The 72,089-nt window shown below is 38.2% G+C and overlaps 1 protein-coding gene across 1 annotated transcript; it reads right to left on the bottom strand.

Moving 5' to 3' along the window:
• Positions 1-60,050: 60,050 nt before the first annotated feature.
• Positions 60,051-69,414, bottom strand: LOC131071571 (probable boron transporter 2). Its single transcript, XM_058007457.1, has 9 exons — positions 69,331-69,414; positions 63,081-63,246; positions 62,433-62,599; positions 62,018-62,191; positions 61,790-61,885; positions 61,556-61,693; positions 61,130-61,449; positions 60,716-60,980; positions 60,051-60,626 (listed from the first exon to the last, which is right to left on the bottom strand). The coding sequence occupies exons 1-9, from the start codon at positions 69,412-69,414 to the stop codon at positions 60,204-60,206; spliced, it is 1,833 nt and encodes a 610-aa protein (XP_057863440.1). The 3' UTR covers positions 60,051-60,203.
• Between the last annotated feature and the right edge of the window lie 2,675 nt (positions 69,415-72,089).

The following is a 72,089-nucleotide window of genomic DNA, read 5'->3' as shown; positions in this document are numbered from 1 at the left end:
TGCACCGAACGGACCCCTTACTAGTCCCAATTCAAATTAGAAGCTACCTGGTTCATCTCCAAAAGGGGGGATAATCTTTGTGCAAGAGAGATAGTAAATCTCCCAAGATACTTTTCATTTCGTGCCCCCATTAGCGTTTGGAGTTGGATAGTACGGCGTTGAGAATCCATTGCGTGAGACTCAGCGGCCGTATTCTGATTAGCTATTGGGTGTGTACCTGAGTCTAAAAAGAAAAGGTTTTCTTCTCTCACCAATTTCTGTAGGGTTTGCATGTTGTTATTGGAGTTATTATTCATACTACGTGTTTTCTGTGTTTTCATCCCTGAAACTAAAACTGAAATACCAAAACTAGAGAAAACAAGAAACAACTCAGTGATCAAAAACTTTGTCTATGTCTAAACTAGTCTATCCTAATCAAAACTCTGTCCAAAACTAGTCTATCTCGATCAAAACCCAGTTCATCTCAAATCTGGTTATACTCAGTCATTGAAAACTCATAATTTTTGCCTCTGTCCAGCAAACAGTCGTATGATTCCTCTGATTTATCGTCTGGTTTCATATTTTGTGTCGTACGAAATTCCATCAACCCTAACAATCTATCATTTGAGCTTGCATCTTATGTCGTACGAGTCCTGATTGTCTGTCATCTGGTTCTAAGAATTGTTGTTTCATCCTAAATCCTATGTCGTACGATAAAACATTGCATTGATCAGTCTATCATTCTAGACATACCCATCTGTCATACAGTATAAGGTAGCAACTCATACGAAACACTATTTGTTGTCATCCTGAAGCTTCTGAATCATCGTCTAGTCCTGAGAAACCTATCGTACGAATTTCTAATTTTGTCAGTCCAGAACAATCAAACTTGCCTCAAACAATCTATAGTGAGCATAAAACTGGTTATCATCATCCTGAGCATAAACATATCAAAACAGTGTACCTCTTCCATTTGTGTTGCATGATTTTGTCGATCACCTTTCAGCTAGTTCAATCAACTACATATCAAACTTGAGTCACTTAGATAAACGTCTTATACAAGATAGATCTTTCCTGAAACCAGATTGAGTATTAGTCACTTTTCTCGGATCAACTTAGATAAACATCTTATATAGGATAGACCATTCCTGAAACCAGACTAAATCTTAGTTGCTTCTCTCAAACAATACATTAACTGAACAACTAGCTCTAAATTTGATCTTGATTTATGCATCACAAACAGCTTTAGGTCACACCAATCAATAAAAATGCCTACTCAAACTAGGAGTTCTCATAAGAAAGATGCCAAAGGAAAAGGGCAAGCCTTTTCATATAAAGATAATCCATTTTTCGAAGAGGGTCCCCTGACTGACAAACCTTCATCATCAGAGGTACCAGTTTATGATGAGCCTGTATCTCCCACTATACCTAGAACAGAACAGAATGATGAAGACAACCTCAGTATTCATGAAACCAATAATGATTCCTCATCAAGTGAAGCTGAAGATTTTGAACCTCCCGAAAAAGATATTCATAAATGTCAAAAGGATCAAGATTTCCGAAAAATGATGAAGGCTGTCATGGCTAGAGAAAAAGAAGACTATTTTCTAGAGCTAGCAAAACAAGGTGCCAAACTTCCTACTCAATATGATGTTCAAACTCTTGTCAATAAAAAGGAAGAATCACCCATAATAATGTTCCACAAACAATTACTAGCCTTACGAACTGAGATCACAAAACTAAAAAATAAGGATAAATCCCCAAAATAATATTCTCTGGAGACAATATGCCCATTTCCATTTGACAAAAACCTATACATGTCTCCATTCCCTTCAAGAGTTGAGATCCCAAAATTTGAAAAATATGATGGTACCTCAGATCCTCAAGATCATGTCAAAGAATTTTATGTTGCCTACATGGAGTTCATGCATGATCAAACGTATCTCATGCACCTTTTTCTGAGGAGTTTGGGAGGACAAGCTATGGAATGGTTCTCAAGTCTACCTAAGGGGATAAAAACTTTTGAAGAACTAATCCAACTGTTTTTACAAAAATACTCTTACAACATTTGACATCCTATCACTATGATCAAACTTTGCAACACGAAATAGAAAATAGGGGAGCCTTTTCTCACTTTCGTCCAATGTTGGAGAAAGATGTTCTCTAGGTATTCATGACCTATCCCAGATGTTGAGAAAATGGATATATTCGTCAATAATCTAGTCCCTGAATTCAAATACAGTATCCAAATGCAAGTACACCCACCATTTAACAAAATGGTAGATAATGCTATCTGAATGGAAGATGTGCTTATAAAGAAAGGAGATATCTCACCATGGAAAGAAACACAAGCAGGATCTATCTCTAAAGAGAAGAACAAGTATTGGAAGTATGGCAAAGACAACAATAAGAACATTGTTAATGACGGAGTAGTAGACACTGTTAAAACCCACGATATTCAACTTGGCTAGTGGCACACAAGAACTCAAAGCAGCTAAAACTGCAGCAGAAAATCCTCCAAAGAAAGAAAAAGAGTGGTTCAAAGAGAAACCTTGGCTTTCAAAACCTAGATGTGAATTTACTCCTCTAGAAGAATCATATGAATCCGCTTTCAAAACTCTACTGGCAAACAACCTGATAACGTTACCAGATAATTCTAGGCCATATGATCCAGAAGTCAAACTAAAATGGTGGAGAGAAAATGAATACTATGACTTCCATCGGAATAAAGGTCATAACACAAACAACTACATGAAGCTCAAACATGAGATTCAAGATCTCATAGATCCTAGTAAAATTGTTGTCAGGAATCACCCGACAAATGATGATCATAAAGCTTTTAAGGACCCCTTACTTGTTTACGAACAAGTTGATTCCTCAAAGACCAAAGGAGGTGCCAAAGTAAATTATACTTATGCCAACAATGACAACGTCATCAACATGATTGAGCCTTCCCAATCTGAATATTGCAATGTGATCATAATCCAAGATAAACTAAATGAATCACGATATGCAAAGGCTATGACCCATTCTCAAAATGAAGTCACTCTCCAAGGAGCTAGTTCTTCAACTCTGGCTCAAACAACGTCAAACCTACTAGCCTTGTCAAACAAACAAAAAGAATCATCATTTGATAAATTTAAAAGGCTAACTTCATCATCATCCTCTGGATATAGCATTGTTGAACAAAAGAAAAAGACAAATGCTCAAATTTCCATCTTTGAATTACTAAAAATCTCTCCTGTTCACAAAGAGATCTTGGTCAACAACTTGCTCACCACTAATGTTCCAGAAGATTTAGACATTGATCGGTTTCAATCCATGGTGGGTCATCTGACTTCACCTCACTATCTGACCTTCTTTGAAGAAGATGACAACTCGCTAAATCATCCACATAACCATCCATTGCACATTGAAGCCATGATCCATAAACACAGAGTCAAACATTTTTTGATAGATGGAGGCGCGGGATTGAATATCTGTACTTACAGTCTACTTACACAACTAGGATTTTCTGAAAATGTCATTGATCCGAGCAAGAAAATAACAATTAAAGCCTATGATAAAGAGGAAAGGACTTCTAAAGGTTTGGTATCATTACCAATCAGGGTAAGACCTGTAGAAAGAGATGTCATTTTCCAGGTACTTGATCTTCCTATGTCATACAATATCTTACTAAGCAGGCCATGGATTCATGAAATGAAGGCAGTTCCATCTACATACCATCAATGCTTAAAATTTCCTTATAACGGAGTTGAGGTCAGTATTCCTGTTGATACAAATGTCCCCTATAATTCATTGACAAAATGTGTATCAACCTTTGTGCCTCATAATAGAGTAGCCTCTACAAATGAAAGTTCAAAATCCCTGATGAAAGACTTGGAAAAGAAATTAAAAATTACCAATACTAGCATGGATGGATATAAGATAGAACCAGTACTTTCATTAGTATCTCTTCCTCCATCGCCATAACAGTTGGGCAAACCATCAGAGGCTATGAAAACACATACTTCAACACCGAATATCATATATGATGGTCTTTTTGTACAATCTTCTACTTCCCTGGCAAATGAAATAGAAGAGGATGTTGTTCTAAAATGGCTTTTTAAGGAAGATAGTGAAAACAAAGAAGTATAGCATTGTGAGATTTCCTCAACACAATATGGTCTAGGCTACAAAATGATTCAACGCATGGGATATTCAGGTACTGGTCCCCTAGGAAAATATCAAGAGGGTATTAATTAACCGATTCAGCTACAAACAAAATCAACAAATGATAAGGCTAGACTGGGATACAATCCAAAAGAGACATCAGACCAAAAACATGCTTCTAAATCTAAGTGGTAGAAAAGGATATCGCCTTCAATATTATAGGAAACAAACACTCAACAAACTCAAGCAGAGTGTGTAAAAGAGAAAGAGGAATTAGCGATCAAGAAAGAAGAAACAGTCAACACTCAAGCTTTGATGGTGTCAACTACAACAATACAAGGAGTTGAGGTCCCAGAGGATATAAGAGATGAAGTAGAAAGAATCAGATTGTTTGCACCACTCAAAGTTCAAGTCACATACACTGGTAGGCAGCAAGTAGACGATTCAGAGACTAACTCAAACGAGTGTGAATGGGGTCCAGACCACCTCTCAGATACATCTAATACAGAAACTCTAGAAGAGTCTAGCGGTATCATAGATGATACTCAAGAGATGATGTTCTTAAAGATAGAAAAGGAGATACAGGAAATCAAACAAAAAAGACAAGCAGACTATGAACAAGGGTTGAAGGAAGGAAGAATACCAGAAAGTTTTTCATCTATTATATACCCCTCTAAAAAGATAGAACAAATCACATATGAGATTACACAAGAAGAATTGGAAGCTACAAAAGCAGAACTAGTCATCAGTCCAGAGGAAGCTGAATGGAGTAGATGATAGGGATTCACAAAACCATCAAGATCATGTCAACAGGTGTGTCAAGTCAAAATAGCTCCTAGGGATCAAGAAAAGATAGCTTTCACCTATGCATGGGGAACCTTTTGCTGGAATGTCTTGCCATTTGGGCTAAAGAACATAGGAGAAACTTACCAAAGAGTGGTAACTACTATCTTGCATAAGAATATGGAAGATTATGTTGATGACACTTTAGTAAAGACTATGAAGAGATCCATGCATATTTAAGAGCTAGGCCCTATACTAGATAGAATGGAAAAATTCAAACTTCGGCTAAATCCAAAAAAGTGTACATTCAGAGTGACATCAGGTAAACTACTTGGCTACATCATTTCAAATAAGGGAATCGAGGTTGATCCTGAGAAGGTCCAAGCTATAATGGAGATGCCACCTCCAAAGAACATCAGTCAAATGAGAAGTTTACAGGGACGTCTCCAATGAATCGGACGCTTCATTTCTGAGCTAGCAGACAAAGCTCAACCTTTCACAAAAGTATTGAGGAAAGGAGTAATATACAATTGGGATCGAGAATGTGAACAACACCTTTAGTAGATCAAAGAGTACATGTCCAATCCACCAATACTAATGCCACAAATTCAAGGAAAACCATTGATATTATACATATCAACCACTGATTCATCATTGGGGGCATTTCTGGCACAATAGGATGAAAATAAAAAAGAGAGAGCTATATATTACATCAACAAAACATTGGTGTCTTATGAAATGAATTACACTATAATAGAAAAAGCATGCTTGGCATTAGTCTTTGCATCAGAAAAATTAAAACACTACATGTTGGCACATTCCATCAAGCTAGTAGCTAAGATTGATCCACTCAAGTATCTTCTCAACAAAGCAACACTCACCGGAAGATTGGCAAAATGGGTCATGGTACTTATAGAGTTTGATATTGAATATGTGGAATGCAAAGCCATCAAAGGATAGGTAATTTCATATCAACTTCCTAAATCTCCACTTGAAGACACTCAATTGCTGCATATAGAATTTCTAGACGAATCAATAATGCACCTTACTCAACAATCATAGAAGAGGTTCTTTGATGGATCTTTCACCCAAAATGGTTATGGTCCTCAAATACTATTTATTACTCTTTAGAAATATTGAATCCCAAAAGCTTACAAGATTCTTTTCCCTTGCACAAACAATATTGCAGAGTATGAAGCTTTGGTGAGCGGAATCAAGCTAGCTATTGAATGGAAGGTTCTGGAGTTACATATCTATGGAGATTCTCAACTAATTATCAATCAAATCAATGATACTTATCAGACTCGAAATGAAAAACTGATGCCTTAGAGGAGAATGGTTGATGATCTCAAGAAGTATTTTAATTTTGTATCATTCCAGCAGATTCCCAAATCAGCAAACAGAGCAGCAGATGCTATGGCCACCTTGGCATCTATACCTGAGTTACAAAAATCTAATTTTTTCTTTGAATTCCTGGTGGAAGAGTTACATTACCCTGCCTATGATTCTCCTAAGTCCTAGATAGTCTGTTCTATTATTGGACATGACTCATCTTGATATAACCACATTTACTCTTATCTGTGTGACCAAATTATCCTAGAAAATCTTACCCATAAAGAGAAAATAAACCTAACCCAAAATGCTTCACGGTACGTCATCATTGCTAGCAATTTGTTTAGGCGAGGTTTGGATGGTACATTGCTTAGGTGTCTAGAAATTGAAGAGTCTAAATGTGCATTATTGGAAGTCCATGAAGGTATTTATGGATCTCATTCGAATGGCCTTGCTTTAGCTCAAAAACTACTAAGGGTTGGCTACTATTGGCCAAACATGGAGAAGGACGCTATAATTTTTTCTAAAACTTGTGAGAAGTGTGAACTACATGGAAATCTCATACATGCTCCAGCAAAGGATCTCATACCCTTCATCAAACATTGGCCTTTTTAGCAATGGGTGTTTGATCTCATTGGTCAGATCTATCCTGCATCATCCAACAGACACAAGTTTATCATAACTGCCACTGAGTACTTCACTAAGTGGGTAGAAGCAGTTTTGCTCATCAAAGCAATTGGTAAACAAGTAGCTCTATTCATTCTAAACCAAATCATTTGTAGGTATGGGATACCTTCATCCATCATGACTGACAATGGAGGACAATTCAAGAATAAAGATCTGGACGAGCTCTATGAGAAATTCAAAATTAAATAACACTAGTCATCTGTATATTACCCTCAAGGTAATGGACAAGCTGAGGCATCTAACAAAAACTTGTTGACTATCTTACACAGAACAGTGAACAAATCTGGGAGTGATTGGCATCTGCAGCTCAATCCTACATTATGGGCTTATAGAACAAGTATCAGAACACCTACTAGGGATACACCTTTCTCTTTGGTGTATGGGTCTGAAGCAGTATTACCTATTGAAGTAGAAATACCATCTCTAAGAGTTTCTTTGCAAGGTCTTGTTACTGATGAAGACTATAGGATATCTAGATTGAAAGAACTCGAATTGTTGGATGAACGTCAGCAAGTGGAGTTTGATCATCTCAGAGTGTATCAAAATAAAATGTACAGAGGATATAACAAGAAGGTTCGACAAAGAGAATTTCAGGTTTGTGACCTAGTTCTTAGAGAAAATCCTAAAAATCAATAGTTTCGAGACAACAAAGGGAAGTTTGAACCCAACTGGTTGGGTCCCTACATCGTTACTACAATATTTGTCTCTAGTGCCTATCAGCTCTCAACATCGGAAGGAGAACAACTCTGTGAACCGATTAACACCATCTATTTGAAGAAATTCTTCACTTAGTATTCTCTGCTTCAGCAACCTGTACAGCTGAAAAACTCCTGAAAAAAATAAAAAAATAAATCATAAAAAGTCCTGAAAATAAAAAATGCCCTAGTGAAAACTTGGTAAACAGGCATCTTGGTAAAAAAAAAAAGAATCTCTGCCAAGTAGGTGAAAACCTGGCAAACAGGTGCCTCTTGTACTCAACGCTCCATCTATCAACGCAACATTGGCATTTCCCACTTTCATGCATCTTTATTATCACTTGTACATATATTTTAGTCACTTTTGTGACATTCTAGTTCGTTGGAACCCTCATGGATTGAAACTGATTAATGTCCTAGTCTTAGGTTAATTGACAGAGCAATTTACATGTCCTAAGCAGTATCAACCAAGTCATCTTTCTGTCAGTGAAACCTGGTCATCGAATCTGAGTCAGTCACCTATCTCCTAACTACCAGACAGTTTTATCACTAAGTACACAAGCAAAACAACATTATGGAAAACAATAACTAAACAGTTTGAGCTATGAATGAAAATTTTCTTTGTATGTTGTCTTTTATAATGATTTTCGATTATTATCCCTCTGAGTAACTCGAGGAAGTCTATCTTGACTAAGAGAAGCAAGGATTGGGGGCATAATATTTTCTTTGTTTTCTGCTTGTAGGAATGATTTTGATGATCTGGAAACATCTGATAAGTTGGGTGTCTGTGATAAGAGCCTTCACATCAAGGTGAAATCGCCACACATACCTCAACTCCGCTTACTTGAATGCTACGGGGAGGTTCCCATCATTTCTTTGTCTGTTTTGAGGGAATTTCTTTATCATGCAATCCAGGTCCCTGCGAAATCTGTCCAAGGATATGAACGAAAAAAGGGTCATTGCGGACAAGATAATTAATATTGCACATGAAAAGAAAGGAACTCTAATATTCTGATTATGTTTGTTATGCTTAGTGATGAAATTTAATCATTTTAATTCCAGTGACTAAGTTTAGGTTGCATCTCATTTTGCATTTCATTATGTATTTTGTGAATTTAGAGTGATTTTGGTATGGTAATAATCTCTTTATGTTCTGAATGAGAGTTGGATGCATCATCATTTCTTAGCTAAGTGGTCTCTTTTTCATCATTTCTCCAATCGAGTACTTGTGTATTGAGATGTTAGCTACATACATAAGCATCACATATAGATTCATACATTTCATTATCACTCATTTGCATTCATCTTATTGCATAAAAATAAAGAAAAGAAAAAAATATATTTGCATTACTCATTACTCATTTTCATCATTTATTTGCATATGAAGAGAAACAAAAACAAACATTCATATTCATCTTGCATTTACATACATCCATACTGAAAAAAAAATTATGCATACATATATAATAAAGCATATAGAAGACATCTTATAATCGATCGACACAAGTACTATGAAGTCCAATCAGATCTCATATATGTATAATCATCAATGTCTCGGGGTACAAATAATGTCAATTGACATGTATAAACTCCCATCGGAGCAAGAATCGTAAGGGCTACGAAAAATGGGTGTGTCTACAAAAAATCTCAGAGCTACAAAAAGAATATCTAGCTCTCAGCCTCTCCCTCATCACCTGGTGGAGGAGGTGGAGCCTGCTGGCCTGGATCCTGACAAGGTGCCCGAGCTCCCTCAGATCAAGCCATATACTAAGAATATGGTACAACCTGCTGCGCTACTAGAATTACTATGTTGTAAGCTGCAACATAATAGGTTTCCTGACTCATCTGATGAAGTACCTCCTGCCGCAAAGTGTCTGTCTCTGCCCTCCTCTCTGCTCTCATCTCTGAGACCTGACGATCTCACTCAATCCTAAGCTCTGCTAGCTATCGGTCTCGCTCCACCAGCTAAATCTGTGCCAATGTCAGGTGTGACTGCAAACCCACTAGGCATGTTCTCATCAACCGCACTGCATTGGCCACCTGCTCTCTCGCAGGCTCTCCACCCCCATCTCCTCCACCATCTCCTCCTCTAGCTCTGCTCCTCTTTTCTCTATCTCACCTATCTCAGAGCTACTTGCTCCTGCTTACCTCCACCCTCAGTCACCCTCGCTCCGCTCAGTCTCACAGCCACTGCCCCAATGGATCCACCCTCTCCCCTCCGTTACCTACCTCTAGCTGGAAACCTGTTGCTGCTAGCACCAGGATCACCACCTTCCCACCTCAGATCCTCGGCTCTCTGTCCCTGTCTTTGTCCCTGTCCCTGACCCTACGCAGGGGCATCATCCTCTATCTTCTCTATGCGAGGTACCTACTCAGCTAGATCTGTAAATCTAGGGAATGGATGCTGCTAGAACCAATCCTTGTACTGGGGTAATACCCCCACATCTGCAATGTCATCCATATAGTCCCACCTAAGTCGCTGTAACCCAATCACCTCCTGTATACTCAAGGCATAAGATAATCTTGATGCCCATCCCTACCTCTCCTCATCTGTATAATGAGAAAATGCAGTGTACTCCTGCGAGATCCCCTGAGGTCTACCATATTTCCTTGTCACTCAGGAAACAATGAATCACTCTACAACAGTCTGTGATCTGCCAATGAGTGGGCAAGTCATGAACAGATCCCTGCGAACAATCCTCCAATCATCCCATGGCTCTAGACCCCTATATGGTCTCCATGTCACAGCTATCAAATCATTTAGCTGCCATCTCCAAAAATATGTCTTGCCCAGATGGGGCTGAGTAACATATCCTGAATATCTATATATAATGGGTTGACCAGGATCTCTGTCATCATTTACAATTGGCCTACGAACTGGGAGGTGCTCCCAGGCCCATACCTGTAATATCAAAACTCCTGCAGCCATACTCTTCCCCTCCTAGAAGACGATCTCATGCATCTCACGATACATATGTGCTAATATACAAGAGCCCTAGCCTAACCTCTGAGGGGTCTCAATAAGCCTCTCCAACATCCTGCCCCATCCACACAAAAAACCCTGTTGTCCCCTGTTCAGCATCAACAAATAGCCGATAAAACTTGCCAAGACACAAGCCAGTGGAAAGTCCTCACTATACCTGGTCATCATCACATCCCAACTGATAGAACATGTCAAAATGTCAGGATCTCTGAAAAACATGTCTAATAGCGAGTAACCCAGGAAGTTGTGCTGCATCATAATCAACCTTCCCTCTAGCAAAAGGGATATGAAGAATCCTATAAACATCCTCGGGAGTGATGGTCATCTTCCCAACTGGAAAATGGAATGTGTTATGCTCAGAATGGAATCTCTCTACAAGTGCAATCATTATTTCATGATTCACACAGATATCAGGTAAATCAAGAAGGTGGGTCAATCCGCACAAATCAATATGTGCCTGGTCAACCTCTGACAACTAATGCACTAATGTCATTGTTGGTGGATATACACATCTAAAAAGAAAGTGAGGCAATCAAACCTGCAAAAATCAAACAACGGAGCATTAGGAAACATTTCAAGCATATAAGAGAAGCAAAACATCATGCAAATTCAACTACATCAACTGCAAAACCAAATTTCAAGTTTACACCTTCAAAAATGCTCATTGTTTTTCAAATGACAAAACACAGTAGAGGCAGCAACTTGTACGAGTCAGAAATAGGTCTAGTACGACAAAAGACTAGCCCTAGGATGACAAAAGGGGCTCTTTTGAATGTTCTCGTATGATACAAGGGTAGGCCTAGAACAACAAAACTGGTGGGCTAAAACAAAAAAAAAGACTTCATCAGTTTGTCATACAAGACAGGATCCTGTCTCGCACGACAAAACAAGAAAACCCGACTTCAACATGCCAAAAATTAAAAAATTCAACAAAGCAATTCAAAATTGAAACAATAAACAGGCTTAAGATTGATCACTTACTGATGGCTCATAGTTCTGAGGTTGATTATGTCATCTTTGGCGCTCGAATTGATGCATATGAGTGGGAACCACCATTTTTCTTCACAGAAGGTTTTTTGAACTTACAAACTTGGAGGGTTAAAATGATTTGAAAATAACACTTTTACCCCATATATAGCCAAAACCCTAATTTTTCAACTTGCTCTGATGGACATGAAAATTGTACCCTTAGCTAATTTGCCCATTCTAATTCTATTTTTGGGATCGAAATCGAAAAACGAGATCATTTTCCTAGTCAATTCACAATTTGGACCACTTAGCTCTTTTTCATCAAAAGCTCATTCTTTCTTCAAATTGCGCCCAATTTCTCATGAATCAACGCTGAATCTCAATTTTTCATCAATCAACGCCGAATTTTCAAATATTCCTCTAAATCATTTATTCTCAAATTATTATCATCACCAAAAATTGCCTATAATCATGTACCCTCGCTATCATTCAATTTCGCTCCCGAGGGGGAATACTGATGACCTCATGACCTCACATCTTCAAAGTCAAGAAAATTTTCAAATCTTTACCAAAAGTCAAGCAAAAATCTTTTTCAACTAAAGAAAATCAAATTCTTATTGCTAAGGGGCATCTCAGCTTCATCGCTTCACATCAAGTTGAAATCTCTCGATCATTTGAATCGAATCAATCGCTAGGGGCATATATCAGTTTCATCGCTTTGAATCAAGCTGATATTGTCTTCATCTGAATCAGTCTCTTAACATTAATCAGTTTCATCACTTTTCATCAAGCTAATTATTTGTTTAAACTCAATCAAGGGTTTAAAGAGTATCTTCGATCACACTCAATCTAAGCAGGTGTTCAGTTTCATCTCATCAAATCAAGCTGGATAGTTTATCTTTGCTCATCGTATCTTGATCCATCAAGTTCAAGATCGATTTTATCTTCACTCACTGTGTCTAGATCAATGAAGTTCTAGATCAGTAAGATCTGCTTCTTGATCAATCAAGTTCAAGTTCGGTATCTTTGCTCTCTATCGTTCCTAGTTCAATCAAGTTCGGGATCGGTTTCGCTTTAATCAACTTTGTTCAGCTTCATCGCTTCAAATCAAGCTAACCACCTTGCTCTGCATCCACTTCTTGGTCAGTCAAGTTCAAGTTCGGTATCTTTTCTCTCTATCGTTCCTATTTCAATCAAGTTCGGGATCGGCTTCGCTTTAATCAACTTTTTTCAGCTTCATCGCTTCAAATCAAGATAAACACCTTGCTCTTCATCTGGTTCATGATCAATCAAGTTCAGAACTGGCATCTCCTAGACATCAACTATTCTTTGAACCAATGCGTTGCTCGCATGTTAATTCAAAGAGGGGCATATATAATACCCTAAAATTGGTCATCTAAACCATGGGCCCCTAATCTCGACAACATCACCAAGGTCCTAACCAAAGGCAATTAAATCAACTTTGAGCACATTATTAATTCTTCAATCATCAAATGTCACATGGCAAATCAATTACTCAATATTAATTAAATATTTATTTAATTAATTAAATCATTCCAAGAATATCATTTTGATCAATTATCCTATTTAATTTATTAAATATCCTAGCATATTTAATTAATTAATAAATTTGCCATTTAATCATGCAAAAAAGGAATTAATTTATTACAAAAGAGGAAATAATCTGAAAATAGAATAAAAGAATTGAATTGAGAGAGAAATCAAACTTGAGATATTATTTCTTTTTCTAAATTGAGAACTTGAAATCAGAAAAGCAATTAAATTGAATCACTCTCTAAAATTAGAACTCAAAGCTTTTGAGAAAAAAGAAGTTCAGTTGCATTAAAAAGACTATTTTCTTGAATAAATAAAAGAATTATCTATTTTTATCACAAATGCATGGAATTAATTAATTCTTATTTCTAATGCAACTTGAACTTCTTATTTAAATGCATTTCAATTAAACTATAATTGGAATCTATCTCGAGGTTAATTGAACCTGATTTCTCAATTATATAATTAATTCTAAATTGTTCTTTTTCTTGATCTCTCTTGTGAAATCCCTATAAATTCAGCCTTCAGCAGCTCATTCAAATCACCCCAGAGATATTTGAGAAATACTTTGGAGATTATTATTATGCTGATTTTTCTCTAGAGTCATTGAAGATCTTGTGCTTGCTTTTTGAGATTATTACATCTTAGTTTAGCTTTTTGCATATTTAGTTGAATCCATAATTGCTTGAATCCATCATTGCTTGAATCCATATTGCTTGAATCCATTATTGCTTGAATCCATCATTGCTTAAATTATTCATCCATCTTCCATTCATATAGTTTAATATCATGCTCATATAGATTAAATCATTCATCTTGGTGTAGTCTAGTCACTAGTATTGCTTATAAAAATTTGAGAGCAATCTTATACTCACATCTTTTAGAAGGCAATTAGTCGCTTTGTTATGGTTTAATATTTATTGATTATTGATTTACTAACCATACATGTAATGAATTAATTGAAGTGTTGTGCCTGCAGCTATCAGACTCTTTTCACATTTTCACACACACAAGCAGTAGCATTTCCTTGTCTTCAATCAGTAGGAGGTCTTCTTTGTTGTCTTCTCATGTTCTTGCTTCTGGTGAAGCTACCTTCTCCCATCTTTCCTTTTCCTTTTGGATCTATATTTTTGCTCCTTCTTGCAGTACCAGTCTTCATCCTTAGCATCATATCCTCATCGGTTGTGGTTAGATCAACTTTCTTTCAGGGAGAGTTCTGAACAGTGAAGATTTGTCCCTTGTTATCTCCATTTGAGGAGACAAATAGAATGTCATTGTGGGGAACATTCTTGTTGGTGCAGCATTCCCCGACACCACTTCCTAATCCTCTGGTTTCCTTGGACTACTTTTTCTTCTTCAACATTTTGTCCAAGGCATTACTACTGCCATCAAACCGGATTCTTACCTTGAGCTCATCCTGACATTTCTCAAGGTCCTTTTGGTGATTCTCCATATCTCCTTCTAGCTTCTAATATTATTTGTCTTTAGCCTCAAGTTCAGATGCCAGATCATTACACCTGCACTCCTTGGTGTCTTCTTGTTGAGTCTTCAACTCTGAGATGCATTTCTTAGATTCTTCAAGGCATCTAATCAACCAAGTTTGTTCCACAACTGCAACAGTCTTGAATAACTTGTATTCATTCCTCACTCTACTAAGTTCTTTGAGTGCACTCACAAGCTCTCCTTCAAGATCAACTTTTGCTTCATCTTCCCCTTCACCTTCACTATCACTGCCAAACACATATTGCTGGTAGGAGTGATCTGCATGATCATTCTCAGATGTGTGTCTTTCATCCTTTGATTCTTGGGCCATGAAGAGGTGGGTTCCTTCTTCACCATTACTATGGCTACTAACAGATCTGCATTCATTACTTGTAGATACATGAGTTGCATTTCTCATCTTGTCTTCACCAACTAGTTCTGCAATGGTAGGCTCATTTCCATAGAGCTTCTTCAATCTGTCCCATAATCTTTTTGCTGATCTACACCTGTCTACCAATGAGGAAACATCATTTGATAACCCACAGAGTATAGTCTTCATTGATATATCATTACACCGGCTTCTTCTTTCTTCATCTGAATTAGTGGGAGGAATGACTTTACTAGGGCAGCCATTAACAATCAACAACTATACATCAAATCCTAAGGAGGATAGGTAGACTTCCATCCTACAATTCCAAATAGAATAATTTGACCCATCAAGAACTTGAGTGGGGATTGACACTAAAAAAACCATTGTGTTCAAATACCAAAATATACACAAGCTAGAGAAATCTTATCAACTAGGAACCTAGGCTCTGATGCCAATTGTTGAACGCAACATGCCACTGAGAGGGGGGGTAAATCAGTGGTTTGCAAACTTAACCCTTTTCTATCCTATGTGTGTACACCAGTTAATTGATCTAACACAAAACAGATATACCGGTTAGATGGGAGGATGATACAAATGTAACAACACATAAAAGGGACATCATATAACACCTAATGTACGAGGAAAACCTAAGATGGGAAAAACCTTGATGAGAAGTGTTTTTGGATTCTACTGCTCCAATCCAGCCTCACAATGAAAACCCCAATTACAATATTTAGGGCACCAACCCAAGGAATGCCACTCCTTCTTTAGGGAACCAACCCAAGGAGCACCAACCCCTGCACTAAGCACCAACTCAGTGATCTTCAATGAATATAATCAATTACAAAAGTAACATCTTTGTTACGAAAGAAATTTGTAACTCTTATGCGAATCTCTTTACTGATTCTTCTCTCTCCAATTCCCTACTAGTTCTCTACTCACCTCTTAGCTACAACCTTATCTCCTACTACAACTCACTCTTAGCTACAACCTTATCTCCTACTGCAACTCACTCTTTGCTTCAACCTTACTGGTCCAACCTCTTCTTCTTCTCTGTTGGTTATGTTATTTGTTGGTTCTCTTTTCTCTCTGTCACACTGCTGCTATCCTCCACTAGTTCTCAGCTTGCCTTCTTTGTAATCTTTTATGACTCTTCTCTCTTAGTGCAGTCACCACCGACATACTCCTCTCTCAGACTTAATGGTTTTCTATCGGTTGCCTCACTCTTTCGGTTCTCCTCTTTAGATAGATTTTCTCTCACACACTCATTCTCTTCTCTGATTGTCATTGAGCACTTGACTGATTTTCTCTCTTATGCAGTAGCACCAACTATATCTTTGGCTTGCACTCTTATAGCCATATTTTCCTGCCTAAATGTTGGTTTGAACATTGGCATGCTTGATGCAGTCTGTACTGGATCTCTGTTGTTTCCTTGATCTCGATCTACAATACTTTGTCATGCTTCCTCAAGCTTTGGAATCACCATTTAATGTTGGACCAGTCACCAACAAATTCACCGACACACCACACTGACCTATGCATGCATTCCACTTCACCTCCACTTGGCCCCTTTTGTTGGCATCCACCTTTAATAGGTATTTGGTGTTGGTCCAGACCAAATCACCAACCAAACACACAACCAGGTTCATCTACCAGTTGACAAACCTTGTTAGTTATACCCTACCTAGTCTGCCTTCAACCTTGCACTTTGCTTCTCTTCCAGTGGAATACCTAAACCAGTCAGCACACTTGCTAACCTACCTTATGGACATCTTCAACAGATGGGAGCCTTTCACTTCTGCACCTTGTCAGAATTACCAGTGGACATACTTACTGGTAAACACCATCATGACACAATGTCATCAACTTTCACCAATCTCCATCTATCTATAACTGCTCAACCTTGCCTTCTTCATCATTTGATCATTTCTGCTATTAACATGTTTGTCAAAGTGACAAGCATATCTTCCAATCTTTGTACCGGCAACTCATCATGTTTGTCCTTGCAGATGTGGTGCATATCTCTGATCTGATGGACCTATGGCAATTTAGTATTTCACCGGTTGATCCAGTGTGAGCCTTCAATCATCTGCCTTTAACTCTTTTGTCTTATCTCAGAGGACTATGATGCATTCCATGCATAATAGGAGATAAGCTCCACTTACCGGTGGGAGTGGATCTTTGTCATCTGCATCTTGCAATGCACCAATGCAGCTTACCTGTTTGAGCAGCATATCTTCAAATAGGCTCATATAAACCGGTTGGGCACATTCACTTTCAGTCATCTCTTCAATTGGTGACTACATCCTTATTTGGTGGGAGTCCTATTGTTTCACATCCACATAGCATACTGATGGCCTGCGAATACTTCACTTTCGGTGTTGATGTGATTTTTGTAACATTCCCCCTCTTCATCACAAACAATAGCCCAGCATCTTTCTCTCTTGTTGGTTGGTAACTATCCACTGCCAACATGTCACTTATAGGTCTACAGCCCTTATGTCTTCAACACAAGTCAACACTAACTTGTGTACCGGTGACTCCAATGGCCATTATTCTAGATGACCTTCTCTTCCTTACCGCTGACCTGCTTTAATAGATGACATCAATGGTACCATTTCCGGTATTCATCAATGACAACACTACTCATCAATCTCCCATACCGGTTACCATTTTATACCGGTTGACATCAATGACAACACAATGCCAATAGGGAGATCCATTGAGGGTATTTGCTAGATTGAGGCATTTTGTTAAGAGTCACAAGCAATTGGAGAATGGCCGCAAACCTTTTTTATCCAATCGACAACAATTTTGGGGGGCAGTTGTGCTAAATGTCAAAAGTGACGTTTCTCTTGTGCTCCTTGTTGTTCTCATGACTAATAATGAAGATGTCAGCAACGCATCCTCATGATTCTTTTCTTGTCTTTCCAGTACCATTTTTATACCCTCTCCCTATAAGAAGTGGAAGGTTTTTTTTTTTCAAAGGGTTCTAAACTTATTTTAAGAGATACAAAGAAGGTTATCTAGGCAGGATTTTAGCCTTGAATTTATTATTATTGCCTGAACTAAGATAATCAAATGTTCTTGTGGCCTCTCAGATTACTTTATTCAATGTGTAATAGTTTTCTATGCATCTTCAAATGCTAGCATGACTTTAGTAATATATGCTTAAGATTCTACTAATTAAATCATGTTTTTATACTCTTTATCTGGTAGATGCATGGTATATGTTGTTTTATATTGAGGAAATATTTAAATGTATCTTAATTCATGTTCAAGGCATGTAGATTGTTGAATGGGCCTTAGAATGACATGTATGTGAATTTCTTTGTGCTTTCAATTTGACAAAAAAACCAATTCGATGCATCGCTTTAAAGTAGGTTTACTTTATATTTATTTCTTCCCCTTTTTCCCCTAACTAATGAAGAGCCGACTTCTAAAATCCCAGAGGGTACTTAGTGAAAATGCATAGGTCACCCATTACTAAGTTTCCCATAAGGTTGTTTCCCTAAGAGATTTTTTAGTGATCAGTAGTTCATTTTCTGGCATGCCTGGTGGACAGAAATTCTCATAACTCAAAGTGGGTGTATGAGCCATAGACCTATTACCAGAAGTCAATCTACTCTAAATCCAAACCTTTTAGTACTACCTCTGGATACATTCCAAGCTAGAAGTTTAGGAAGCGGAATATTAATTCCAGTCTAGATCCCCATTCCAATGGTGATCCCTCCTCCTAGGAATTTTGTTACATGGAATAGTGGTATCCCCCTTATTCCACTAGCTCCTCCCGCTCAATGGGACATTATTCCTACCTCTACATTAAAAGATTTGCCAAATTTTACCGAAGAAGATTCTAAAACCCCTAGAGAACACTTACAAGATGTAGTTGATGTATGCACGGTGCACAATGTCACACAGCAAAATGTGGCGTTAAGGTTGCTTAAAACTTCCTTCAAAGGCAAAGCTCATGATTGATATAGATCTCTTACACCAAATTCTATAGGAGACTGGGACTAGTTGGGAGATATTTGTTTGAAAGCTTCACCGAAAAGGGAGACATATCTTCCATGTTGTAGTAGCTGATAACCATTAAGTGGGATCCTCAAGAAGTTGTGACCAATTTTATTTCTAGGTTCCAAAAGACCTAGCAAAGAGTACCTACATCTACTCAACCTCCTATAAATATGGCTTTCGTGTTCTACCTAAAAGTTTTTAATTATGATATCTGTTACAATCCAATCTTTAGGTAGTATCACGCTTCTAGACGCATATGAGCTTGTGGTGCGAGTAGAGAATAACTTGATCGATGCTGGAAATCTCCCTCCAAGACCACCTATGCTTGTATTTGTTGAATTAATGAGTTAGGAACCCGAGGAATCACCCTTGACCATGTCTACTCCATAATCTATGTATATATACCCAAATTCCCAATAAGCAAGCACTTCTTCTCCTTCCTCCCTAGCTACTGAAGTAAGCGATATGAAGAATTTCTCAGGACTTTTTCAAATGAAATAATCAATCTTAAGAGATAACAAGCGTCTCTCGCTAGGCCTCCTTTTTAGAACTACCAAGGCAGAAGATCCCCTTATCATTAGAATCAATACCAAGGAGGTGTGAGAGCTACTCAAGATTAGTCGAACAATCAGATTGTACCTATGCCAACCTCTTTGCAAACCATACCTCTCAATCAAACTAGGAGTTAGTTGTTGGTCAGAATAACCTAGCTGATGATACCAATTCTTGGTGCTTCCCTTGCAATGACACCCATATGCCAAGGAATTGCCCAAGGGGAAAACTACAGCAAAAGGTGGCTGATCAAAGAAGTTAAGGAATGGGTCCTGATGCTGGAGTATATGCTTCCCCGAGGATGGATAATGTTGCACTTATAGCTCAAATGTAGAGCATGTCTATAGAACAAGAGGCTAAAATCGCCCTAGATCACACCCTTTTTTCATGGATGGAAGGAGAAGAGACAATACTTGAAAATGATGCTTCTGTATCACCCTCAAAGATTCCTCAAGTGCAATCTGACAATAATCTCCGCTCAAGGTATCACTTCACAAGAGAACCCGCAGTCCAACAACCAAAGTCAATCTCAAATAAACCTCAAGAGCAACTTGTTGTGGTTTCCACTTTTCAAAATTCTAAAGAATTCATACTCTACAAGCCCAAAGAGGTGAAATCTCATATTCCTATTATTCTTGATGTAGTAGAATAACTAAAGAAAGCCCCTACAAATGTATTACTATCGGATATTCTTGCCATCCCAGAGTAGAAAATATGCCTCTGGGAGGCACTTGGTGAAGAAGAAAAGCCTTCAGCTAGTCCATGAAAAATATAACATGTGCAAAGCACAAAGGACTCAATGCGAGATATCAATCACGGACATTAGCAATACTCACAAATGAAATCCTAGAAGCTCTTTCAAATATAAAGGAAGGTAATATGAATCCCAACCCTTTCTTTTTAACTCTTATTATTGGGGATAAGCTACTCCACAACTCTATGATTTATTCTGGTGCTAGCACTACAGTCATGCCCAAACAAATAGCAAAGGTTATGAAATTACAATATGAGCCACTAAATAGGGGGGTCATGTAGCTTGGTGGTAATAAATTTGAAACCGTGGGTGTGATTAAAAATCTCCCACTCACTTTGTTCGCCTATCTAAGCATCACCATTTTCCAAGAGGTAGCAGTCATTGATATTCCACCTGTCTTCGGCCTTTGTTTATCCAGAGATTTCACTGCAAAAATAGGAGGATATCTCTTTAGATTGCTCTCACCTTATCCTCTGAACCAAGCACGGGGCTAAGCTAAAAATAGTGTCTAAACCTTTGCATTCAAAGCATATAGTTGATGAATCTATGATCAATTTTTAAGAAAATCATACATCTATTTGGAGGGACAAAATGAGATGTGTGGAATTGTTAGAAGATGAAGAGGTAACCAGAGACCGAACTCAAGATCAAGAGGTTTTCCTCAATGAATTTATAGATACGGACCTGTATGGGAATTATCATGCCATCGGGATTGCAACTTATGTGGTCTTTGATGAAGATCAAACAATTCCTAAAGTGTCAAAAGACCTGCAAGACAAAGAAAAGAAAAAGGAAGACCTAACTTTAAAACCCTGGACTTTGCATTTTGATGGAGCAAGATGCAAAATAGGGTCTACAGTAGGCATTTGCCTAACTTCCTCTTCAAGAGAAAAAATCCTATGGTCTTTCCGCTTCCATTTTACCTATTCAAATAATGAAAAAGAATATGAAAGCTTAGCCTTATGAAATTCTTAGGGATCAAATAGTTGAAGGTCTTGGGAGATTCAGAGCTGGTGGTCCATCAGATTCGGAGAATACCTACTGCAATGCATATCTGCATGCATTCCTACTGTCACCAAGTTTGGGACCTTATTGGGAGTATTGAAGCTTTCAACATCCAGAGAGTTCCCCAGAAACAAAACAAAGTCGTTGATCGCATGGCCATAATTGGATCTCAGTTTGATCTTGTTTCAGAATTGTTAAAAAATAAGCATTCAATTTGAGTGATCATTAGACCAGTTATATGCAATAATTATTTACATTGGCAAGTGTTTGAAAATGATGAACGTATAGCCATGCTTGTAGAGTAGTCTAGTGAATTTGTTGATCAATTATAGGCCAAAGTTGCAGAGGCTATGGTAACCAGGTGATTCAGCTAAAATCAAATAAACTCCCAAGGGGCTTGATCACATTGGAGAACCCTTTTGATTGTGATGATGTGAGGAATGACAAAAGAAAATTTATAGAAGATAAAGAAGATTACACCAAGCTTCAATTTGGAGATGGATGAAAGCTCAAAGTTGGAAAAAATGTCCCTCGACATGCTAGGGGTAGATTGATTCATTTTTGCGATGAATACATAGCAGTGATTTCATGGTCATATGATGAGATAAAAGGTTTTAATTCTGAAGTAATACAACACACCATTAAGATAACTGAAGGAGAAATTCCAATCCAGTAAAAATGGTGTCTTGTTAATCCAAAGATTGGGTCCCTAATGTCTTAGGGAATTTGGAAATTAATTGAATCGGATCATCTATCTAATTAAACACAGTACATGGGTTTCTAACTTGGTAGCAGTTCGTAAGAAGAATGGGGATATTTTCCTTTGTGTGGATTTTCGGGACCTAAATAAAGTGTCTCTAAAAGACCATTATCCTCTCCCACCAATGGAGAAAATTTTACACATAGTAGCTAGGTAAGAAATGTTCTCCATGCTTGATGGTTTCTCCACATATAACCAAGTCCTCATCAAACCGAAGACTCAACACAAAACTACATTCACCACAAAGTGGGGAACATTTTCCTATCAGAAAATGTCATTTGGATTGTCTAATACAAGGGCTAATTTTCAAAGAGTCATGGATATAGCTTTCTGAGAACTGATAAATAAGATCATTCTCATCTACTTGTATGACTTGATAGTTTTTTCAAAAAATAAAAAAGATCATTTTGATCACCTAGAATTGGTATTCCAGAAATGCCTAGAGTTCAATGTCTCCTTAAACCCAAAGAAATGTATCTTCAGAGTTCCCCAAGGGAAGTTATTAGGACATGTAGTGTCTGAAGAAGGGGTGTCAATTGACCTAGACCACAACTTTGTTAGTCATCTTATATCTGATTTTGTCGGGATGGTTAGACCCACCACCTTAACGCTGAAAAAGGATCTACACTTCAAGTGGACTCTGAAGGATAAGGAAGCTTTCAAAAAAGTGAAAGAAGCCATCTCATCTGCTCCTATCTTAGTTAACCCAGACAGGTCCAAATATTTTCTAATGTATGTTTATGCCAGCAACTTTAGTATTGTTGTTGTTCTGACACAGAAAGATACAAAAGGCACAGAGGAACATCTAGTTGCTTTCTATTCAAAGAATTTGCAAGATTATGAGATCAAATATAACTTCATAGAAAATCAGGCTTTCACTGTTGTGAAAGGTCTAAAGAAATTAAAAAATTTCATCACCTATAATAAGACAACTATCTATGATGCTCACTCAATTGTCTGTGAATACATAATGGAGGGAGAAATCAGAGAAAAGAGAGCAAACTAGATTACCAAAATCCTAGAATATGACATTAATGTCACACCTACCAAAGTAATCTATGGAAAGTGTCTCTACGAATATATAACTTAGGAGCCTGTAGCTCCGGGAGAGGCACAAGATGAAGTAGTTTTAATGCATGCAAACCAAAATAAAAGGTGTTGGATTACCTACAAGAAAGAGTTTATGCAAACAGGAAGGTTTCATCCGAACCTTCCCACTAAAAAAAGGAGGTTTAATAGGTTTCAAAATAGTGGTTATCAGCTGAATGAAGGAATCATGTTCAAGAGAAACTTTGATTGAGTGTTACTCCGTTGTGTGGATAAGCAGCAGGTCAAGAAAATTTTACATGATTTCCACAACGACCCTGCAAGAGGTCATTTCTCAGCCCAAACAACCGCTATCAAGATCACCCACGCAGGATATTACTGGCCTTTGTTATTCAATGGTGTGTGTTCTCTTGTCCGTGAATTTAAGGAGTGTAAGTTCTATGTTGGGAAACGTAGAAACATGGCCATGCCACTCAGGCCCATGGTAGTAGATGAATCGTTCGCTCAATGGGGATTGGACTTCATAGGGATGATCAATCCGACATCTTAGCTGGCCATAAATGGATCCTCACTGTCATGGACTACTTTACAAGATGGAAAAATGCAGTCCTTGTAAGAAACACAACCAAGGGTGAAATTTTAGACTTCTTAGAGGAATTGGTTTCAAGGTTTGGTCCACCAAAAATCATCATCTCAAATAATGCCAAAGCTTTCACAGGTTCTCAGGTTACTCAATTTGTCCTCAACCATGGTATTTTCCTAAAAACATCTTCTAATTATTATCTGCAAGGAAATGGCTTAGCCGAGACAACAAATACAAAATTTATTCAACTCATCAAAAGAATACGAGCTAAGCATAAAAAAGAATGGCAAAAACACTTAAGAAGTGCACTCTGGGTGGACCAAGTGACCCCTAAACTGATATTGAAGAACTCCCCATATGAAATTGTGTATGGTAAGGAAGCTCAATTTCTAGTTTCTCTAGAGATCCTTGCTCTGCAGCTTTTGAAATCTCTAGAGTTATAAGAAAATGAACCCATGGAGGTAAGATTGGTGGAACTCTTAGAATTGCAAGAAAAGAAGGGGAAAGATTTCAATTCCTTCCATAACAGGCAACAGATTGTTAAGAGATGGTTCGAAAAAAAGAGTTTGGACCCAAGGTTTAAACGCAGTGACCTTGTTTTAAAATATAATGAATGAGTTGCTAAGTCGGGTCAACAAGCAAAATTTCACAGCTTGTGGGAGGATCCTTTTTGTATCCTCGAATGCAAAGAATCAATTCCTTCACTCTAGAAGATATGCAAGGTGAAATGCTCAGGATTCTAGTTAATGGGATTCATCTTAAACCTTTTAATTAAGCTCAATAGGTTTTAATCATGTAAATATTGTAAATAGTGTGTTTCCCATTTCTCAGAGGCCACTTTATCCTTGTCTAAAATTTTGAAGTTTTTAAACCCTTTTAAATTTTGGAAAATTGAGAAGATTTAGAAAATCAAAAGAAAACAACACAATTCTAAGAAAAGAGCTATAGTAACATGTAAGAAAAAATATTATATTGTATTATGTATTGTTTTCTTTACACATGCATACACAAAATGGCTCTTAGGCCTTTTCTTATCATAGCAGCGAAAAGAAAAATGGAAGCTCTGATAGCATGGTCTCGATCTTTTTCATCATCTTCTTCTTCTTCAGTATCTTCCTCCATATAATCTGAGTCCAAATCAGACAATAGCATAATTACTTGGAGAGTGAGAGGATCCTCGGGAAAATTTAGTCCCAAAAATTAGTGTACCAAGTGACACCATTGATAGGAACCAAGAAATGCAGGCGTAACAGAATGTCAGAAGCCCACTCGACTCAGTCCCGATGTTGGGATAGAGTCATGGTTTTAAAACCAGAGACCAACGGGAGCCATGGGATGACCTCGCCATGATTGACAAAAATCCTAGGGTCTGAAGCCATGGGAATTCCCACTAAAGGAATAGCAACCTCAACCACCTCAGCTAACCCTCCTAGGTATATTTCAGAGAAGAGCACTTCAGTAAGATGGGCAGCAAGTCGTCCATTCATACTAATGTCCAGCAGGGATGCCATGAACTACAAACAAATATTTGTATTCACACAGTATTTGTCATTAATACCAATCAAATCCTCTCCCATCACCCATTTTATGGTAGTGATTAAGATTGGATTGCTCCTTCTAGTCATGTGTTGTAAGTGTCAGTCTAAAATATTCCATAGGAAAGCCATCTTCAGCCTACTGCTGACTAATCTAATAGGAGTATCCATATCTCCTCTACTATGCAACTAGACCAAATTCTAAGATGGAAATATCTACCCATCTGAGCCATATTTATAATAGTGAAATGACTTCAGGTTTATAGGATGAGTTAAGAGCTCAAGAAACCTACATAAGTTGATCCATGATATAAATTTTCACAACAGGTGAAAGGAATTGATTTAAGATCATAATCTGGTTGTGCAGGGTCTCAGAGAGTGATTAGGGCACGAGTATTTACCATACATATTTCTGTAATGCTTTTCCCTATTATGGCCAAACTTCACTTTTCCCCTCTGTCTATATGCTACTATAGATCGTTTTAAATAGAAATAAATGAGAGAATGTCCATTTTCCAAGGCAAGTGTCTGAACATTTCAAATGACGGTGACAGAAAGTGTAATGGCTTTCCAGGCCAACTGAGGTGGCAGTTATGCAAGCACCATGTGATTAATTTCACACGAAAATCTCAGGTCACACATGCATAAGACATTATGAATAATTAACACGTTGAGCATAATTTGGCATGTAGAGTTTGTGTTGGCAATTGCCACTCATGCGGTGGCTTCTGATGGTTTATTATTGGTTTAGGGTTGTCATTGATGGTAACTATTTATGAGATTCCTAGGCGGTAATCATGAATCTTGATTTCCAGAAGAGGGCATCAACTGGTAGCCAGTTAACCGGTATTTCAGGAAGAACAGAACAGTTTTGGTCCGGAAGCTTTCCGGTGATTGCAGAGCTATGAATCATTTTGGGATGATTGGGCCAACATATAGACATCATTTTTATTGTTGTTTTTGTTATCTGCATTTATCTTTGGTGATCCAGTCAAGCCGACATATGACTGCACATTACATTAGCAGGCCGACATGGTAAATGATCTATTTTGTGATTGTGGATATATAAGACTGGTGTAGATGATCTTTTTGGTGGATGATATGATTGTATACGAGTGAGTGGTGATCAAGAATCCATTATGGTGCAGTTTCACATGTGCATTCTTGATCCGGTAGCTGACTGAGATAGAGGACATGGCATAACAGAGAAGATCAACAGAGGCGATTCGGTCAGTGTATTTGGCACTTAACTGAAACTCATCCAAGCATTGTAGATTCTATCTTGGAGTTCATTTTTCTATAATTCATCATTGTAATTAATCAGGAAGGTAGTGAGCCTTTCAAGGTTGTATCCCTTATTATATTTGAGCAGTGAGATCTAGGCAGTATGCTTGAATACATGTGCATTCCAATTTGTAATATTATTTTACTACTGGCCATAGTGGAATAATATTGTGGGCTCAAATCCCACTGTAGTTTTTCCCATTTGGGTTTCCATGTAAAAACTCCAGTGTTATGATTTTGTGATTGATTGTTTTATGTTCTTACATTTAAGTTTCATGTGTATGCTTCTGGTGGTTTAAAGTTGTCTGAAAAATTTGCTAACCGGTAGATCACTGATTCACCCCCCCCCCCCCCCCCTAAGTGATCCCCGATTCTAACAATTGGTATCAGAGCCTAGTTCCTTTGGGGAATCTTAACCACTTGAGGAAGATCCAGGAGATTGAATCAATGGATTCTGGTTTTTAGAGACAACTCAGTGTGGCACTTAAGGATCTTGATGCAGCAAGAAATGAGATCAGTTCTTTAAACAAAAACTTGAATGTTGTTGATGATTTCATTAATGAATTGAAGGATCAAGTGAGAACTTCAAGAGACAAGAAGAAGGAATTGATAGACAAGATGAAGGATAAAGAAGATCAAATCATGGAAAATCAGGGTAAAGCTGATGAAGTTGACAACCTTGAGAGAGAGAATGTTGCATTGAAGAATGAGATGAAGTCCATTGTGATGAGGTTGACTAAGGAGATTGAGAACCAGAAGAGAAATGAAGAGAATCTGGCAAAATCATTGAAGGAAAGAGTTGATGAATTCTTCAGGATTACCTATGAGAATGATCAGTTAACGCTTGTGTTAACACAGTCAAGGAATAATGGTCAAGAACTTGAAAGATAGATTGCTACCTTAAGGGATGAACTTGTTGTTGCTAATTATTACAAAGACAAATTGAAAGCTATCTCAGAAAGGCTTGATGAGATGATGGAAATTCGGAGACATGGAAAGGACATGCGAGGACTTGGATTTTAGAAAGGTGAATCCTTTGGATCTGGACAAAGCAATGCAAAATCTGATCAGAAGAAGAACAAGAATCCTCTGGTAAGACAACCTAATTCCCATCAATTTAATGGTAGTTTCTTTACTTGCAATAAATTCATGCACAATAATGAATAATTTCCAAAACAAGAGGTTTTATGCTTGCAAGATGTTTGGACATATCTCTAACCAGTGCAAGATGAGACCAAATCAAATGAACTTTAGACCTGTGCAGAATGTTGTTTTTCGTGCATGTAATAAAACCGGTCATATTGCAAAGTACTGCAGAAGCAAGAATAGTGCTCTGGTAGACAAAAACAAATCAGATGAGAAGGGAAAGGCAAAGTTAGAAGATATCAAAGACAAAATGAGAAGATGTGGGTTAGAAAAGATGAATCCAAAGCAGACACGGATCTACACCTGAATCTGGTGCAGGATCTTCATCTGGTGACTAGGCCTTTATGCCTTAGGGGGGACTTTTCATGCAGATTCTCAGAACCCCCTCTTTGGTGATTTGCAATCGATTTCAGAAGGTTGAAGAAGGCTTATATCATACATGAAAATGTTATCCATAAATTTTAGAGATGATTTGATGCTCCAATAAGCAACTCTATGAAAATCAAGGTAACCGATTGCAGCATTTATTGCAATAAAGAGTTAGGTTTTCGAAGGTTAAAAGGGCATTTCAGAGTTTCATTTGTCACAATGTGATCAAGAGAATAGTGCAAAGAAGAAGAGAAAAGCAATTTGGCAATCTCAACAGCAATTTCAGTGATCCTAAAGAGAATTCTAGCGTCTAGTTGTGAATTAAGGTATTTATCTATTTCTACAAACCCTAAGATAGAATTGTCTTCATCTTCTGGTATTGCTACCCCATTGGTTGTCGAGATTAAGGATAGAGCCAGACCTATTTTCAAGAAACACTCTTTCAAGTCTATTGAAGATGATCCGGAAGGTGTATTTTCTTCAATACCCTACGACATCCTTCACAATAAGGATATTAGGGCATACATCCATTATGATATTGAGAAGCTTGGTAATGCAGACATGTTGAACCTGTATAACAAACATTTGGCAGATAGTTTGGGAAACCTCAAACCAGAATATAAGGTTCTTCAAGACAAGGGTTTTTTGCAGTTCATTCATTTTCTGTTGTTCGAAGAAGAAGAGTGGATATGGTATATTCTCAGTCGAGTCCATGATGAGTTCATATGGCTTGATAGGCCTCACAAGATCACCAAATAGGTGATTCAAGCCATGACATGCCTTAGTGAAATTGGTGAAGTACCTGGTCTGAGAAAAGTATCGAATAACACGGTGATAACTACTACTGGTTCCAAGTTTGACAGCAGAGCGATGACCATAAATGACATTCTGGAGCATGATGTGAAGTTTGCATCAATGGTGGTCGGATACAAAATTTACCAGTCAAGCAAACATAACTCCATCTTCGGAACTGCCATATACTCGGCATATAAAATGTTGAAAAATGACATGAGGTATGATCTATGTATAGTCCTTTTGAATGAGTTGATGAGTAATTTGAAGAAAATTAATCAAGACAAGAAGCACACTTTTAAATATGTGACTCTTCTTATTTGCTTGGCCTTATATTTCTTGAATGACTTACCCGATGTGAATGGAAAGGTCCAATGGGCCTATGATAGACCAGTGGCAATGCAAATCAAAGAGGGATTGTGGGGAATAGGAGATGCCACAATGAGAACATCTACTCTCTAGGGTTATTTCAAATCTTTCCAAGATGCAATGAAGAACATAGAAAGAATCCCTAAGGAGATTGTGGAGAAGGGATCAATGTCAAATGGAAGCCATGGAGCCTAGGACAGTGTAGATCATGACCATGGGGTATGAAGTTGACTCTATCATGCTTGAGGCATCTGATCAACACCTATTGAGCCAATCGATTGACCCAAAAGAAGGAATATTTAGAACATTCAAGGAGAAAGACCTTCAATTGCACAGACAGCTCACTACACCTGCTAGAAAAAAGAAAGTTACAAAGATGGTTGAGGAAGGGGTAGTGCAGATGAGATTCACCCAAGGGGAGGTGAAGCAGGCAAGAGAAAAACATGCTCAAATGGAGGCCAAAGAGGAAACTAAAAAGACTAAGGTTGATCTGGTTCCCTCCAAGGCTAAACCAAAAGAGACCAAGTATGCCCCTACTCCAGTGGCACCATCTTCGAGACAGAGCCCATCCGAAAAGGGAGTGTTGAATCAAAAGGAGAAGTCTAAGAAGACTTATGTTGTTGTGTCTTTGGTGACCTCTGAGACAAAATATGAGAAGGAGGTAGGCAAGACTAAGAAGAAAGGTGAATTTCAAAGAGTGGTGAGGAAGCAACAGTCTGATGGAGCCCAATAAAGAAAGAAATAAAAATTTGAACATTCCCCTACTGAAAGACCACAGAAAGGAAGAAAGGTTAAAACTCAACTTGAATCCGGTGATAAGCGAGGTAAATCTACATCTTCTCCTTCATTGTCAACAAATTAGTTAATTGATGAGATAATTGTGGATGGTAATTTGAAGAATACTAGAGTGTATTATGAAAAACTGAATGAGGTTGATTAGAGAAAAGTAGAAGAAGCAATTGTTTTATATTTGCACAATTTTAGTAAAACATTGATTGAACTAGAGAAGAGCATTCCTAAAGGCCTATACAACCTTATCGATGCAAGGAGACAGACTACTAGAAGAACAAATAAGGAAATGAAAGAAAGAGAAGTGGTAAATATTTGCACCTGTATCACCCGAGATGAAGTCAAAAGACTCATTGAGGAAGCTAACAAGAAAGAATTTAGAAGCAAAAATAGGGTAAACAGGTTAATGATAGGCAAGGTGGAATAGGTAAGAAAGGAGACAAAAGATATATGGAGAAAAATAATTGTAAATGATCCTTTGTACAAAGATGCATTTAATTCTTCTCATCTGGAAGAAAAAGAAGGTGTTTTCGGTGACCAAAAGGATGAAACTTAGACTGGGGGACATCTGGAAGATCAAGGCAACACAACTCTTGACACTAAGACTAGTGATAATCCTCTGATGGTAGACAGTTCAACATCCCCCGAGATACAAAAGGATGATACTACACCAAGTGGCAACACTAGTGCACCAGATAAAGGGGATGGAGTAGAGAAGAAGGAACCTGAGAAACCAAAGGCAAAGGTTGCTAAGGTAGACAAGGGAAAAGGAGTTGTTGATCCAAAAATTGACACTCCTATAGTCTCAGGGACCCCACCTCAAATCTCCATTAATCTAGATGGTCCTCTTAACCTTTGATAGATGTCTCCTACCAAGAAGATCATGCTTGCAGCAACTGATCAAGATCAGGCCAGCCAGGATCTAGTGAAGTCTGAGTCAGAAGATAAAAAGCTCATTTTGTTGTCATTCAATGTTTTGCAGAAGGTGGCTCCATATGTATAGTTAAATTCTAATGCTAGCCCCTCTGGTAAATTTTTATAATTGATTAATAGGATAAATACCAGTTTTGATTCTTTAGAGAAGTCTACTACTAAGAGAGTTTTGGATAGATTTAAGGATGTAAGGATGCGGACATTCTGGAAGATGATTGAAGATGTAGAGTGAGATTGAATAAAGGTCTGCAGGTTATTTTAGATACACTGACAGAAGGTGGTAAATTGTATAAGTCTTGTCTAATTTTTCCTAAATTCACTATAGATATAGATAAGCAAATAAGTGTTTGCCAAGGAAAACTTGCTAGTATTTCACAATCCTTTGATCCCAATGTATCTCTAACCAGTAGTTTTGAAGGACAAATTTTGGCTCTAAATGATCAAATCTCAAGTCTCAATGCGGAGAAGGACAAGATTTTGAGGAGATTTGGTGAACTTCGAAACTTAATTGCCCCCCAGTTGGACACCATGTTAAGCAATAAGGTAGATTGCATGAAGGCAATGGCTCAACCTGTGTCTTCTAATCTGAAGGAAGTAGAAATTCATGCAACTATATTTAGTGTATTTTATTACAGTTTTGGATAACTTGAAGAGCAGGTGGGACACTCACCTAATATTTTTGAAGACCATTTTTGCTGACATCTTCAAGTATTTGTAAAGTCTCCGACAAGTATCTCAGTATATAAATTTTGGATAGCACCCCATCTTTGACATTGTTGTCAAAGGGGGACAGAAAAGGTGAAAATGTATAGTATAGAAGCCTATAACTACAAGTTTTAGAATTATTTGTCTAAGGGGGAGCCTTATAAATTCTTTTGATCCGGTGTGCAGTTCTCAACACTTAGCCATTTTTCAAGAGTGTTTCCATCAATGCCAAAGGGGGAGATTGCTGGCAATTGACACTCATCTGGTGGCTTCTAATGGTTTATTATTGATTTAGGATTATCACTGATGGAAACTCTTTATGAGATTCCCATCTAGTAATCACGAATCTTTATTTCTGAAAGAGGAGATCAACCAGTAGCCAGTTAACTGATATTTTAGGAAGAACAAAGTAGTTTTGGTTTGGAAGCTTTCCGATGATTGAGGAGCTATTAATCATGTTTGGGATGATTAGGTTGACATAGAAACATCATTTTATTGTTGTTTTGGTGATCCGTATTTATCTTTGGTGATCTGTTCAAGCCAACATATGACTACATGTTACATTAGCAGGCCGGCATGGTAAATGATCTATTTTATGATTGCGGATATATAAGACCAGTGTAGATGATCTTTTTGGTGGATGATATGATTTTATGTGAGTGAGTGGTGATCAAGAATCTATTTTGGTGCAATTTCACGTGCACATTCATGATCTGGTAGCTGACTGAAATAAAGAATAGGACAGAACATAGCAGATTAGCAAATATGATTTAGTCAGTGTATTTGATACTCAACCGGAACTCATCCAAGAATTGTAGATGCTATCTTGGAGTTCATTTTTCTGTAATTCATCATTAGTAAAATTAATCAATAAGGTAGTGAGCCTTCTAGGGTTGTAGCCCTTATTATATTTGAGCAGTGAGCTCTAGGCAGTTTGCTTGAATGCATGTGCATTCCCATTTGGTAATATTATTTTACTACTAGCCATAGTGGAATACTATTATGGTTTCAAATCCCACCGTGGTTTTTCCCATTTGGGTTTTCCACATAAAAAATATGGTGTTATGATTTTGTGGTTGATTGCTTTATGTTCTTGCATTTCAGTTTCATGTGTATTCTTTCGATGGTTTAAAGTTAAGTCTGAAAATTTGCTAACCAGTAGATCACTAATTCACTCCCCCTCTCAGTGATCCCTGATTCCAATAGTTTGTTTAAACATGCAAGAGATATATTTATTCGTGCTAAGGTATTGATTTTGTTTGAAGCAGAAGACAAGAAAATATTTATATAGAGATGGAAGTTCCAAGTGACGTTCCAAATTCCTCAGTGTTTGATTCGTGGGTGGATGTGTATGGAGAGCTTTCTTATGCTTTTCATCCCATGCCTTTGAAGCCTACCTATCCAAGACCGAAGTTGAAGATGAAAACTATGATCAAAAACCCTTCTCTAGTTACAGATGGTTTTGAAGTGGTCTACGACCCCGAGTTTCAAAAGTAACTGAAGGATCTCCAAGAGGCCGCTTGTACAAGGATGCTTTAAAAGAAGAATGATTCAGACTCTACAATAGTCAAGCTCTGGAATTGGGACCTTCCACAGTATATGGTCCCAATGGTTCCCCATTACCCTGATTTTATCGAGGCATGTGTAAAAGGTTTATGTCTGAACCCCACCATTATTCGGGGTAGTTCGCTAAAAGTAGAGGTAAGTGCGAATTCCATCAGGGACATGCTATGCATTCTCGTGCTCACAAGTGAAACAAAATTTCTGCCAGGAGGCACTTGAGTCATATTTTCAAAAAAGGACAGATGTCATAAGTTTTTACAATAGTGCAATGGATAAAAAGCTCACCCAGCTCCCAAAACTCACATTGGTGTATATTGATTTGAAATAGAGGGATTTGAAAGACGCTACCTCAATTTTGGCTTATATTTTTGTCCTAGATAACAACGTGAATGTCTATCCTTTCCAATTGGGATTTCTCTTTAAGCTCCACAAGCAACGAGAAGCTTTCTGGTATGATTTTGCTAATGTCCTCATCTGAGAAATGACAAATTAGTTGATTAACTTTCTGACACAGTTTAGGTTCAGGTACACATCTTTTCTAGTTCATATGTTCCTACATCAGAATGTAGACTTCTTTAGTCGTTATGTAAACTTGTTGGTGTTTGACGATCAAAGGAAGAAGAATCCTATAACCACATGGACTCCCATCCTATTTGCTACACATGATGCGTATGTTTTTTCCGATTTCTTCATCACCCCTGCCATCCAGGATTTAACAAGACAAGATCCTAATTCCTTTGCTCGCTTCTCGATGGAGAAAATCGGCTAGATATCAACATGAAAACTTGTGATTGGTTTCTAGGAAAAGACTTCTTTCGTTAGAGTCCACAGTTTTGTAGAGGAGCCTCTTTGTCTCCTAGCTTGTGTAACTATGCGAAAGTTGGCCTTAGAAATCTTCATGCGGCTGGTTATGGTCAAGGTCCACATAGGTATAAGTAAACATGTAACTTCCATAACCCACGACAACAAGATCTTAGGACCCATTGTCCTGATGAAAATACTTCAGGTTGAAGGCGTGCTTACTTCAAAGTTGGTGCAATTGGGTTTTGTGGTTATTGATGAGCAATGGAGTTATGATCTAGATGGTTGTTTGTTAAACAATAAAATTCCTATAGTGCATGATCCGCAAAAGTAATGAGAAGCCTATGTTAACCCGCCAAGAGAAGATCCTCAGTTGTGTGTAGACTTGGATGTCATCATTGTCAAGAGACGACTGCCATGGCTAGAGTTTTACACCCCAATTGGAAAAGTAGATCCTATGAAAAAGATCCCTCTTATTTTGTAGAGAAAAATGGATGAAGATGGTTGGTGAGAGGAGAAGAAATTATATTTTTGGGCATACCGACAAGAGATTCAGCAACCCCAACTCGCATTAGGCAATCATCTTTTAGATGATACTTTTGAGTCAGAATGGCAAAAATACAATATAGATATAGAGGATGATTATAAACCTCATGAGGGCACCAGTGATTCTCCAAAACTAGATCCTCGGTAGGAATCTCAACAAATAGAGAAAGGGAAATAGGTCAAGCGAGGGCCAACTCATCAAGAAGCGGTCTCTCTGGCTTCTTGCGAAGCTATCAGAAGGCCTCGTTCACAAATATTGCAAAAATAGTCCAGTGAGACTTATCAGTCTCAGAATCCAATGTGTGTTGGTTCTTCTCCCCCAAGAAAGAAGCAGACCCTAGTAGATTCCCTAAGGGGTGTTCAAACATGCGTACCCATTGTGGCCAAGAGTTCAACAATGATGACAACATCTCCGACTCAGGTACTTTTCTCTCCCCCTCTTCTCTCTTCTCGATCTTTGATTTTTTGCCCTTGCTTGATCCCACTGCTAGTCCCCCTTCTATAGTAGTATTATCCACAACTATAATGAAATCCCAGTCAGCCCCTATATTCTCTAGCTTTCTAGTTGCTCACCCATAGAGTATTGCTACTACAAGCATAACATCAAATATTCCTCAATCTATCGTGACACCCACTCAATCTGCATCCTCAGTGGTGTGAGTATTAGGATTTGTGAGTTCCACACCTCTAGCATCATCAAGTGCTAATCCATTTTCATCTCCCTCTATTAGTGGTATGCCAGGCATTCCCCCTTTCTCTCCTACCACACTCACCCAGCCAATTCAGATGAGGTTGAGGGCTCCTATAGTCTTGAGTACTTTTTCTCTCCTACCTGGCACTCCCTTCACAAGGCAGGCAATTCCTTCACCATCGTATTTTATGTAGCAGGCAATCTCTACCAAACTCGCTCGGGTGTAGAGGTCTCAAAAGTGAAAGGTAAAGGATCAACAAAAGCCTGCAAAGCCCAACATACAGACGCATTACAATGAAGAGAGTCAGAACCTATTGTTCAAAACCATGTTGCCCAACGTCATCAAACAAGTAGCACAAATGTAGTCGAAAGATTACTCCATGCATGTAATTGGCATTGATATGAAAAAGGCTCATCCGCAAGACAAAGTAGAAATGATGGAGGAAATACACAGGGCAGTATCATCCAAATTCCTAAAGCATGGCAAACATTTTAGATAAAGTCATGGAGGAATTGAATCATGTCAAAGTCATAGTTGATTTCTTGAAGAGGGAAGAAAGGGCTAGGAATGAAGAAATCACTCGCCTTCAATCTGATGTTCAACAATAGAAGACAAAAAAAGAAAAAATCTAAAGTGCCTTAAATAATCTAGCGGCCCAGTTGCAAGCAAAATAGGTCGCGAAAAGTCAATTGACCAAGAAGCTCCATGATCAGGATCAAGAGTCAAGGAAACTCTAAGCGAGCTTCCCGGATGTAAATCAAATTCAAGCCTAGATTCAAGATGCCTTTCAGGATAAAGAGAAATATGCATAGGAGACAAGTAATGTGCAAATGCTCCTTTCAGAGGAAAAGAAGGAAAGAGAAAAGGCATTGCAGGATTTCCAAAACACGAAGGTCCAAAATGACAAGGAGCTTCAGAACCTAAGGTAATATTTGGAGGACGAGGGCAAAATCCTTGTTCAAATGCAGGAGGTGGTGCAGGACAAAGGTACAAAAATCCTATCTTTAGAGTACCAAGTGTCTGTTGCAAGGCAGAAGGTTAAAGAGTTACATGAGGCCATTGAAGAAAATAATGAGGAGATCGCCCTCCTATTAAAGCCCTCCGCTCTCCCCCCTGCTGCCCCTGTAGATTTTACCTCTCTAATTCAAGAGCTCCACTTTTCCTTCTGGAAAAAGGTGAAGCAATTTTGCCCCTCTCTGCGACCGGCCCTGAAAATTTGGATAGATGCATAATCTCTATGCATCGAAGAAAATGACACCATTGACAAGGTCAATTAATTTGTCGCACCCAAAATCCTCAATGCTCAGAAATTGATTAATTGGTTGTATATTTCTTTCGACCAAGATTTGGTCGCCCTTAGAGTCAAGGATTACAAATAGTTGGCCAAAAGGGCAAATGTTTTTATAAATTATCACAAAGCAGTGGCATAGGTCGCATCATGTTTGAGTACACTCCAATCTTCAGCCTTACACGTAAAGGAGTATTTTGGGCATTTTGTGAGCCTCAAATTACCTTCCCCTTTCCTCCCTAATAATTCAATTTTGAAGGCTAAGCAGATCATGGACCTAATTGAACAACAACAACAATAGGAGCAAACACTTCCCCCAGGTTTTAAGTGTTCCAGCTACGGCTAGTGAAGTTGAAGAATTGTTGCATCCCCTAGCTCAACTCCATACTCTATTCAAGTTAGCTCACAGCGAGCTAGGTGACCTGCCTTTCCATGTGATTATTGACCTTGATCAAAGCTATCAGATCCAAGTCTCAAGATCAGCCCTTAGAGGAAGATTGGACTCCCTTGCAACAAATCCTTGATCAACTATACCCAATGGATGCATAAAGTCTCATTGATAAACCATAAATTTTGGGTTTCGACATCCCACAAGCAGAATTATCCCATAAGTCACCAAAAAACTATGGATTTATTTATCCACACCACTCTTAGAGGGGGTATCCTTTATTTTTTGCTATCTTTGCGCCCCTTTCCTTTCTCTCATACATTTGTTCTCAATTTTTACGTGCCCGCCACGTGTTGGCGTGGAACACATCTTCAAAGCCTCCCCTTTTCTATGAAAGGGAACCACGATCAGTTGACACATGGCGATGATTTTATTTTTTTCGCAAAGTTGGGCCCACAGTTTTGAATGAATTAAATGCGACATGTGTCAGCTCCCTGAGGGGTTTCATTTTGTAGTTTTTTCAAAGCCCAAGTCTTCCCCTCATGTTGCCACATGTCTTTTGTGCTTATGGTTGGGAGATCCCCTAAGAGCATTTACCAGAGAGGGGTGTTTTTGTTAAAAGCTGCAAGTAGTTGGGGAACAACAACGAACCTTTTTTATCTGATCGATAGGAGTTTTGGGGGGCAGTTGTGCTAGATGCCAAAAGTGATGTTTCTCTCATGCTCCTTGTTGTTCTCATGACTAATGATGAAGATGCCAGCATCGCATCATCGTGATTATTTTCTTGGTTTTCTAGTACTAGGTTGTTATACCCTCGCCCTATAAGAAGTGGAAGGTTTTTCCTTTCAAAGTGTTCTGAACTTATTTTAAGAGATACAAAGAAGGTTCTTCAGGAAGGATTTTAGCCTCAAATCTGTTATTGTTGCCTAAACTAAGATAATCAACTATACTTGTGGCATCTTAGATTACTTTATTCTATGTTCATTGATAGTTATCTATGCATCTTCAAATTCTTGCATGACTTTAGTAATATATGCTTAAGATTCTACTTATTAAATCATGTTTTTATACTCTTTATCTAGTAGATGCGTGGTATATGTTTCTTTATGTTGAGGATATTGTTAGATGTATCTTAATTCATGTTCAGAGCATGTAGATTTTTGAATGGGCCTCAGATTGACATGTATGTGAAGTTCGTTGTGCTTTTAGTTTGACTAGAAAAATGAATTCAGCATATCACTTTAGAGTAAGTTTACTTTATGTTTCATTTCCTCTTTTCCCCCTAACCAATGAAGAGTCGACTTCTAAAATCCTAGAGGTTACTCAGTGAAAACGTACAGGTCCCCCATTACTGTGTTTCCCATAAGGTTGTTTCCTAAGATCTTTTTAAGTGGTTAATAATAACAATTGGTTCATAGTGGGGGAACTTCAGGGGCTTTATGTCTACACATGCAACAGTGACTCACTTAAGAGCCTATCCCAACCCTATAAAAGGGGTTTGATATAGCTCACACAAATGTGGATACTATGGAACTGTCGATATAGATAAACATCACCAATTAGTTTTGGCTTTTGCCTAGACCATTTGTATAGTGGACCAAAGGAAGGCACTATTAGATTCAATGATAGTCCCAAAGACACTGAGAGGGGGGGGGGGGTGAATCAGTGTCTACTCGGTTTATGGAATATTTAAAATTATTTATAACTTTGCAACTTAAATCAATGTATCGGTAAACAAGAAATAATGCAGTAAAGAGAAATAATAGAGACAGCATAAATGCACACCATAACACAGATATTTTGGCGAGGAAACCCAATGTGGGAAAAACCTTGGTGGGATTTATGACCCACAATATTTACTCGCTGGCCAATATGAATAAATATTACTTACAACATGGGCCTGCACATGCAGGAAGACCAATAGCCTAGAGCTCACTGCTCAATAGAAGAGTCTCACTGACTACAAAAAGGATAATTAAATCCAATACAATGTACTTCTCAAAATAGCATCTCTAATGCTTGGTTCAGTACCGGTTTAAGCTCAGTCAGATACCTTAACAAAAAACCTTTCGCTATCTTTACATATACCAACAACCTATCCTTCATCAAAAATATCATATCATATATCAAAATGATCTATAAGATCTCATACATATATGAGTCTTTACAATACATCATGTTGGCTTACAAATAATTAATTACATTTACAATACAAATCATATAAATAAAACTTTGTCTCATGTCAGCCTGAGAACTAGTATACTTCATTGTCGATGTAATCTGGATGTTGGTGAATGTGCCTGTCGGTGTCGGTGCCTGCCGGTGTATGATGTTTGCGATGTCGGTGCCTTTGTAGAAACCTGTTATCGGTTGGTTTCCATCAATGAAAACATCAACCATATTCTCATAGAGTGTAGAATGCCAACAAGCACCGCTTAGAGTCATCCCTTGGGGTGATTACTGTTTCCCACCAAGGCAATCTCTTTTCTTAAAAAGAAAAAGATAGATGTCATTGGTTCTCATCTCTTACACAAATAAAAGACAAGTTGCATAGAATGAATTAGTAACACAAAGCCTTCATCTAGTTGAGAAAAAGAAACATGCAACCAGGAAAGCACATACAACAAGAAAAAAAAACACATGCAACTAGAAAAAGCACATGCAACCCAAAAAAAAGCTATATTCAATCTAAAAAAACTACATCTAATTAAGAAAAAGCTACATGCAATTAGAAAAAAACTACATGCAATTAAGAAAAAGCTACATGCAATTAAAAAAACTACATGCAATTAAGAGAAAACTAAATGCAATTAAAAAAATTATATGCAATTAAGAAAAACTACATGCAATTAAAAAAAAACTGCATACAATTAAAAAAACTATATGCAATTAAAGAAAACTACATGTAATTAAAAATATGCACAATTAGAAATTTTTCAATTGGGAGTGCCAAATATTTAGACAAGAAATTCGCAATGCTAAGATCGTCCTAGAATAACCACCAAATCCTCAAATCTAAGATATCAACTAGTCTAACGTATGAAGAATGTGATAAGGGAGATGAAGTTGTAAACCTTAGATAGACAAACATATCGTGATCAAAGAAAATAATATACCTCTATGAACTGCAATGTAAGCAAGATAATATCATCAAACACAAGTAATAAACATGGAAATCATAGAAATAAAGCAATAATAACATCAAACATGAAAGCATGAATCAAAATCTCCCTTAAAGATCTATATAGTTTTCAAGTTTCCTTCAAAATTTTGGTAGAGTTGCCTCATAAATTTACTAGAACAAAATAAGATAAAAGGAAAGGTAAAAAATGATGGCTAAAAAGAAAATGAGAGCAAAGATTCAAATTTATAGATAAGGAGACAAATAGATCAACGGTTGAGTTTGAATTCATCCCACAAGGGATGGACAGTTGAGATCATGTAGGAGAAACTTTGCCAAAGATAGGAAGAGAGTGGAAAAGATGCTTGAAAGGAATCCAAAGGCAAGTGGAAAGGTTGGAAGAAGAAGGACAAGTGATGAAGGTTGTAAGTGTTTGCCACATACGGGTAAACGATTAAGTGCAGAAAGTAAATGCATAGAACATAATGGAAATATATTAAATAGCCAGTCTTTATATTAATTCAATAGTCCATGTGTATCAAGTGCTTATAACATTAAACCCAGATACGACTATCATGATGATACTAAGAAGGAACGGTATGCAATATATAATACCCGAAAGGGTGCGACCAATCGTCGCGTCCAACTGCCCTTCGGGACGACTGACCAACTGACTGTCGTAACTCATTATTACTGATGACAACATAAACATAATATGACAACATAACATAATGATTATTCCCGGCAACATCATCCCCCCCAAGAAAAGAAGTCATCTCCGGATGACTTAATACAAAATAGAGATGACATTAAACAAAACCAAGGTAGAGAACTGCAGGAACTACGAACGCTAGTCGAGCATGGAACTCATACACCTGCTATGTCCTCACCTGAAAATCCTTTTCTACTACCATCCGATGCTCAAGTGCGGATTACACCATTAGTGCTTCCTTTGACATCACAGTCCTCCTGTGCCTAAACCAAACTTGTCTGCAAAACACGCTTTCCAGTCTCAGCCTCCACCAACTGCTACTCAAATGATACTATCTCTCTAGCCAATTTGTCCTCGATAGCCACCCGCGCTGCCCTCTCGGCATCCAACTCCTAGGTATGCTAAGCTAAGTCTCACGCTACTCCTGCCTCCAACTTGGTGGTCAGCTTCTCCCGAGCCCTCTCTACATCCACCAAGGCAACCTCTCGTCCAGCCGAGACATACTCCGAGTTCCTCAAAGTGTACCATTCATGTCGGGAAGTGGCCACAACCCTCTCGCACAAAGGCTAGGAGATGCCTCAAATCCTCCATCACACTCCCTAAAGGTTGATAACTGAACTAAATAACTCCCTGGTGCCCTATGACTTCGCGTGCCTACAATGCCTTCCCTCAGACTCTATTTGTTCACAACCTCCAAATCCGTCTCCCTCTACAGCTTATGGCTTCCCACCAATGTTGAGCTTCAGGCTTCTTTCTCACAGTAAGGGACAACTCAATACTTACCATGACTTCTCTGATGCCTTCGCCCAACTCAAAATGTGTATTGTAGCTCAAAAATAAACTGGGGTCTAGGGGCAGTGCCCCTAGCGGGGTCTGGGGAAGCGCCCCAGTGCGGTTGAAGGGTAGCGCCCCTCACGGGGTCTTGGGGCAGTGCCCCAGATGCGCTCCCTGCTGCAGTACAGGGCAGGGTCGAGGGGCAGCGCCCCCGCCGCCAACACCAATTTACAACCCTCAGAACCAAATGAGAGTCCATGGCGCACATCATTTCTTTGATATTTTAAGATGCCAAAACCCTTATGCTCGGTACTCTAATATTTTCAGCGTCCTGCCTCCAGACATCATCGAATGATTTTCAATGTGGTCGTCATTTTTTTTTTTTCATTGTAATGTCCCCGATGGCACCCCGGCCATACAACTGCCCCATACAGCCAACAACAACACTAACACCCCCAATCGTACGACCACCTTCTCGTGCGGTCAACACCCCTCCACCGTATGGATCACCCCATACGAAATGCACAACCAACCGTCTACCATACACACCATATGGGCCTCATACATGACTAACCGTCCACCATACACACTGTACGAGCCTCCTTCTGCACGCCCAATGCAAGTGACAATCAACCGTAAGGTGGTATTCCATCGCCACCTCCGTCGTCGGTGGTCCATTGTACGGTGGTTCCACCACACGGGGTCCCACCATACGGTGGTTCCATCGCATGGTGGTGCCACCACACGGTGGTCCCACCACCACTGTCAATGATGATTTTCTTCTTTTCTTTTTTTTCATTTAATTAATTTATTTTTTTTTTCCAAATTCGGTTTGGGTTCCGTGCCTCTGGGATCGCCCTTTCTCGGTTTGCCTCACCCGAGAGTCTCTCGCTTTGGTCTTGTGCCTCTCAAGTCACCTGCCCAGCCTCTCAGGTCCCCTTCCATCCTATCGGGTTCCCCTCTAGACTCTTGGGTATCCTTCCGGCCTCTCGGGTCCCCTGCGCACTTCTCATGGTAGGGTTTGAATTTGGACCTGTTGGTGGCAAGTCTATTTTCAATGGCCATCTGAAGACTTGGAACCACAAATTCTACAGGGACCATGGTCTCCTTCCTGTACATAAGAAGAAGAATAATAAAGATTTTAAAGGCTACGGCCTTCCACACAGGGTTCCAATCGTTGCCGACACGAATAATCTTGGGATTATCTACGTCACCGAGGTTTGGGGTGTCTCCCTTCCAATATTCTTTGTATTTTGGCAGGTACACCTCCTCTGTTACTTGCTCTGGTTCCTCTACTTCGAGCCTGTAGCTCTGGAACATTTCGTAATCCTCCATCTACTAGTGGAAGATCCCGTTCAATGACCTTTTCTCATCCTCAGAGCACTATCATAGTTTGAGAATCCCTTTGTCGTTGGGCTCCCTGCAGCCCCGTCCTTCATTCCTTAGGTCACCTTATCCTTCACCCTTTGATTTCGAAGATGATGTCAGTTCCTCACTAACCAACTGTGTCCTGAGGTCTATGATAAACTTCCTTCCTCCATTCTCCATAGACAAAGTGTTCTTCTAGTTGTGGGTGGCCTTGGCTGCCACCATCCACCCTCTCCCTAAGATCTCATCGTACCCTTTTTTCTTTAGTGGGATTACCACGAAGTCAAATATGAAGGGTTGCATCCCGACGGTAACTTGTTGGCCCATCAGTGTCTCGATAGGTTTGATTCCATGTTGATCTACTCCCAGCAGATTGAATGTAGATGACCACAGCGTCAGCTTCCCCAGCTTCCGCCAGGTTTCTTTTGGAAGAGCATTCACTCCTGATCACCATCGATGATGGTATCGGTTAGAATGGTGCCAAGGATACCCATCTCCACAATGGTCGGGTTCCTTCCAGTGTTAATAGCCAGTAGCATGGGGTCTGTTGTAGATCCCTCAGGAACATCTGCGCAGTGGTTCGTATTGGTGCGTGGTTGGGAGAGATTATTCAACAACCCCATTCGTAATTGAGGCATCGTTTGGAGGAGGTCATGTACCTTCATAGGCACCTCCATTTTTAAAATTTGATTTAGTATAACCTCCTCCACCTCAGGTCAGTTGGAAGTACCTGTCGTACCCTTCACCTTCGCCCTTTCTCGTATCTCTTTCTCCTTTTCTTCTCGTACCCTTCGCTTCTCCGTCTCCGGGTCTAGGCACATTGCGTGTCTGGCTTGGGCATGGGTTACGACCAGCACTTCCTCTTCTTTGGTTTCCTTGATATTGAGCAAGTTGACGCCGGACTTCGGGCAAGTGTCGTCTTCATGGTCTCCCGGTCCGCACCATTTGCACAAATATTATGTGGCCTCTCCCTTCGGGCAATCTCAGGTGAAGTGCCCCCACTGGCTGCACGCTCTGCATTGTATCATCGGTCGGCCTTTGGAGTTGTATTGGATCTGGCTCCTTGTGTTGTTATTGTTGTTTCGTCCTCCCCACCGGTTATCTAGGTAGCCTCTCGATGTTGCATTGTCATTCCCCTGGGAGATGTCGGTACCGCCTGATGTAGTTGGTTGTTCATGCGTAAGCAATACTTGTTGGTTTCGTGTTTTCATGTTGTAGGGGCATTCCCTAGTGGGATGCCCCATCATCAACTAGCATATATCAAAATAGGCCTTCTTTGGGCAGGAGCCTTTTGTGTGGTCGTCCGTCTTACATTCCGTGCACCAAAGCTCCCATTCGTCAGTCTTGCTCGGACCTCCCTTCATAACCTTTAGCTCTTTCATCATCCTCAGCATGTCCTTCTACAGGGCTTGCACCTTTTTGTCGGACTCGCCATCGTTGCTGCTTCCCTCAGAAGAGTCATCATCCTCGGACGAGCTATCCTTCTTCTTTTTCTTCTTGGATGTCTTGGTCTCGCTCTCGAGATCCATCGCTCTATTATATGCATCGTCGTACAAGGTTGGTGGAACAATTTTCATCTTCTTCCGGATGGAGTGTTTCAGTCCCTCCACGAACCATCTCTTTTTCAACCCATCCGTTGGTTGACTCTCCATTTTTCCTAATAGTTCCTTGAGCCGCCGACTATAGGCTCGAACAGTCTCATTCTTGTTCTTCTTTGTGCCATAGATTTCGGCTACTATTTCATTGTCCTCTCTAAGGAGGCAAAACTCTATCCCAAACTCCTTCTTCAGGTTGGGCCATGTGTTGACTTTGGTCTTATCCATATCGGAGTACTAGTCGATGGCCACTCCCCTTAAGGTTGTTGGAAATTGTGTTACCCATTCGTCCTAGTCGATAACACCGTTCGCTGACCATATGGTTTCACAAGTGCGGCAATGGCAAACAGGATCTTCCTTCTCGTTGCCATTGAACTTCGGCAGCTTCTACTTACTTGCCATCCCACCACTGGCTCTCGCTCCTCTGGTGTCTTGTGTGCTTGTACGTGGTGATCCTTTGCCTCCGCCTCCTGCACCTGACCCTCCACTCATGGGTCCTCCGAAGAAGGTTGTTGACCCCGAACCGAACAAATTGCCTCCCGTACGATACCCTTGTGCTCTCTCGGCACCGTCGGTCATACCGTCACCTTTGGTCGTCTCCCTCCGGTTGTCCTCCGAAATGGACAAGTTCTTTAGTAGGTCTCTAGTAGCGTCGATCAGGTTTAGACTTCGCCTTGTTTGTTCCACCAACTCTTCACGACTTCTTACCCTATGGTGGTATTATGACGAATTGTAGAGTTCTCCTTCGGTACCCTCCGTGACTCCTAGGTTCCCTTCGGGCAACCCTATGATAGTGTAGAGAGTGTAATTCTCTCTGTCTATCTCTGCCTCCGCAACCTCCGTGACACCTCCTGGGTTCCCTTCGAGCAACCCCTCAACCGGTCATCCTTCGGCAAGCTGCCTTAGCCTACACCTTCATTCTATTTGTTGTCTAAGATTCAACGCTCTTTGTGCCACTTCCCATTCATCACTTTGTATCTTTTTATTTTTGTCCTTATTTCACACACCATGTACACACAACAAAAAAAAAACTTTTTTTTTATTATTTTCCCTTTCGGCCACAATTTATATCAACATTGTGTCGGGATTATTACAGGGTTCAATTTCCCCTTCGCCTCTTGCCATCACGCTTTGCGTCCCAATGACGATTGTTTTGTTTGCGCGTCGTCGGCCTCTGGGTTAATCTCACCGACGGGTAGGCCCATCGTGTTCGTACGCCATCCGCTCCTTCCTTTCTCGAGTATGTCTAGGCAACAGCGCCAAATGTTTGCCACATACGGGTAAAGGATTAAGTGCAGAAAGTAAATGCACAGAACATAATGGAAATATATTAAATAACCAATCTTTGTATTAATTCAACAGTCCATGTACATCAAGTACTTATAACATTAAACCCAGATACGACTATCATGATGATACTAAGAAGGAACGGTATGCAATATATAATACTCGAAGGGGTGTGACCAACCCTCGCGTCCAACTGCCCTTCAGGACGACTAACTAACTGACTGTCGTAACTCATTATTACCGACGACAACATAAACATAATATGACAACATAACATAATGATTATTCCCGACAACAGTAAGATAGTGGGGAAGTGGAGAATCTAGTGAAAGGAATCAGAAGACAAGTGGCGATGATTATAAGAAAGTGGAGAGGGTGGGAAGGTGAGTGTGAAATAAGGATTTTAAATAACAAAGTCATTTAATTTGATGAGCAAAGGGGTAAAAGTAAATAAATATTTTATATATTTACTTGGACTGAGGAGTGAAAGGATAAATGGATTTATTTATTCAATCATATAGGAATAGTTAGTTAATTAAATAATAAAAATCATTTAATTACAAAACGACTTTAGAAGAAAATGACAAGAATAATTAATTAATTAAAAATCAATTAATTATGGGATAAATGATAATTAATTAGATAATATAAAATTACTTAATGAATATGGGAGGACAGACATTAATAGGTTGATCACATAATTAAAAATTATGAGTGAATATTAATGATTAGAAGAATGTTAATTTTTGGTGTCCAGAATTACCAAAAAACAAGTGAAACCACAGATTGAGCGCCAAATTACTGCATCATTTCCATTACAACTATGAAAGGGTGTTTACAGTGTATGTATTCTGCCAAAAAAAAACTATCTACCCACTCTAAACCCCTACCACAGTCTTGGTTTCCTTCTTATATGCAAATGAAGGAAGCGACAAGCTTTAGACTGTTGTAATTCAAAATGAATCCCACCCGAATATGAAAAGACACAATCTATTCAATTAATAACATATTATTAACTTTTACAAATATAATCCAAAGTCAAATGATGTGGCTCTTAAAAGCTGACATAGCAGAAAAGACAAAGAGAACATTACATAAATGAAAATAAAAAAATTAATGAACATGGTCGCATAAGCTCATTGGCTTCAATCTGCATGTCAATGTCATTACAATCTACGGAGCTTGATAATGTATAGTGTTCACCACTACACCACCTGAGCTATAAAAAGATTATGATCCACATACTCCAAGCTGGCATAAGTATCAACATCTACAATGATATGTATTCAAGTGCATAAATGTCGTCCAGTTGGATGCTTTTTTTTGTTGACCACAAGTACTTCATCATTTATATAATCCAGTGCCAATTCATCTCTCCATTCTTCTTGCTCCTTGAGATTACCTTTACCATTGAAAAACAAAGGAGAACCAGCTCCCACTTGATCAAATTCACTCATTTCTTTAATAAGGACATCATGGAACTCCTTGTGCTTCTTCAACGGTAGCTCTATCTTTTGTAAAGCCTTCTTATCAATAGACTCCTTGGACTGCAACAGTTCCTTTGTTAACTCTAATCTCCGTTCCAATCTATTATGTTCTTTTATTGCATTGTAAGTCCTTACATATGTAGCCCAAAACTCATTGGCGTGAGATATCATATGTTCAAACCTCTTGTTCACCAACCCAGATGCAACATCATATTTAGTAGTCTTTATTTGTCCATCCTATTTCTGAAACTTTTCTACCTTGTGTTTCCAATATGATATCTTGACATTTTTTCAAGGAATTCTTTATTGGGTTCTAGAGGATACTGCAACCGGTCTTTCAACTTGGCAATAGACTCCTTGAACCAGAAGGTGCCCAAATGCTTTGCTTCGATCATCAATTATTATCAGCCTTTTCTCAGGTGGATAAAGAGGTTGTATTATCATCAAGATTATATAATTATAATTATAATGATTTGATCTACTACTTCAGCACTCAATGTCATATTTTTATTCTTACTTGACCTGAAACTGTCAAAAAAAAATTGCAAAACTTATATCCCAACCTGGAAGGATCGTCACACTAGCTTCTTTTAATAACTCCCTCCCCCTTTCTGGGTTCATATTTTTCATTTGTTTATCAACATCATTCTACAATTTCGTAAGAAGCTTTGACTCATTTTTAGGAGATATCTCCTTAACCTCTTCCCTCGTTCGTTTCCCTTTGTATTAAAATAAAAATGCTTTGAATTCTGACGAATTTACAAAAGAATCATCTGAAATAAATCTCTGACTTGCATCATCAAATAGTTGATCTGAAGGTTCAAATGTAATCGCGTTTCTATCTGGTGGAGGATTGTACTCTTTAAAAATAAGCTTCACAATTTGATCATATTCAAGGTCATCTCCACTCCCATATGCATTTGAATCAGTACCATCAATCAAAAAAATAACTTCTAGAGTAGGCGCAGGAGAAATGTGACAAATTGGAAGCACAATTTGAACTTCCACTCTTTGGATATCCTTCTCACAAGTTTTATTGCTTCTTCCCCTAAATACATGACATGGACACAGCTAATTAATTTTATTTCGCGTGATAGCATAATCTCAATTCTCTTCATTTGGTCTTCTTCTTCAGTAAAGGCATCTAGATATGTTGGATCATGTGTCGCTCTCCAACCCTCCACTGCCATCACTCTATTGAATGAATGTATTCTTCCAACTACATGGATTTCATCCATATTCCTGATCAAATCATCATGTATGAAGGGAACATGTTTATATCCAGGGTTCGAATTTTGTTTTAATTTGGCTTCATTAATGAAAGTTTCTTGGTCAAACCCTAACCTTTCATCACATTTTGACAAATTATAATATCCCAATTTTGATTCGATAAGTTCATATCCCTTTGTAGTAGTAACAGTGAAGTCCCCAAAACACAATGTACTAGGCAAAAGAGATTGTTTTTGATATGAACTAAGATGCATGAAATTAGGATAGGTTAACTGCCTCACAATTTCTAGGTATGTCACCCTATTAGGAACTGTCCCAAGCAAAAGACATTGGGACCCTTCAAAACCAAATACCCAAAGCTTTATACATTCTTCAAAGGCATACCAGTCATGCCGATTGTGATCAACCTTCCCTCTTTCATCTTTGTCTTCGGGTCTCAAAAAAAATTAAATTTCTAATGATAAAGTATAGTCCCAATGGTGGTTGAGATGCATATAGATTTGTTTCACAAAGAACTCTTCAAAGAAAAAAAAATGTGATTTAATGCACCTACTATCCTACATAACAATCCACATCTAAGCAGGCGTAATGTTGCCATCATCATCCAAATTCCTTATTTTCAACTACTCCTTCCATATTCACATCTCTTGTTCGTCATACATGATTAAGAGTATTAGAAATGAGTAATGCTTGAAATGTATGGACCAGCTATCCTTCCTGATAAATGCTTGGCGTCTAGTGATCTCATCCAAATGTATGGACCATCTATCCTTCCTGATAAATGCTTGGCGTCTATTGATCTCATCCACCAAGAAATCAACATAGTCAAAAGGTCTACCATCATAACCTTGTATATCAACTGCCAATACCATGGGAGATATCAAGATTTCTATGTGTAGCGTCCTAAAATTGCGACACTTGCAATTTCGACTGCATTTCGGTCTTCACGATGGCGACACAACACACAACCTGAATGGAGACCCCGAAATTTGCTCACGACACCAAAAACTGCATTTTCTTGCACCCTGGCCTGAACCTCCTTTGCACCCTGCTGTCCCGAGAGGTGGGACCAGAGCGCCCAGCGCCCTGGTCCTTCAGGACCAGGGCGCCCAGTGCCCTGGTCCCCAGGACCATGGCGCCCAGCGCCCTGGTCCCTGGGTCCTATTTTGGGCCCGGACTCTTTTGGACTTCGGGTCTTTATGTTTGCAAATTGGAAAATTATCTTTCCTGGTCGGCCTAAGGTCGGGAAAATCAGTCTATCAGCCCTAAATGACAAGTATATAAACTACATTTTCCTCTCCCATTTGGGTAAGAAGGATATATGATGGAAAAGCGTGGAAATTATACTCAAGCATTCAAGCATTCAAGCATTCCTTCAAGCAATTGATCATTTCAAGTCTCCATTCAAGGCTAAGTGTTGCATTCAAGACAAGGATTCAACCATTGAAGAGGAGATCACTTACTACATACTACTACAACATACAACATACAACATCTATACCTTCGCACATAAGGATACAAACATCCTTACAACAAGGTATTAGTACTTGTTTTACATTACAGACATTTACATTTACAGCATTGCTCATTTCTTGGTTAATTCCAAAACCGGGGTTTGACCTAAAGGCAAACCCCTAATCCCTAACCCCCCAATCGTCTTCGCTTTTCTGTGTGTAGGTTGCAGGTACGCAGCTGAAATTGAAGATCTGGAATCCTTGTGCAGAGACGAACAGATTCCCCTTCGTTTTGCGGATTTTTCGGAGGACCGTGGCGCTCGGGCGCCATCGTCCCAACAACTTTTGCTCAAATTTGCAGGACAGCGCCGTATCGACATTTTACTACTAATTCCAGGTCCGCAGCTTCATACTGTATCCCTATCTCAGTTTATAAGCGAATCTTTGTCACTTTCTATGCATTCCTAGCTTAATTCTTCTATCAACATTCTTTACAAAAGAGGGTAGCCTTGCTTTCTTAACCCTTGAAACACATTTAGCATCCAATCTTGCATTGTGTGGGATTGGATCTTGTGGGTTTCAACCCCTCTTTTGAATGTAAAGTCTCTCCCCTAAGTGAAAACCATCAACCCTAGTGAATCTCCCTTCTCTCTCCTTGGAGTTGGAAGAGGGGAGAGCAACTAGGGTTCGATCGCGATTTTCCGCTTTACACTATGGGGTCTTCTAAACCCAAGACCTGACATGCAAAATAATAGGTGTACTAGAAATACTCTACAAACAATTCTACTGAAAATGAGGGTTTTTTAGTTGTGAACACCCCTAAATTTATTTCCATCAGTCCTTGGCCTATGCAAAGGCAACCTCCATCTCTTGTAATCATTATCCATTTTAAAATATTCATCCTTTAGATCCCCAAGCCTCAATTTCATATGTAAACTAGTGTCCAATGCAAACACCTTACAAATATTAACAGAAAAATAGAAGTTGTACTTTCAATTTCTCAATCAAATACATTTCGTGTATATAGGATTTGCATAATATCCTATATTATAGGAACCATCCTAAAACGACTCCCTAATATAATTGAGTTGTTTCAACAACTCAAACAAACAACTAAACAATGTGACTAATAATATTAAATTGTTTCTCAACAACTTAATATTATGACACTTATTCATAACACTAATTTAAATACTCACATAAACTCTATTTTCTAACACCTACGTGAACACCACCCCCCTTAGTGTGAACATGGGGAGATTATGCATCACAATACTTGATGACCACACACAGTAGCTCGCCAAACACTATAAGATAAGAGTAGGGACATACACATCTACTCATTTCAAGCAATAGTGGGACTAGCCTCACTACACTTAGTACTTTCATCCAAGGATAGGGACAAACACATCTACCCAAGGTATTACATTAAATTTGGATAGGGACAAACACATCTATCCAACATCAGTCATGAACAGGCACACACACATCTGCTCACAACTGTTATGATTGGGGACAAACACATCCAATCATAATTACCAACTCTTGTGATTGGGGACAAACACATCCAACCACTTACATCATATTGTAAATGAGGACAAACACATCCATCCACAACTTATAAAGCTTGAGAACCAAGTCTTTCTTGTCGTGTATGCAACCACCATTTGAGATCATTGCCACTCTAATCAAAAATGATATGAGACAATTATCACTACCAATTGGAAACCAATCTTGGCTTTAGTTTTTTTGGCACAAGTTGTTTTGTCACTAATGCAGTTTCACAACCCCATTGACTAACAAGAGATCACTAAATTTCCTCCAGCCTTCTGTGCCTCCGACCTCTAGTGGGTTCACTACATTAAAAAGTTGTCTTTTGAGACTCATTTCAAGTTGTGAGGAAAGAACATATCCTCCCCTAATCTAAATAATATTGAAAGTGTCGGATTCCACCGAAAATGCACCTTGAAATTATCAACACTTATACAAATTTGACACAAGTAACAACTAATGAAAATGATACAGATTAATTTGACATAACCTATCTCTTAAAAACTAATAATATATTTTGAAATGCAATAACAACAACATATAATGGCTCTACCAAACCTAACAAGAGAAGACTAACATGAATATACATGATCATAGCATTCATTCCCATCCAAGTGGATTTGTAAAACACGTATGATATTTCCTCTCACGGTGAATCTGCACTGTTCCCAATAGAAACGCTTGAATAGAATACCCTTCAAATGCTTCAGTAGATCACCTCCTTGACACAAATGAATTTAATCCCGTTGAAGGGTGCTAATATGCTTTTGGCAACTCAGACGCCTCTTATTTTCCTCTACGATTGCAACAAAAAGAAGAAAACACCTTTCATTATTGATTTGAGACGGACAAAATTATTTCCATGAGATAATGTCGCGGCTTTGTGGAATGCACCATCTCACTCTTCATTGCGCCACTTTTGCACTCGTGAAGTCTGTGGTCACACGCATAAATGATTAATAGAGACAAAGAACATACGGTGATAATGCATAGCAAAATATAATGCACAGAGATAATAAAATGGCGGCTTGAGAGCATACAAACAACGCAATCATGGCATAGAAAGATCAGAATCAATTCACCATGGAAGGTAACGAATAGGCCTGCCCTTGCTTCGACTGCTACTGGTCGAGATGCTATCCGGAATGCCCATTGAAGTGACATTTGACAGAGAAAATTTTGTGCACTCGTTGATCCACAGAGATTTTTACCTGAGCTGCGATAAAAAAGTCTTACCTTCCCACACAGATCAAGGATATCCCAAGACTATCGATATTGAAAAGAAGGGCCAATCTACTATCAAGATTTCCTCACTACCTATGATCACGCATATGACTTTGATCTGCCACAGATTCCTTTGCATGAATTACCGACAATTCGATGACTAGAAGATGCATATTTTACTTGCCATCAATACCATTAATTGAAGTGTTGATTGCAGAGAAAGCACAGACTGTTTCAGCTTCAATGATCATAGCAAATCAACTACTTTCTATCCTTAAAAAGTAATTTCTATGATCTTCAAATAAAAGACGTAAAGCTTCACACATCTAATCTAATCCTACAGCTAGAGGGATTACAGTGAGCTCATGTTTGAGCCTCTCTCATGAGAGAGTCAAGGTTGTCCTCCCTCTGATACCATAATAAAAAAATAAGTTGTATAATATATTACGCACAAAATAATATGCTTCTTCAATTTATCAATCAGATACATTTCATGTATATAGGATTTGCAGATCCTATATTATAGGAGCCGTCTTAAAACGACTCCCTAATATAATTGAGTTGTTTCAACAACTCAAACAAACAACCAAACAATGTGATTAATAATATTAAATTGTTTCTCAACAATTTAATATTATGACACTGATTCATTACACTAATTTAAATACTCACATAAACTCTAATTTCTAACATCTACATGAACACTAGTTCCCAACAAATATACTCTCTTGTAATAAAAAATAAATGCAAACTTAGCAAAATAAATTGTTTTTGTCCTTGGGTCATACTTCTGAGCAAGCACTTGCATCAACTCAACATTGACATATACATTAGGTACAACCAACTTCCCAAAATTCAATTTCCACAGGTTGGAACTTATAAATTCTCTTATAATGATATATAAACATATCATATCCTCTTTCTGGGGTCTATTTATCCCCTGAGTGTCTCGTTTATCTTCCAGTTTGTCAACTCTGGGGTTCAATTGCACAATTTCTTTTGACTTTAGTCCAGAGCTAGGCATTTGATCAATCAAATCTTGTGGAATGCTACCAAATTTCTTCGTCCTTTTAGACTTGGGCTCCTTATAAGTACCTTCCATGCTACCAAATTTTTTACAAAACAGGTAATAATGCAGACTACAACTTCAAGGAATCACCTTAACAAAACAAAACCCTCAGATGCACCCTACTGATTCAATTGAACATAGAATATACCAATTTGGGTTAGGCACTTACTTCACAATGACAATTCACCTCATAAAACCTTGAAATGTTGTATTCCTTCACTGCAATACATACCTATAAAACCTAGTTTTTCTCTTTTGATGACAAAAAGTTTTGTGCAACAAAATTATAATCAAAATTGAAATTACAATTATTCAAAGGCTATGAATAAAAGTTCACTCATGCAAACAATATTGTAATTAGTATAGCCATTAATGCCTTCAAATCTCCACCATTGATTTATGAATCAACGGCCATCAACATTAATTTGAATTGTCTCTTTGATGTGACATTCTTTATAAAATATTGTCAATATGTCGAAGAGACCAAGAAACAATTCTCTTCGATGAGCCACATTCAGCTCACTTGACACCAACCGGCCCCCCTATCATGTTGTGTTGAAGAGACATGAAAATTGTCTTATCAAATATTCTTTTGTCTCTTCAATGAAATCCCCAATTGGTACCTCCCCTATTTCACATCTATTTAGATTGAAGAGACCTAAAATTACTCACTTCATTACTCAAAAGTCACTTCGATAATAATGTTCAATGCAACGACAAGACCCAAAGGAACTATCTTCAATATAGATTAGTCTCCTCAATGAAGATTATTTCTTTCTTGCTTCCTTTGTCAAACATCATCGTTGGGTTGAAGAGACTTTAAGATTATCACACCGATGAGTTTATGTCTCTTCAATAAAATTTCTCATTCACACATCTCTTCGCTGCACACCACTAAAAGATTGAGGAGACTTATGAAATCTTTCTCTGATGTCTCCAAGTCACATCAATGAAAGTGGGCCTTGGCTTCCCTTTGTCTTTACCCACAATTGATCAAAGAGACCCTAAAATAATCCCCTCAATATCACATTGTCACCTTGATACCTTTTGAGCCCACATTCATTCTCATCTCCAATCAACCATTGATCGAAAAGACACAAAGATAGTCACTTTGAATTTGCAAAGTCTCCTCAATGTGACATTCCTCCAATTTCAATGATCATTCCCTGGTCAAAGAGACCTACCAGATCTCTTCCCGATACATATAAGTCTCTTTGACATAGATTTAATCTCAACACCACCCTACTCATTGGTTTGTCAAAGGGGGTTGCAAAAGCTTTCTTCGATGAGACTCGGTCTTCCCGATGGACAACAACTTAACAAGATTTATTTTGCATGCGAAGATCAAAATGATGAACAAGATCTTTTGCTAAGACATAGGAGGGGTGAAGGGGTGAAGGGGTCATGAAAGATCAACGTGAAAGGGAAAATAAAAAAACTTAACCATGATTTGACTATTATACTAGGAAAGTATCATATGATGATCAATCACTATGAGTTTTCGATTGACACTGCCTTGGGGTTTAGGGTTTTGAAAGATGATAATCACAATTTTGCAATATATTTTTTGTAAGTTCCAACAGAAGGACCACCAGTCAAAGTAGTATAACCAATCTTAAAAATGTCCCATATTTCAAGCAGTGGAGAAATTAAATGATAGTCCATCCACGGCTTCTAAAAGGAATAATTTATGCCATCAAACTTTGGTACTTTGTAACTATTGTCATACACCAACCCGAACTTTCCTCAAGCAATTAAGCTTTTCTTAGAGGAACTTTTCACTGATGCCAATTGTTGAACATACCACAAGACTGAGGGGGGGGGGAGTGAATCAATCACAAATCCTCAAATCTTATTCAATCACAAACATTTATTAATTGTCTTTAATCAGCCAAGCTTCAATGAGAGATGAAACAATAAACACCAAACACATGAACACCAAATTTTTACGTGGAAACCCCAATATGGGAAAAACCATAGTGAGAATCACACTCAAAATATCGATAATTGATTACAATGTTTTAGGCACAAGGCCTAGGAAACTCAATGCTAGTAATTTGGACTTAATGGCTAAGGCACACAACCTTAGGGCAAGATACAATGGACTTGTAGTATTGAGATTGCACAATCTGTCAGAAGGACTCATTGTTTTCCAGTAGGCACAAAGAACAAATGAATTGAGCTGGGTAGGATCTCCTAATCAATACACCACAAACTGATATTCATACTTCTACTTCCACACATATACTTCTAAATCATCCTCAATCAATCCACACCACAATTCACACATTTGCACATCTATTTACATCAACTTATTCACTAAAGCAATCAATTAGGTTGGCCACAAACATAATAAACATAAATTACACAAAGTCGGCCACCATGAGCAACTGCGCTAAATGCGGTCCACTCCAAGAGATAAATTGGACCCAAATACATCACAACATGTCTTCCTAAGTTAATTCCAACGAACCGCACACACCGACACATCTTCCAAAGTCGATATTAAACATAACGTGTAAATAAACAATAAAGTATCCAGTCGACCCAAAAATATTATCCAATGCAAATTAGCTTAATGTGGATCTCCACACACTACAGTAAGACCCATAACAACATTTTAATGCAACTTCCAATGCATATCCAAACCAAATAGTATGATCCAAATAGATAAACCGAGTCAGTCAAAGACCAACACAACAAACATCATCGAACAACGGAACAACATAACTTCACTTGTGAAGCAAACCAACACTCGAATTCTGAACTAAAACACTCCATTAACAGTATGAACATGTCCTCCAAACTACAACACTTGAATCAACTTGCGGAGCATTCTCCAGACTAGTCCTGATAGACAACCTCACTATTAGCAAACTGCAACCAACTTCAACACCTAAATAGTTGAGGGCTTGAAAACATAATAGTGCAACATCTACATAACATAGACATTAAATCCAGAACCACAAGCCACTAACTACAAAAGCGAATAAATGCAGAGCATCCTCCCATAAAGACTAAAAATACTCTTTCTTGCATATTTCAGCTTCCACTACTATCACCTTCTAGAAACATCACATACTCACTCAATATCACCACCAGACATCATAACATCTGAACACTCATTTCCGTATCATCCATACCAAACAATAATCAAATTGACAACAATGACCACAACTACACCGAATAGCTACAAATTCCTCTTCGCCTTTGTCATCAATACACACAAGTGTGCCATCAATGACAACACCATGCAAACTGCAAACAATCTCCAATGACAACAAGTTTGACATCAATACAACACAAACTCATGTTTCCAACAATAATGTCCTCATAAAGATATCATTCTCTAGCATATGAATCAATTAGGAGTGACAACCCAGATAGGGAATCAATGGGGAATACTTGGAAAGATGACAATATTTAACAAAGGTTTTTGATAAGCTGGTAAAGAAAAAATGCATAAATGGATTAAATATTTCATTGGAAGAAGAATTAGTATATTTTGAAGACTAGGTGTGCCATGAAGGATAGATAGAGAAAATTTAATAGGTTTGCTAGTCAAAAAAGAGAATTGGTGATTTCTCAAAGAACCTAGTATATTCAAATTTTATTCCACTTCAAAACTTACAAAATTTGCCTCCTTAATAGACTAAAAGGTAAAACCCTTACAAAAGAGGAATGGACACTCTTGGAAGGCAATACAAAGAAACAAGCTCTTCTTGTGATTCAATTTTTTTTGGACAAAATTATTATTTTCTCGATGGAGCAATTACAACACTTCCAAGACTGCCAAATCAATCTCACAAAGGTTGTAATGGTTTCAAAACTACCCAAGTGATAACAAAATCAAAAGTTTTCACAACAATTTCATAACCACCCTTAATATAACCAGCATTTTATCAAAACTTGGTGAAATGCAACATTTTGGAATATTTAAATGAGGGGAAAAGACAAATTAGATATCATAGGATAAACATACACATGCAATGGGGACTAAAGGGACTTGTCCAAGATGTTGGAGCTAATCATCACATTCTATGACATGATGGAATTTTAAATAATGTATGTTGGGTTAAATATAGCCACCACTATATAAAAAGGTTAGGTTATTGTTGATCGTGCATTGAATGAGAACCTAGATCCTATATACTAGCTAAAGGGTAGGGGTTGAGGGTCTCAAGCCCCAATAATCAACCCCCCTCACCTAAGGAGCCCTATGCAAGCACATAACTCAAGCTTAGAAACCGCATAGTATGTGCACAAATGAGTTGCAAGGGGTAACCTAACTATTGAGGGTGAGAGTTGAACCCCTACTTAGTAGAGTTGTCATTTCTTGATTTGCATACAACCAATACTACACCAAAAGCCTAAGCTATCAGTGAGAATATAGCGATGAACATGAATTATATCTTGGGGGGTGGCCCAAGGGTAAGGATTAAGGGCTCCAAGCCCAAACAATTAGCCCACCTCACCCAAGTGGCCTTATGTAGGCACACAACTCAACCCAAGAGGCCACATTGCATGCACACAAACAAACTGTAAGGGTGAGACTTACTTCTAAGGGAGAGAATCAAACCCATTACTAAAGATGAGAGCAAAACACCTCCCCATTAAAGTCACCATTTGTTGGGTCGCATACGACCACCACTATACCAAAAGTTGTCAATGAATGTGCATTGAATGAACACAACCTAGATCCTAGGTACCAACACAAAAGTAGGGTTTGAGGGCTCTGAGCCATAACAATATCAATCATCATCAAACTTAAAATATGATCTACAAAATTTCAAGTTTTTACAAATTCACAGGTACAATTTTTATACGAATACTTTTAAATTCAAATATAATCTAACCTCAAATTGATCGCTTTCCAGCTAGTCAATACTTAGTAACTGAGACATGAAATTTTCAAATTTGTGCACTACAATATTGTGTAAAAGGACTAACCTCAAGTTCTTTTTTTATAACAAGACTCACCAATGAATTATTTCATGACATTACCCCTTCAGCATTGCATTATCATAGTATCAACATCAACATTGATAAGAAAGATATACACATTTACATGATTGCTTGAAATATCTTCAAACTAATTCAAATTATTGAATTGATTTCAAAACATTGACTATTAAAACAATTTCAAATACACATTCAAAAATTTGACTATGGAACTGATTTCAAAAGTTTGATCAAGGCATTAAGAGGCGAGCAAATTGCTTTCCATAAATTACACAACCACCCCTCTCAATTTCTATTAGCAACAACTTATTTAGATATTTATTCTAAGAAAAATTAATAATTAAGTTATTTCTATAAAAGATCAGTTACCCAAAACACTAAAACAAACAACCAAACAAAAAAGCAAATCAAAAAAATATTTGTCAAAAATAATTTTTAACATAAAATAAAACTCATCCACCTTGTTTTATGTTCTGTTTTATTTCTAACATAAAACAAAACTTGGTTTACACGTAATTATCTCACACGAATAATTTCTGAAAGAGTTGACAAAACAGTAAACATGTCATATAATTTTCTACATCAGATCTTAATGCTAAACATCCACCCTCCTTTATTAAATTTCATGCTTATTTATAAACATGTTTCATGGTTGTCTCTATCTCGGCTCATTAGTTTAAAGTTATTTATTTATCATTGTTGATTGCCTCTTTTTACTTTCCTTGCAACTGTAATGAGCCGAGCGGATCTCAAAACACAGATACATTGTGAAGCATAACTGACAATCAACTACCCATAATGAAAATTTTGCACTTATTTCGATTTTGACCTTATTTGTCATGCAATTCGTTGCTATTTCGATTAGTCTCGTGTGATGGTATGAAAAATAAATACCCACTGAAATTTTTCCAGCCCATCAGTTGTTCGTCGATCAGAATGTAATCAAATGTTCTTGTATGAATGTACCAGACGACTTTAGTAGGTCTATAAGTCATAATCGCGCTAGATACTTCTCATAAGAGCTAATTGAGGAATTACGAAATTTAACCTCAAACATATTAAATCCACCACCGAATCCCCTCATCAATAGTTAACATTATCCATAAATGGAACAGATCTTGTAGCATATTCGGTAATATTAAAAAAAGCCAACAAGCACCGAGATTCTCGTGTATCACACTAAATAATTTTTATAAGAGCCCATTGAAGAATTACGTAGTTTAAGCTCAAATGGATTAAATTGTTCCACTCAATCCTACCGTCGATAGTTAAAGTTATCCACAAACGAAACAGATATTTCTAACACATTGGGTGATCCGAGAATAAAAAGGCAACAGCACCGGGATTCATCTATTCCAGGATTCTTTCTGCAAACACATAAGAGCAAACATATCTAGCAAAATGAACGACAAAGATGCTCTATTGAAATGCGAAATGGTTTTAGCATAGATTCTAATATAGTCGTTCAATAATCAACTGAAAAATCACTAGAAGTGGATGTCCTTGCAACCTCCCCCAAATTGGAGATTCTTGGGCTAAATAAATTTACTTCACCAAACCTTGGGCTTAAACCATTGAGAGGACTTTCTCTTCTGGGGCTATACATTTGTTGTAGCTCACTGATTTGTGGGCTGACAGTTCGTTTGGGTTCAGGAGCTAGTGGACTCATTCCGTGCTTCACTTCACCAGAATGTGCACGCTCACGTGAAGTTTGTATATGTGAACTGAAAAGGTGTTTTGCTTCACCTGGCTCACTTGAACTCGGTATTTGTGCACTATAAGTATATTTAACCTCACCGCGGCTTCGAGTAATTATCTCGTCAAAAATCTCACTATCATCTGCCTTTGCACCCCTTGATCCTTGGCTGAACCCAGTTAGTTCATTTTCCTGCAAAGCAACAAATAACTCGGTAACTTTCAGTTTGATCTAGATTATGCATAACATGCCTACCAGCGTCCAATGACAATGGTACTCACTGCTATGTTATATGTTGATCCTGGGGCCTCCTCATACTCTGCTGCATCCAATTCTTGAAGATGTGCTTCCTTGAAAAGTTTGGGGAAAACATATTGCCTTACAGGAACTAAGAGCATTATAAGCAGTGGGAAAAGAACGCCAGCAATGGGAATCCATGTAACACCAAAGCAAGCCAGCAAATAACACGTCTGGAAGATGGTAAAAATAGCAATCATTTTGAAAGGCACTGTTTCAACAAATGAAGCATGGTTGTGTTGAAGTACTCTGTAACCAAAATAAAACATAAGAAAATCAGCTCTCCAAATTACATTTGAATATTAAGACATGGTGATTCTAAAAGCAAGAGGTCTGCAAAATAACTTTTGAAAATGAAACAGATCTATGACTTCAGATTGTGGCATGATTGTCCATACTTGTATCTTCGACTTGGTGCAGTAAGGAGTAAGAGTATTCTTTCCCAGAATTGGTTGCCAGGTAAACTTTCTATAGCCATGAATGCAAAGTAACCCCAAAGCACTGAAGTAGGAATCATTTTAAGAAGGGGCATAGCAGCAACACAACCACCTACCATCATGGCTTGCAACAAATTACTCAAACGCTGCTCCTTGACCTCAACAGGAAGTAGTTCATCAACATCCTTCTCTGGATCGAAAATTGATTCATCAACTAGGGCATCTAGGTTTCCAATACTTGAAGCTAACTGAAGAGTTGTCTGTTGAAATTCCTTTAGAGCCTACACAAAAGTAGAAAGGTGTCCAGACCTGAATGAGAAAAATTAAAGTCAAAATTTCAGTTACGAACTATGAAAAGTAGCTACAAGATATTCACATCCAGTTTACCAGGGCTGAAGGTGGCTGATAAACCAATGGAGTTTGCATTTGTTGATAAGTTTCTTGCATCCTGCCGTACAATTGTCTTAAGCTTGAATTTTGTTTGATGCTTTTCTTGGCTGTCTTCACCAACCTATTACGGACCAACTATAATAAAAGTAGCTTAATAATTATCAAATGGCACAACTCTCCTCATGCTTACATCTTCAGAAATAAAATCCGAGATTTCTAATTTAGCAGTACCTGGTGCTTCAAAGTAATTAAACATTTTGTATGCATTGGAGATTGAGGAATAACACCATTTGAAGGAGGTATACCAAGAAGACCACACATAATAACCTGCAATAAAACATCATTCTCAGGATTCCGGTGATCCCATACCAAAATGGCCTAGAAATGCCAGTCAGCACTGTGAAAAATTGCTAGAGCTTTCAAAATGTATTCAACGAAAATCCATGTAATTTTTCATACCAAGAATCCCAACAAAAGCAGATCATAATGGAAGGATGATGGTTTTCTCAAATTGAATTCCTTTTGCTGAGCAAGCTGAGATGCCACACTATGGTCAAAATAATAAAGTACAGCAATCATAGTTGCCGGAATGAATGCACCAATAATGTATAACAATGGAACATCCAGCATTTCCTACAGGAAGTAAAAAAGCTCATCAAAGATTAAAATAGAGTGCAGTTGCTTCACAGTTCTAATAGGCGTGCAAAAATATGGAGGTATTAAATACTCTCTAGACACAACATAAAATGGAAGATTTCCATGCCTTAGTTTATTAATCAAGTGTTGTAAATAAATTGCACCTATAAAGAAAGTATCTGCCCAATGTTGTCTCCCATTGATTAGTCCTGCCATCCATAAGAAAAACAATGTTTACCTTAATTACTGTCCAATTGTCATAAGCACCAGCTGACCATGGATTTGGACTAAACAAACGCCTAGGAATACCATTAGGAACATGAGCTGAAGGTATATACGATATCCCAGTCCAAACAATTACCATCAAAGGAACTCCATAATCAGCAATGCCACCTCGTAGCCAACCTGGAAGCATTAAAGATTTCAAGCCTCCTATGAAAAAAAAACAGATAAATATAGAATGCATTCAGAATTGCCATGAATGACAAATAGATGCTATCCACAACAGCAATACCCTACAATAATTCAATAGAAGTTTGGACCAAAGCATATTTCTAGCAAATAATTTTCACAATAAAATTCTTCAAAAGGATCTGTGTTTCTCAGTGCAGACATGATCCCTGATAAAAAAGGGCAAGTACTATCTCAAATAGATCCAGATTAAGTAATAAGAACTTCCTAAAAATAAAAAATATATTTAATCTTTGTTACACATTCCTGTGGCAATAAGAAGCCTTAAATGCTTATATATCTTGCACTACACTTATTTGGATTCGAAAAAGACATTATTGATCACAAGGAAGTGGCACAGGAAAAATGAAATTAAAACAGGTTAACTAAACATCTAATAGAGGATTACTATATATATTTTTCCTACAATGCATACCTGTCCCAAAACGCCATGACCTTCCTTTGCGACTCTTCATTCCACTTAACAGAAGCCCAAATGATAGAACCAATGCAAACATTCCATTTCCAAAGCGCCAAGAAGGAGTAAACTGTTCAAGTGTTGGATTACTCCTCTTTGGAATGTGAAATTCATCCACAACACCCTATAGCAGATTATTCAATACAAATCTTTTGTTACTCTCAAACCAAATTTTAGAACCGTAACCTAATTTAAGACATTATTTTGAACTTGTACAAAAGTCATAATTTTATATTTTAAAGTAATTTTGTAATTCTTGCCATCACTGGTTAAACTGAAAAAATATTTCATCAGAATCTACTAACTTTTAGAAAAGGGAAAAACCTACATTTCCTATCTAGGACAGCCATCTTACATTTCTTAGGTCAGTCTTATCCATGGTCACTAGGAAACATGGGGTATCAATCGGGGATGCCATTCTCAAATCAGGATATAGAGGTACTTGTATAAGGGTACGGCTCTCTGTGTGTGCACTAGTAGGTGTGGGTGCTGGTGGAGTGAAATTGTGCGTGTGAGTAAATGAGTGTGCAAGTGTGTGGAGTTTGCACATGCTAGTGTGTGGATCTGCATGTGAAATATCCTAAACAAATAATTTTCAGATTTCTATGCAACTTGAAAAATAAGCCCAGATAGCAAGCACAAAACTCTTACACAACAGTAAGGAATAAACTGCATTCCCTCAGTTAACAGCAATCAACATAGTATTGGAACAATTTATTGAGTAATTAAGTAAATAATTTCTGACCTGTAACATACACCCTTATACCTCCCTTTTTTTGTGTTAGTTTGTAATGTTTGAATCATGTTTTTGCAAATGTTTGTGATGATGAATTTCAATGTCTTTTCATAACAATAGATTGCAGCAAAATAGAAGAGAATACATTAATTTAAACTCAGTAAAACTTGAACATTACATAGGAAATACACTGCTGAAAATTCCATATTTTTCTGCAAGCTTAAATATTCACTTTTTCAATAAAATACTGACAAACTAGTTCATAAAATAACCCCTATTATCTAAATTCTACATACCCAGAAAATGCAGCAATACTATGGTTTGGGCTGCTCACAAAATTTACCCGAACAACACTCTAAAAGATTGAAAATCTGCAAATCACTGTAGCAATGTTACTGTAGCAAAGTTACTGCAGTGGTACTGTAGAAAGTTCTCTCTTTTTTTATTTTTGGCTGCCACCAATGTCCTCAAAATCTGCTCTTACAATCTTCTACAAAATCTGCCCTAAGTGCTCAGAAATCAGACTGCAGATATCAACTCAATGATCCTCCTGACTATATCTTGCAACAGGGAAGAGAATGTCTTTCATGAGGGATTTCATCCTAACAAACCCTTGAAAAATTATCCCAGCAATATACCCACAAATTCTCCAATCAAGCATGCTCAAAATGAACTCTTAAGAATCTTTTATAACTTTCCTAGGAGAGCTCACACACTTCTCCAGCCAATGTGGGATAAATAGATATACTTTTCTTTTTAATATTCAAGTCTCCAAGTACTTTTAGTGTAAGGGAACTTTTAATTTTTAAATAACTTTTACCTTCACTTAAGTTCCCACATTAATAAAGTTAAATATTTAATTTAACTTTATAACTTAACTTTATTGTTAAATAAATTAATAAACGCAAATGATTATTAAAATCTTCAGTCAAAATCAACACTATCATCAAAAGGATATTATTCATGAGTTCACTATCGATCCAAACCTGGTCTAGCTGACTTACTATAAATAGTAAGTATCTCAAAAACACATCAAAACACGTCAGAATTACCTGCAACTAAAATTGCCTAGGCCGAATATCCTCAAGATCCCTTGAATGTCCTAGTTATAGGCTAATAACAACATCATATATCGTGTACTAGAAAAGGGACATTATAGTCCACCCTTCCCAAAATTGCTTGTCCTCAAGCAATTTCATCTCTAGATGCTGCAAGATCTACTCATTTTCTCATGTGGCATCCTCAACTAGTAGATTCTTCCATTTGACCAAATATTCCTTAATTGTCCTCCTCCGCAGTGTCCTCTCCCTAGTGTCAACGATTGCCTCTAGAACCAATATCAATTTTCCCTCTTCATCCAGAGGTGGTAACTCTGCTGAAGGAACTACATTATGACCCAAAGCCTTCTTGAGTCTGGGGACATGAAACACATTATGTACCTTGTTGATGGTTGGCAACTCTAGCTCATAGGCCACCTCTCCAATGTGCTATGTGACTCAGAATGGTTCATAGAATCGTGGCTTGAGTTTCTCAGTACCACTTTTCTTCAATGTAGACTGTCGGTAAGGTTGGAGTCTCCAATAAACCATATCACCAATCTCAGAGTTGTGGTCAACCTTGTGTTGATCAACATATAACTTCTGTTGGTTTTGCGACTGTTGGATGTTCTCCTTCAATGCCCTCAAGATGTCCTAACTCTCCTAAAATAAATCTTTTGCCTTGGGTACCCTATTATCCCTGAAAAGTATACCCATGAAGTTTCAAGCTTCATACCCATACAGCGCCATGAAGGGAGTCATCCTAATGGTCATGTGGTAGGTGGTATTGTAGTAATACTCACCCAAATGCAACCATCTAACCCAAACCTTTTGCTGCCCTAACACAATTCTACAAGTAACCTTCCACCCATTTATTCACTATCTATGTCTGTCCATCAGTCTGTGGGTGGTAACTAGTGCTAGGGGTGAGCTCGATACCACTCAACTTGAAAAGTTCCTACCAAAATAGACTCAATAACTTGATGTCCCTGTCACTCACGATATTCTTGGGCAACCCATGTAACCTAAACACCTCCTTGAAGAATAAATCAGCCACTTGGGCTGCTATATAGGTGGCTGCTATAGCGAACAAGTGTGCAAGTTTTGTTAACCTATCAACCACCACATAGATGCAGTCCTTACCCTGAACCCTGGGCAATCCTATAATGAAATCCATCAATATACTCTCCCACTTTTGATCTAGAATCGGTAAGGACTGAAGTAAGCCGACTGGAAAGGTATGCTCATTCTTATTTCGCTGGCAAATTGGACACTCCCTAACATATCTCAGGACTTCATTCTTGAGTCCCTTCCAAGAGAACCTCTCCCGGATCTGTCTGTAGGTCTTGAAGAAACCCGAACGACCAGCCAACGGTGCATCATGAAATGTCCTCAGAATTATCATCTTCAATTGTGAAGAAGGCACTAAGTAGATTTTGTCCTTGTAGTAAATTAGGTCATCAATCACTACATACCTGTCATCCCGAGTAGTGCCCTCTATTAACCCTGCTACCCACGGATCCTTAGCATACTCTACCGTAATCATATCTCTCCAATCAACTAATATCTCAACTAAGGAACAAATCTATGGCCTTCGTGAAAGTGCATTAGCCACTACATTTTTCTTCCCTTTGACATATACAATGTCAAAGTCATAGGCCTGTAGCTTAGTGATCCATTATCATTGAGATCCCTCTGGCTCATGAAGTACTTATTGTTGTTATGATCTGTCTTAATTACAAATCTGCCTCCTACCAGATAAGATTTGGATTTGGCCAACACATGCATGATGGCCAACATCTCTCGATCATAGATGGAGTAGCTCTTCTCCACCCCTCTCAATTTCCTGCTCTCAAATGCTATGGGATGTTTCTCCTGCATAGTACGACACCAATCCCTTCACCTGAAGCATCACACTGCAACTCGAATGGTTTGGTGAAATCAAGAAGTGCCAAATCTGGACAGGAAGACATCACCTGTTTGAAGTGTTTGAAACACCTCTAAGCTGATTCAAACCATTCAAATACCCCCTTCTTCATTAGGTATATAAGTGGAGCTGTCATTTGTGAAAAACCCTTCACAAACCTCTTCTAAAAACCACATAATCCAAAGAAGCCCTTGAGTTGAGTGAGATTAGTAGGTGTTGGCCATTCAATGATGGCTTTAATCTTCTCTAGGTCCACTCTCACCCCATCTACACTAATAATGTAGCCAAGGTAAACAAGCTTTGTCATGCCAAATTCACACTTCGATTCCTTGGCAAACAATGACTCACTCTCCAAAATACTTAGAACCTCCTCCAAGTGTTGCAGGTGCTCCTCCTAGGTTCTGCTAAATACCAAGATGTCATCAAAGAAGATTAACACAAACTTCCTCAACTGCCTCCTAAACACCTGGTTCATGCAACTTTGAAATGTAGCAGAGGCATTGGTAAGCCCAAATGGCATTACCAAGAACTCGAAGTGGCTGTAATGGCATCTGAATGATGTCTTATCTACATCCTCTTCTCTCAGCCTGATCTGATGGTACCCAGACCTCGGGTCTATCTTAAAGAAATAATAGGCCCCATGCAACTCATCTATCAACTCATCTATCTGGGGTACAGGGTGTTCTTAATAGTCTTTTTGTTCAACACCATGTAGTCGATGCACATCCGCATCATCCCATCTTTCTTCTTCACTAGTACAAGTATTGATGCAAAGGGACTCTTACTTGGTCTGATATGACCCATCTCCAATAACTCCTTATTCGCTTTCTCAATCTCATCCTTATGTTTTTTCAGATGCCTCTATGGTGTGCTAATCCCCTTCCTCCAATTCTATTACGTGTTCAATACCCCTATCAAACACCTTAGTGTGTCTGGATATTACCTTTTGTATGTCTGGATGATAATTCTTAGTTTACTGCTCCGTGACAGTAGGCATGATGAGACACTCTGTTGCCCACTCCATCTCATCATGCCTGAACAACAGTTCCATTCTCCTAAGTGAAACTACTCTGAGTCCACCATCCAACAATCCTCTGAGTACCACTTTCTGTCCCTGATGCTCAAACCTCATCTCCAATTTCTCCAAGTTAAAAGTGAACTCAACTAAAGATTTCATCCATGTCATGCCTAGAATTACATCATAATCACCCATGTCAACAACATAGAAGTTACCTACCATATCATAGTCATCCATCCGCATATGGAGATTAGGAATCATACGAGTACTAAGTAGCTTATGTCCGCAAGCTACCATCACCTTGAACCCCTCATGTTCTTCCGTTTGTCCCTCTCTCTTAACAAAGCTCTCCTCAATGAAATTATGAGTGGCTCTTGTGTCTATCAGTGAGACTACTCGCTGCCCCTATATCACACCCCCCTCACTTTGAAAGTTATTGTCGGCTCAGTACTAGTAAGTCATGCAATGGTCTTATCCTCTCCAGACTCCTCTTTTGATGTATTTTCTTCATCATTGCTTTATGAATCAGATTGTTGTTCTGACTTCTTTGAGGCTGATTCTTTAGCAGAAAAATACTCAATTTGTTTTGCCTTCACTTTAACAGTACACTTATGTGAAGGGTCCCATGGTTCTCTGCAGTGAAAACAAAGTTTCTTCCTCCTAAGCTCATTCAACTGGTCACTGTCAAATCTGCCCAAATCATTTCAAGGTGGGTGAGAATCATTTTGGTTATGCTTCTTGTCCTTGTCTTTTTTCTGTGGGTAACCCTTTCAGGGAACCTTGCTCCTAGAAATTGAAGCCTTCCGTAGCCTTCTTAATGGCTTCTTGCAACGTAGGTGGGTTGAGAGCCTTATTCCATCCTCTCAACGGATCGGCTAGACCATCCATAAACAACACCATGAGCCTCCTTTGTGAAATGTCAGTAATTAACACTCGAGCCTCTAAAATTTTGAAATGTAAGTCTCCAATGGAACCCATTGTTTCAGCTGAGCTAGTTCTTTGAAGTGCAATTTTGGGTCTTTTTTGTCAAACCTCTCTATCAATCTCTCAGTAAACTCCAGATAAGAGGTAATTTGGTCATGCCCCATAGTAACCATGTCATGGTGCCACCACTCATGTGCAATGCCATCAAGGTGTATAACCGTGTATTTGATAGCCTCTTCTTCTGGCATAGAGTTAAGCTGAAGATATGTGTCCACCTTTTGAACCCAAGCTCATGTTGTGATCTTCCTTGAAGCATCAAAATATGGTAGAGTTAGCTTCCCTACTTTCTTTTGTAATTTTAAATTTTGATTCCTATCTCCAGCACGAGGTATATGTCTCATCCTCACATCAATGTAATCCCGCAAGGATATAGCTCCCTGGAACTCACGTCCTCCACTCTCCCAATCTCTTCTAAACTAATCTTGTAAATCGGTGATTTGAGGCTCATTCACAGGTTGTGCTAGTGCCCTAGGTGGAAAGGTAGGTAGAAGAGGTCTAGAGCTCACCGTTCTAGCAGGTTGAGCTAAAGTTGTCGTCCACATTTCCTCCTCCGTTACCCCCATTTCCATTTTATCCACCATTTTGTCCATTATTACCTCCATTGTTTCCACCCAAATTTGCATTAATATTAATACCCAATTGCCTAGCCATCGCCTGTAACATCAGGTCCATCCGCTGCTTTGAATCCTGTTCTCTCTGCTCTGCCTATCACTGCCTCTGTATTAAAGTATCCATCATATTGAAAAACCTCTCCTCACCTGGATCCCTTCTCTCACCCATATTGTCAATGTTTTGTTCTCTTGTAACTCTTGGTTCTTCTAGACCTGTATTTAATATTGCTCTATTTCTTCATGTGTTGTAATGGTGGATGAAAGGTTGCTGGTCAGATCCAGACATATCACTGTTTGTTCATTTTGAACCCTTCAAGATGGCAAGATTTTCTGCTTTGATACCACTGTAACATACACCCTTATACCTCCCATTTTTTGTGTGTTTGTAATATTTGAATCATGTTTTTGCAAATGTTTGTGATGATGAATTTCAATGTTTTTTTCATAACAATAGATTGTAGCAAAATAGAAGATATTGCATTAATTTAAACTCAGTAAAATTTGAACATTACATAGGAAATACACAACTAAAAATTCCAGATTTTTCTGCAAGCTTAAATTTTCACTTTTTCAATAAAATACTAACAACTTAATTCATAAAATAACCCCTATTGTCTAAATTCTACATATCCAGAAAGTCCAGCAATACTTTGGTTTGGGTTGCTCACAAAATTCACCCGAACAACACTCTAGAAGACTAAAAATATGCAAATCACTATAGCAATGTTACTGCAGCAGCGACACTGTAGCAGCGACACTATAGCAAAGTTATTGTAGTGGCACAATTGTAGTAGCGATACTCTAGCGAATTCTATCTTTTTATTTTTGGCTGCCACCAATGTCCTCAAAATTTGCTCTTACAATCTTCTCCAAAATCTGCCCTAAGGGCTCAGAAATCAGACTGCAAATATCAACCCAGCAATGAAACCCAACTACATTTCCTAAATGAAAACTCTCAATAATCCTTCTGACTGTATCTTGCAACAGCAAAGAGAATGTCATTCATGAGGGATTTCATCCTCACAAACCCTTGAGAAATTACCCAGCAATATACCCATAAATTCTCCAACCAAACATGCTCAAAATGAACTCTTAAGAGTATTTTATAACTTTCCGGGGAGAGCTCACACACTTCTCCAGCCAATGTGGGATAAATAGATAAACTTTTCTTTTAATTATTCAAGTCTCCAAGTACTTTTAGTGAAAGGGAACTTTTAATTTTTAAATAACCTTTCCCTTCACTTAAGTTCCCACATTAATAAAATTAAATATTTAATTTAACTTTATAACTTAACTTTATTGTTAAACAAGTTAATAATCGCAAACGATTATTAAAATCTCCAGTCAAAATCAACACTATCATCAACAAGATATTATTCATGAGTTCATTGTCGATCCAAACCTGACCCAACTAACTTATAAAAATAGTATCTCAAAAACACATCAAAACACGTCAAAATTGCCTGCAAATGAAACTGCCTAGACCAAATATCCTCAAGATCCCTTGAATGTCCTAGTTAGCCTACGGGACCATGGAGAAATAGGCTAACGACAACATTATATATCGTGTGCCAAAAAGGGGACATTACATGACCTTTGTTGATAGCAATAGTATGCCTTATTGGCGAATTTACTCAAGAGATGCATACAATGCAACCTCTTAAATGAATAACAGTTATGTACAGTCGGTACAGAAAGTATTCCAGATTGTATTACCCAGAAATGGATCTCTCCAACATACAATGCCAAAATAATAGGAGTCTCATGGCTAGGTACAGAGAAAGTGCAGCACCATTATCCAGAAGCCCATGTAAATAGAAAGGATATATCCGCACCCAAAAAACAAGATTCAAACATTAACATAACCCACATGCCATCATGCTCAGAAGTAAATATTCATTAAAATTTTAAATCAACCTATAGATTATCATGTGCACACAGATATATTTCTAGATTTTTCTGAGATAATACAATAGCAAATATCTTTATTACCAAAATTTGTCTTCGAAGGGAGACTTTACAAATTTGCTCTATAGTGATTTCTGACCTGCAATCACTCCATGGATAAGGGTTGGGTTTTCGTCCAAACCTTCAGGCTCCAAGGGTTTCCGTCCTTAGAAACTTCACTCCTCCTAGGAAAGGAAATGAGTTACATAGCAATTTCAATAGCATGTTCAATTCATCCACAAACCCTTCCTTATAAAGATTCCCATCAGCCTTCTAGAAGATCAGCCTACATTTAATGCTTGAGGCTGAGATGAACATTATTAAATAAAGTGACAATTAAATATTATTTTATTCAATTTTATTATTTTTAACTAAATTAATTAAGTAATCCTTCTGAAATAATATTTATTATTGGACAACTTAATTAATTTAGTTAATGTCACTTTGTCGTAATTAGGGACATTACAGCATGTTAGTGCTAGTGAACTTGCATGTGTGGGTGCATGTTTATGTGTGTGATTGTGCATGCGTGGGAGCACACATCTGTTCAGGTGTGTATTTGTGTGTGTGTGTGTATATAGACAAATGTACACAAGTGTGTGTGTGTGTGTGAGCGCGTGCGTGCGCATACACACACATACATGTACAAGCCTAAATTGATGTATACATATAGTCTTAACAAGAAAAAGCACTCCTACGAGACACTT

This window comes from Cryptomeria japonica, chromosome 11 (genome assembly GCF_030272615.1).
Source record: "Cryptomeria japonica chromosome 11, Sugi_1.0, whole genome shotgun sequence".
In the NCBI taxonomy this organism is placed as follows: domain Eukaryota; kingdom Viridiplantae; phylum Streptophyta; class Pinopsida; order Cupressales; family Cupressaceae; genus Cryptomeria; species Cryptomeria japonica.
Note: the sequence above shows the minus strand (reverse complement) of the source record. Positions and strands in the feature narration are given on the sequence as shown.

Bases quoted from the DNA above. Each gene is read 5' to 3' on its own strand.
- LOC131071571 (XM_058007457.1), bottom strand. From the start codon at position 69,414: ATGGACAAAATGGTGGATAAAATGGAAATGGGGGTAACGGAGGAGGAA. The intron at 61,886-62,017 runs GTATGAAAAATT...GTTTTATTGCAG, and splicing joins TGCTTTTGTTGGGATTCTTG to GTTATTATGTGTGGTCTTCT. The intron at 60,627-60,715 runs GTGAGTACCATT...GTTGCTTTGCAG, and splicing joins GATCAACATATAACATAGCA to GAAAATGAACTAACTGGGTT.